General features: G+C 44.9%; 1 protein-coding gene across 1 annotated transcript; it reads left to right on the forward strand.

Annotated features, from left to right (window-relative positions):
* Positions 1–12,439: 12,439 nt before the first annotated feature.
* LOC120846678 lies at positions 12,440–54,123 on the forward strand. Its single transcript, XM_040218533.1, has 4 exons — positions 12,440–12,503; positions 21,656–21,744; positions 22,871–22,981; positions 54,046–54,123. The coding sequence occupies exons 1-4, from the start codon at positions 12,440–12,442 to the stop codon at positions 54,121–54,123; spliced, it is 342 nt and encodes a 113-aa protein (XP_040074467.1).
* The last annotated feature ends 17,966 nt before the right edge of the window (positions 54,124–72,089 follow it).

Raw genomic sequence — 72,089 nt, forward strand, 5'->3', positions numbered from 1 at the left:
CGCCGTTACTAAGCGCTCACGCATAAATGTTTAAGAAATGCTCATTCAATGTATTATTGTGCAGTCCTATGGACCCTGACCTTGGCCGATCGTCCCGTTAAAAAGAAAAAAATGAAAGAAAAAGACGGATCGACTTGATTTTGGAGGAGAATACAAAAGGCTGTATGTCGTCACCAGGAAGGATGTGTTTCCGCCTACTCCTCGAAGAGAAGACGTTCCTAAACTATAGTGCCTTTTCCCCTCGCGGGCCCTTCGACAGAGATCTCCTCGTCGCTTCAAGGGGCTACATTACACGGTGTTTGGACTCTTACAGATACTTCCCATCTCAGAGACCCTTACCGGAATACTACTGTACAACACGAGAGCGCTCGACACGAGAGCGCCGGCGGGAGAGCGAGGGACCGGAGAGCGCCGGGACACGAGAGCGCATATGCGTGCCTTGCTTTCCCGGATCGAACGTTCTACGTCATTTTATCGGTTGAGTACGCAGACCAGAGGGAAGTCTAAGAAATACAATTTTCGCAAACTGGAAATGAAGAAGCAAGATATAGAGATTCGGAAATATAGTTGCTTATCAATTGCCGTATTAAAATTTAAAAAAAAAATTAAGGATTGACTGACTGCGCGACACCGTGGAGGTACTTGCTCAGATTCTTCGCGACGCGAATTTAGGTGGCCTTGCTGCTCCTTTGAGGCTTTCCTGGAAGTGCATCCGAGAGCTTTTGCTTTGTCAAGTTCTGTTCTTTTTGAAATGCCGCCACTAACTTGTACGTGTCCAGATGATGCAGCCCAAAAAACTTCAGGAATGTATTGTGCCAGGACTCGAAGTGATTGTTGGTCCTGTGAAGCCCTTCCAAGATACGTTCGTAGCGGCTGCAGAAGTCATGCTGGAAAAGTACTGGTCTACGCGAGCGGCTCCTTCCGACGCTCCAGGTAGGTGGACCAGGTCACTTAAACCGAACAACGACGGGACCGCCCGGAGGATATGAGAATCAGGGAAACCCAGTGATGGAGCACCCTTTGGTGACATTTGTTCCTACTTTATGGACATCGTTTCGGGAAACTTTTTTTCCGGGGACGTTGTTTTTTTTCTGTGGACATTTCTTTAGGGATATTTCTTCCAGATCCCCCTACCAACCACGCTATTAGACGGCGGTACTTGCAATTGCAACATGAACCGTACAGCCCTAAATTAAAGGGGTAATTAGAAAAATTTACTTCATTGCCCAACAAATTTTACCGTATATTGGTACCTCCAATGTCCACCAACCTTAACAGCACATATCGAGGAAAACATCCACAAAGCACAAAGACCTACTTTAAAACAAACATCGTTTTCATAAACAAAAAAATAAAAACGCCCTCTAAGTTGCATAGCGCCATACAACCGATAAGAGGCGAACGAACGCGGTGATCAGTGACAACACAACACTGAGATAACACAGTCAGGATGACACCACACAAACTGACTCACAGCGGCCAATGGGAGCCTCGTCGACGCGCGCCAGCCAATGGGACCGCAGTGTAAAAGGTGCCCTTGGCAAACTTTGCGCGTGGTCTCATTATGGTGCCGTCTGGCATGGTTTCAAAGCTAATGACGTCGGCTCGCTTCATGAGACAGTTAATGCTTTCGCATTAATAATTACCGTTAGGATAAGCGCAGTTGGTAGAACGTTAACGATGGTATGTTCGCCCTGAAAAGCAAAAAGTTACTACAAAAAGTGGGTGAAATGCGGCAGGCCGCACAAGAGAATAAATAACTGGCAATATAATTTCTATTGGGCAGTTGGAAAGACAAAAAGCTAAGACATTCCCGGCATTGTTTTTGTAGTGATTGTGTTGCGTGAGTTTATTAAAATGAACGAAATAAATAAATCTGGATGCTTTTACCGTTTGTGGGATTCCAGTAGAGAGTACAGGGTCCGATGGAGAAAAGTAAATCCTACTTTTTGGACCGCATAAAAAAACTACGCATCGCAGAACGCTAAAACTCCGCTAGAATGTAACCCTAGCGGTCCAAGCAAGATGCCAAAGTTTCAGAAAATGAGCTTACCTGGATCGAAAGATAAAATAAAAAAAACGAGAAATATCTACGAGGAGGCTCCGACCGCGGAGAGGCGCAGACGGAGGCCATCTGCTTTGCGTTGCATCGCATAGGTGGCGCCACCACCTATGCGGGTTGTCGGGTTATCATGGGCATCTGCCGGGCTTGGCGGCGAATCCGGGATTGTTCTCTCTCAATTTTGAAGTTTCACTTGCGCACTGGTTTTCACTGCAACGGAAATAAAGATTACAGGCTCTAATTTGTGATACTTCGGTGCATTTGCTCAGGCATAACATTTCTTCGTGCTAATTATTTTAGCACATGTCGTCTGCTTTGCTGTTCGCAAAACCGAACACCAGTGGTGGCGCCACTTATGCGATGCAACGCAAAGCAGACGGCCTTCGTCTGCGTCTCTCCGTGGTCGGAGCCTCACCGTAGAGATTTCTCGTTTTTTTTCTTTTATCTTTTGATCCAGGTAAGCTCATGTTCTGCAACTTGGGCATCTTGCTTGGACCACTAGGGTTACATTCTGGCGGAGTTTGAGCGTTCTGCGATGCGAAGTGTTTTTATGCCGGCCGAAAAGTAGGGTTTACTTTTCTCGTTCTGACCCTGTACATCGGATGCCCAGTCTATGCCTGGAAGGTTAGAAACCCCATAAAGATTAACTTGAAACTTTGACAAATCAAATTTCTGTTTTAGCATTTGCCGGTGGTTAATAAACGCACTCGATTCTGATTGTGAAGGGAAGTAATAATTCCCACTAAGGTAATTAAAACCGTCCCTCGAAAATATTTCTATTCACACACGCTGTGCGTAGGTTTCCAGATCACGCCTTCTGAACGAGTTGAAGGGTATCGCCTACCGAAATTAACCCCCCCCCCCCCCCACCCCCACGAATTTCTGCCCCGTGGCACTATAGTCTGTCTCTACGGTAAACAGTGTGGGACGAAGAAACGTAACTGGCGCTAGACATTTCTTCTAAAAGCCATGTCTCTCTTATGTGAATAATATCCAAGTCTGTATAAACAACTGTTGCCATGCATTTATCTGCTTTAGTCCGCAGATTGCGAGTATTTTGATAGCAGCATCTTATTCTGTTAGTTATAACGCGATGCATCAAGATTATTCAGTGTGTACAAGCGAGGGGGGTCTAGCTTCCCAAAAAAACTGGTGGAATATACATCCCTCGGGCAAGACCAATGGACTATTAATCGTTTCAAATACGTCTTGGCCTACAGCAACGTGAAAAAATAAGTAGGTATGATATTTCGTTTTCATTTTGGTGCAACACATAGGTTTTCCGCTTAGAATCGGCGCAACAAGGCTGCTAATATCTGCGACTGTCGTTTTAGGATAAAGTCATGACACAAACAATGCTTTTTGAACAGGCTGCCGAGGAACTACGGTCACCTTTGATGATTTTGCCGCTCCGACCGATGGCTTCCTTCGTCGTCGAGTGCCATAATAAAGCCATCGTAAACGTCCACACTTGAACCGTCACCTTGTCGAGAGTCGTCTGCACTTCGCGAGGCGATATCTTCCAATTGATGATCGTCTTGGTTCCCACCACCTGGTCCCGTCGCCACAGAGCCCATTCTTAAATACCGATGTTCGGGTCGTGCCGCTGAAAGTGGCATTCGTTGACGTCTTTCCTGCCGCCAAATTCTGACGTGACGTTAAAGCAGCCGAGTAACTGTGATTTGGTAGCTTCGAATAGAGCCCTCGTTCGCCCAGTTGATTGCGCAAGTAGGAAACTTCGGATCGAAGATAGTGGTTATGGGCTCTGAGACACTTCACCTCGACGGTTAGCAAATCCAGTCTCGCATTATTTTTTTCCAAAGCAGATTCCAAGTTATTCGTGACACGCTTCACTTTGGGCTCGCTGGTGCTTGCTCGAACTGAATCACCCAATACCCGCAACCCCCGCGGAGAGCGGGCGAAAAGTGATCGCAGAGCCCCTGGCGAGCTCGGAGTTTCCGCTAGCAGACGATTTCTCTTCAACGCATTGGTTGGGTCTATCTCGGTGCGAGGTGACCAATAAAAATAAAAAAGTAGTCTCGGGTATACGCTGCTTTGAATGTTAAAAAATCGATGCCACATCATGAGTGAAAGACAGTTTCTTCGCGAGGGAAAGATGTTACAGTTTTCAGTGCGAAAGTTTCGGGCTCTCCTGAAGAAAACAATCCGTCAGAACTTATGTAAGCCAGGCAAAACACGAATGTACCTTCGCCCAGTTTTTTTAAAAGAGGGCAATGTACAAAACTTTCAGAACTTACCTACGATTCAACTTTACTCTTCTTATCAATCAATTTGTTTTGTTGTTGCAATTAGCATTTCTCATCAATAATTTGCTTAAAACCGTTCTGTCCAATAGGCGAGCTCGCTCATCCAGTTAAGATCGTCTCCGGATGAAGATGATCTTAATGGGATGTTGCAAAAAACGCAGACTTCTCGCGCGTGGAAATTACAAAGAAAAGTGTAGAGCGTCGTAGCGAAAATGGAGGTGATTTCGGTCACGTTATATACGGTGCGAAAATGGCGGTTGTGAGCGGCGGGACGATTAACGTCTTTTCCGCCTTATCCGATCATAGGCGACTACCCGTTGGACGGCCATGCAACTACTTCCATTTTTCAAAGACTACGTTCTTTTCATGATTTGAGGCAGCGCCATGCCGCCGCGTTCTTTCTTCCTCCTGCTTTTATGTTTTTTTTTTGTTTTTTTGTTTTTTGTTTTTTTGTTTACTTGACGTCTGAACCGTCCAGCATTTCTCTTTGCCTTGCTTGGCTTAGTTTTTACTTACTATCTTACGCTTCGGCGCTTAGTACCGCTGGTTCGTCTGCTACTCTATGTCCGGACATCTTGAGGGCCGTCTGCAACTTTGTTGTCATTTTTGTTGTTTCTTTCCACTGTCGTCTGTGATAAACTCCTGTTTTTGCCTTCGACTGAGTTTCTAATCGTATATCTTCATATGCGTTTTTTTATACTTAATAATTATCTCAAAAAGTGGAAGCTTGATATATATTTCTATTCGGATTTTAATTGAGTACGCCGGCACGTATGCTATGGATCATCGTTTGTTTATCAACCGGTCACCTTCGGGCATACACCAGCGCATACTTGGAGATGGCAGGCATGCCACGTGCCGCCTAACCCTGCAAAAACTAGTTTTTGTGACGTGGTGGAAAATCCTTTTTTTCGTTTCCCGAAGACTGAACAAACATGGGTAATTAAGTTACTTCAAATTAAACTGAAAGAGCAATCAAAGCCTGACTCAAAATCGTCACTGACGCCTCAACAGACGACTAAGACAACTCCATGCAGGTCGTGTAGACCTTCACGGACGAGATACAAGATGCACAACTGAACACCCAGTTCTATGCAGCCGGGTGGGCATCCAGTCAAATATGTTATCATACTTGCTCAGTCCAACTGCGATCAGAAGCTTGGAACACCTCGAAAAACATTCTGCTGAAAAACAAGAAATGCTCGCATGGGAAAATGACAGCACCTTACAACTTAGCTCGTCACCTAGCCAGTAACATCAGCCTTGCCTTCGTTAAACATTGCACTGATACATTGCACCAACCAAGTGTTCAGCTGAAGGCGCACTTGAGGCCTCTGAACGACACTCGAAACAGAGGCACGGTGTGCGAGGTTTTATGGACATGTACGTCAACAAGCACTTCAAAGTACTATTGAACTGCTTCGTCAAGCGAGCAACCAACCTGCCAATATTATTGGAAAATAAATGCGAAAGCAAAAAAGGTCACACAATGATAGCACGTAGAATATTGCAGAGTGCCACTCTTATTTACCGGGCAGTGTGACTGGACTACGTTATTCCTTTCCTCTGTTTTGTTTTTCGTATCACCTGCGCCACGAAAGCAAATAAACAAGCGTGCAACATGCAGCTAAAAAAAAAAAAAAAAAAAAAAAAAAAAAACGTGAAGTTTTCTTTTTTTATAGTTTCTTCGTGTTGTTTCCGCTTTGTTTGTTTTGGGCTCAACACCGACGACGACCGCCACCTGCTGATTTTCAATGCTCCTACATACTTCCCGCACGATCGTCGTCGTTGGACGAGGTCTTTGCTATGTGATTTGTATCATTGTATCGTCCGCTAACTTCTTTGTTTAATTCGCCGTTGTACGCGTCCGTTCTCCGTTTATTTTCAATTTTTGTTCTGGGATAGAGACCTCTTCTTTCGTGTGAAGTTCGAAGGGTGCTTGAACGGTTAACTTTACCGTTACTGTTTTTCTTTATTTTTATGCTGCAGCGGCTGGTCCGCTTGCTCTGCTAATATTAACAGGTTGTTTGCGCACGTTTTAATGGTCACCAATTCATACAATAAATAGTGACAACGCAGTTTGTAACGGATCAAGAGTAACCTCTTACGACGTAGTTCGAGCAGCTAAACGCCTTTTCTTCGCTTCACAGATGCGCTCCAAACGCGTGTCAGCTCCTGAGAGACGTATGAGACCACTAAATAAACTCATCAATTTTTGTATATTTGTGCGCGTTGTTATTTGGTTTTGGTTGAAGTTGCGATGAGTGGATTCCGGTTTGTAAGCGGAATATTTGTAATCAATTGTTTAAAGGCGCCCTGGAATGACCTTTTTTACTAACTTTTAATTTGCACCGACCCTGAGCGCCCTGAACGTAGTAACTTAGTAAAGCTTTTCTTTTCTCGAAATTCCCTTTATTTTAAAAGTCGTAGGCAAATAAAAATTACAAAAACAAGCAAAAAATAACCTCCCTCATGACGTCCTTGTTTGCTTGAGAGTGGCCGTGAACTAGAGGCTAAGTAGTGAGCTCATCGAGCACTCACGACTGCTGCACTCCGTGTCGGCGGCGCGGGAGGGCGCCATTAAAACGTGTTCTGGATAGGCTATATGCATCGGGCAGCCAGAGCGGCTCTCAATGCATTTGTTGCGCGATTAAATACTAATTCGGCATGACACTTCACTGGCCACAGGCGACAGCAAGCACGGGGTAAACATCCGTTCAGAATGGGAGCTACTTCGCGCTGCCATACCGCGAAACGGCGAAACGGCAAGACAAAGCTCCTCGCCGAAGGCCTTCGGAAAGTTCGGAGCCGGTCGGATCCTCCTGCCCATACAACAGCAGCGCCGCCGCGTACATCCGAAACCTTTCCGTGTCGGCGCCTGATCTCACTACTCCTTTCTAGTATGCGCCGCCTTTCCCACCGCTTGGAGGCGGGTATGTCGACGAGTCATTTCTTGGTTCCGTACTTTATGAACTGCATTCGTTTCTTTTTTGAACTAAAATACTGAACTAAAGCTACTTTTATAAATAATTGAAACGGTTCGCGCCACTTATAATTTGTATTTCGACTAAAAAGAAGCTTTTAGCGGCTCTGACCAGTAGTAAGCCCCGGACCAAAAACGTCACATTTTGCGCGCTTTCGGTACCGCGGGTCGCCCTCGTCGGTGGAGGAGGTTTCCGCGTCGTCCGGTTAAAATATGACGCACTGATAGTTAGTTACTCTCTCCGTGCCCGCTGGCTTGCCCGAGCCCCAAGGGACGTGGAAACCGCAAAAAAGGTAGACGCTTAAATATCATTGCAGGCCCCTTTAAGTGGCTGGGGTGACGAAACGGGGCTGATAAAGCTCGAGGGCGTCGCGGAGACTATACTTTTTTATTGCGTCGTCAGCTTCTGTAAACTCCGAGTCCGCTGGAGGCGCCACTGTCACGTTCGCCGTCGCGCGTACGGGTTTTCGGTGGGGTTTCCAGTATTGGCAAAGCTATAGTGTTTTTGCTATAGGTCTTTACTAAGTTTGAATTATTTTCTTGCAATTACACCTCGTTATCTCGCGATATCTTGTTATCGGGCTAGTGATCTAATACATCTTGCTATCATGTTTTCGAGGATCTCTTATTTCATGAAATTATATTTAAAATACAAAACAAACATTGGATAAAAAAAGATTTTGGAAACGCCATCAACACTAGTGCCGCAGGTGATTATTGGCCTCTTGAGACTGCACGTGACCTCTTGTCAATTCTAGACTGGGCTGGTCAATTAAAATCAACCATACAGAAATCCATCAATCACTGTGTGTTGGATTAGATGCATTATAGAAGTTATTGCAAACCATCCGGGCCCATGGCCATTCGGCTAGCTTCGCTCATTTCAATATAAGCTTTCACGGTGGCCGTTACTGATAGTGAAAACAGATGAAAAATACGTTGAAATCAGCAAATTATAGGGTTATGAAAGTAGCTATCTAATGTAGAAACCTTTTTCAGCGTTTTCTACATTGTCTTGTCATGCAGGCTTCATGCGTCCGTAAGCCTTTGTCTCCTGGCTTGCGCTTCATGCAGGTGCGATTTTGTTAGCTGCCGCCTGGTACAGGTACGCAAATGCGCAGACGTACAATTGTACCCTGGTGCGCCTGGTACGGGAATTGTTTTGGTAATGGCATGGTAAATTAGAAGAGCAGTATTCGTTTATAACTATAAATGTTTAACGTTAGTGTCACTATTTGGGGTATACTTTTCCTAGAAATTTTATATTTGAATATTTCTTGCCGGAAAAAAACGGGATGCATGTCGGACTTATGCTGAAAAACCAGGAGGCGAGCACAGGAGTTCCCAACTTCCAGGGCATATTGCAACATACACGTGTTTTAAATAATTGAAAATTATCTCGGTAGCAAGGGGAGAAGTAAATGATGTAGTTTGCTTCAAAAAAATGAGGCAGCCTCACGGACAGATGTTTGATATTCATTTATGTGAAATTCCGTTATCGCCCATTACGAGACTCATTTCTTAGATCTGTTTAAAAAACTTACCTCAAAATAAATAAGCGTAAGGGTGCATAGTTCAGTGAGACGAAGCGTGTGCTCTTAGCGTACTCAATCAACATTATCTATTGTTCTTATAAGACGTAGAGAAGAAACGCAGGGCACTTTCAATATTATAAAACGAATGTATCGATCTGCAGTTTGTCCGCCATTCGTTCGTCTGCGCACATCTGCGTCCATTGCGGAGTTGATATGCTAAAGTACTTTCGGAGTAGTGTTTGTCTTATATTTTGTTTCTGCTGAGCGCTGAACCAGGTACCAGGATTCTGGCAGACGAGAATCTTGGTTTTTCCTCTAGCCAATAAGGTGTTTTTGATTTAAATAAAAGGAAAGCAAAAGGAATATGGTTTAACCATTGTAAGACATGTTTTACCTATTTTTTTTTTATTAAGAGAGGCGAGTATGGTCACTAAAAGAAAAAGTAGCGACCCCTCTTAACAACCAAACACCTCGGAGCCGTTTCTGAACCTGGGTTTTGCATGGAATCGCCAAATTTTCAATTGAACAGTTTATGAACAAGAATGAAGTGTAAAAACTGCTTTCTTGGCAATCTTTGTTCTCCGAGTGGAATATACCAGTCTGGAAGACCCTTCGAGTCAAGAATAAGCACAAAAAAGAAGAAAAATCCAGATTCAACATCTGTTTTTTTTGTTTTTGTTGTTTTTTAGTTTTTCAAAAACTTTGTATGAGCGTCAGGTTTGCAAGCCAAGTGTTCCCTCTCTATATTTTTGTGTTTATTTTTCTTAATCTTTTTTAGGTTTTTTTATAGCGCTTATTATTGGTGGTGACGTGAGCTGAAGCTGGCTATAAGAAGAGTTGCACACGCCTTAGAATGTAGAGTGGTACTTTAACTTGCAGAAAGTGGAGAAGTATTTGGTAAGCTCGCTCTCTACGTTCAACTTGATCTATTCAAATTGCACGTAGTAATTGTTGCGATTTGAGGCGCTCATTCGCTAGATATTCGTTGATGACATTGAGGTCGAGAAACAATCACAGCTCAACCGGCTTGTGTTGAACGATTTATCCGACTGTATGTTCCCTCGCGCTGGCGATTCCCCGTCCTCCTCGTCTTCTTTTCGCTCCAGACTAAATGTTTCATGCCAGTGGTGTCCATTGTTAGTTTTCAACAGCACGTTCACTTTGGCAAAGCTGTATAAGTCTTGTAACAAATAGTCATTTCTTTATATTTAAAACGCAAGAAACGTCGGCGAAGAACAGTACTAGATGGCGCGACGATTTTCAGGCCTAATCGCTCCATTTATTACTTAATTTGTCTGCATTATATGCATACATTCAGAAAAGTGTACTTGGATCTAAAAACTCATAAATTTCCTACACGACAACTCTGGTATTCGTTATGTTGCGGTGTTGACAAGAACAGAATTATGTGAAAGCTGCTACATATGCTGCAGTGGCTTGGAGCGCCAAGAACAAAAATCTTTGCCGGGAGCGATATTAAAAAAAGTGGGGTTTTAAATCACTTTTTATTTAATTTTACATTAACAGTATCTTTATTCGGCCAATAAGAATTACAGATTACGGCTTTGCTATGATCTGATGATTATCCGAAAGAAAAATGCAAATGCACATTGGATGAGTAGTTGGATCATTCTCAACTTATAAATATTTTCGCATTATCCACAACATTTTACTCGCAACAGTAGCACGCCAAATGAATAAATAATTAACATTCTAGAGCATACAGGTGGTGCAATTTTAATTCAAAGTTTTTTTTTCGAAGAGGTGAGAGTTTGACAAATGCCTCCTTTGCCATGTATGTGGTTGACACCAAAGGATGGCATAATCGTCACGGCAAGATGACAAACTACCTAAATCCGTATTTAAACTTTTTAACTATTAGTATTAGGTGTTTTGTTGCAATTACTGTTGTGAGGCAATTACTAATAAAGGTAAGACCGATTAATTTGCGAAAATGTAACGGAGAAATTACATTTTCTCAAATTTCTTTAGCGTTGAAGTAGTTGTTTCAGTTGCGTTGTTACTTGCTTCTTCCGTTGAACTACCAATGACACGCTGCCGAGATATTGACAGCATAATTAAAACGACGACGTCACTCCCAACCGTCATTTTGGGCAGTGCTTGCGGCGGTCTTTTTGCGCTCAATACTTACATCGTCTGAAACCGTGAACGCTTGTTAATATATATCTCAAAAGTTCCTTTACATATTATTTGATCAATTTTCGCATCTCTGCTCACAATGACGCTTGGAAGAGCGACGCAGTCGTTTCAATTATGTCGTTGCTATACCGGCAGCGTGTCATCGGTAGGCGTGCTGACGACCCAAGTGACGATGTAACAGAAACGATTACTCCACTCTTGGCGTCAATCTGGGCAGGGCTTGCCTTGCGCTTTCTGCACGCTTCGCAATTAAATATTATGCAACTGTTTTGCTTCGTGTGGCCGATTATAGTAATTGTCGTTAGTAGTCACTTCCAACATAAGACAAATACTACATTAAAGGTGTATTAACGAAACGTAGCTAATTATCTAGCTTGGCGTGGATATCACTCTCACTTCCAAAGTCCGCCGATCCTTATGAATGCCTAGCTCAGAAGTAACTGGTCTAACTCTCACCTTCGTCTAAAATTGTGTATTAATAAATTAAAATCAACAAAACTGTATATTTTGAACATCAATAATGTATTTGAATATTATCGTATAGAGGTATTTTTAAACAAATTACAGAAACTTTGAAAAAAAGGTTATTAGGAACAATCTTTAAACAATACAGAATTTAAAAAAAAACCAAAGGTATGGATTGAGTGCGCATCAGTTACAAGAAGAAACAAAAGCCTCTAGATGGCAGCAGCACGATTATACCATAACGTAGAGTTTATTCTCAATTAAAAATCACTGTCTTCATTTTCACACTAAAATGAAGGGTGCATCTGATATTATACACTTCTCTAAAAGTCGCCTTCCAAAAAAGCCGTGTAGAAAGACAACGCGAATGCGGGCTGTATCAGATGATATACATGTGGAACTCGGATAAAACATGCTTTTCATATTGGCGCTATTCGGCTGCTCGGTACTCGGATACATTTATTAAAAGGAGAGGCTAGGCTAGTTGATTTTGCATATTTACAATGTAGCGCTGAGATAGGAAAGCATTCTTCTAATCTCTGTCTCGTCAATGCGTTGTCTTTGCGCTACATAGTAAATATGGGATAAATGGCGTGGTCATATCGCTTAGCGTGAGGAAAGCCCAACTTCCAGGAAGCGCTGCAAACTTCCAGACTTTGCACCCTTCACGCTTGAAGATTGCAAAATATGTAAAAAAACTGGAATGCTTAAACAATATATAACTGTGTTCGTTGTTTTTAGGACTGATGAGGCACCAATGCATAGTGTATGAAATATTGTGAAGTCTCTTCAATATATTTACAAGAAAAGCATAAAACCGTGTTACGAGCTTTTTGCACAACGCTATAGCTCGTGATGAGCACTCGAAGTTTAGCCATTTCATCTTTAATTGTGAAGAGGGCTATAAGACGTTTTGCTTTTCAGGTGGTACTAACCTTTAGCTCTTCGATATACTTGAATATTAGACATGATCAGGATGGTGATCTTGCCCCTTTCGGTCGTACTGCTCGCTGCGTCAGGTTACTTAGATGGTAAGTAGCCTGCTCAATGCTGAACCTTCATTCCTGTGTATTTTTTCTATACATCACAAGTTTATTATTCCTATTACGTAGTACAACGATTAATTCACCTGACTTGCCTAAACGGCTTCCGTAATGCAAGGAGATAGTTGTAAGCTTCCTTTTAGTAAAGGGGTATATATGCTAGTAGAAAAGGGAGTTGATCGAGGAAATGCATGTAATGTGCTTCACAGTGTTGTACGCGTTTTGGAAAGAAGTAAAGAAATAGATTACTCGCTACCTGCAAAGAAATGGGACGTGTTGCCTACCTATGTTACCTTGCTTAATAAAAAGTTTTAGTAGATTGTTTCGATAGCTTCGATATCCTTGATAACGATACACGGTAACATTACGATGCATGCGCAAAGGCGGCGGCCCAGTATCAGGTATCTTTGTCGTTGTCATCGGAATGATGTAATAAAATGACTTTTTAGGAACAGGTTACCTTTACCAATAAAAAGTAAATAAAGTTACATTCGTGTTACATTTTATTTATGACTCAAACATTTTTACTGTTTTGGCGTAACAGCTGTGCAAAAACGCCTTATATCAAGGTGCATAATGCGCATACATAAATATAACATAATTACCTTATCCTTTTTACGATCTTGACTTTGAACGTACGTGAAACGAGTACAAGAAGGCATTACTTGGGGCCCTGAACGCGAAGGAAAAAAATGAAACGCATGTTTTATACGTTTTAAGAACACGTATCAAGTAACGTATTTAAACTAGAAACATCTTCACCTCAGAAATTACAAAACAAGCATTCAATTAATTTTTTGGTTTTAGGTGCCAAGTTACAAGTTCTTGCGTTCTACGCATACCTTCAATAACATAACAGTAACGAAATATAAAATAATCATGTAAAGTTCCTCGAAATATCTTGAAACTACGTTCGTCGAAATAAGTAACCCAACTATGCTATTAGTTAGTCTTGTTAAACATAAAAAAATAAAAAAGGTTTGGTGGCCTGTTACCAAAAAGTAACGGGCTATTCGTAACTCCCTTCCATCTAACGCACTAGCGCCAACCCAGAAGTTTCATAAATGTTTCTTCCTCCTAAAACATCAATTTATAAAAAGACGGGTACCTCTCTGAAGTCCAAACGATTTTGTAAGAGGAAAAATGGGACTTCATTTCTACGTAGTGGATGCATTTTACCTCGGCACGTTAACCGGGTTTTGCGTTTTGGTAGAAGTTTCTATCATATAAAAGTATAAAAAAGGGTTCATGTTGAATTTGTTTGACTTCTTTTAGATGACTTTCTGAAAATAGGAAACCAATATACATAGACATTTTTCTCAAGTTTCAATTCTGGTGGAGTCTGTGATACGGCCATGTGCAATGCCACATAGTTTCGTAATATAAAGACTATTTTTTTTTTAATTTGAAGAAAAGTACAGATAAGTTACAATATTGGAATAAGAAGGTAAAGTTGGAGTTTTGTTTAAAAGGATATTCAATATCTCTATTTAAATATCGGGTCCATTGTTATTAAGGCGAAAGCGTTATATATCTCATAACACTAAGAGGCGGCTTCGTCATTGTGCCCGAAAGATGGGCGTAAAAATACATCAAGGACGCGCCACTCAAGGTCAAAGCGGACGTACCTCAGAAATAAAAAAAAAATAGAAAAGCACAGCAACGAAGATGCTTGATCAGGGAAGCCATGAAGCCGGTGGGACCACCGCGTTAGCGTAGTGGAGGAGCCGGATGTCACCGCAGGAGCGCCGTGTGCAAAAAGGAAGACGTGTAGGAATGCCTTCGCATTCCTACATGTAAGCAGTCTTAAATATCTTTGGTGTGTTTTTTTTTATTTTTTTATGCCACCTACGTGTCGGGATAAACCTGAAAAAAAGCTCTCAGACGAAATGCATTTTGTAGCTTTTGCTTCTAAACCTCGTGCCAGCGGTTTCATGGAAATTCGCATGATATGCCGTATTCTACAAGCACGTTGATTTAGTGCTTCCTACGATAGAAAACAGGCTAGTTTTTTTAGGAAATGAAATGCCGTAAACTTTCTAACTCCTCAGTTGAGTGAAGCAATTATCAGCTCGAACAGACGTTGCCTCTGCAGTCTGAGGATAGCCGTGTGTACGGCATTATTGAGTATATTGAACTATAACCAGCGCTTTCTTAAGCTCGCTTTTCACAGAACTCCATGTTTACACAATATAAGGCTCCTGGACGGGATTCTTCACGATATCTTCATCGATCGAGTGCGTGGCACAAAATCGGAGTAGCACTTCGTCACACGCGCAACCAAAGCCCAGCGAAAGGCCACGATCGCGTGCTAAGGGGGAAGCATCTACCAGGGGTTCTCAAATGGGGGTCCGCAGACCCTCTGGGGTCCGCGAAGGCATTCTAGGGGTCCGCGAAGCTCTGCCTCGTTAGTGAAGCCCGGCAATAAAAGTGTTTTTTTATCCGATTGAGAAGAAGCGTTCCAATTTTTGGTGAGCTCTCTCGTGTATATATCAATAAGTTTTCTTCACACCAGCCCTAAGTTATAGCCACTTATTAAATAATTATCATAATAACCTATAACGTTCCTAGCCCTCAGCACGAACGGGGTCCTCCATCATCTCCGCCGATCAACAAAGGGTCCGCGAATCATCAATGGTTGAGAACCATTGATCTACACAGTTATTGACTGTTCACCGACTATAAACGAACGGTGATGCACGAAAGGTCATTAAAAAACTGTAGTTTTGTCAAGGGCATTTTACTGGTGGCCAGTGTAGGGTACATATATGAAACCACTTTTGCGACAGCGTTCGGCTGGTAACATGTCAATGACCGCCTAAGCGAACAGCCCCTGTCCCTGAAGTCGTCGCCAGTGGGCCACCTAACCATACATCTAAGGAATTGTAAGTTCTCGGGAAGGCTTAAAAACAGCAGAATCTTAAAACACTTAAGGGGCAAAAGGACTCCCGAGCTGTACTAGGCACACATCATTTTGTCCAGTGGCGATGCCTGCGTCGGCGCGCCGGATATTGCCATGACACACAAAGTACCCAATTGCCCTAGTGTCATGCTATCATGAACTCCGTCATGCTATGACCTTTTAGTTCATACTGTTGCCAAATTTTATATATATATATATATATATATATATATATATATATATATATATATATATATATATATATATATATATATAAAACTGAGAACAAAAAAAACCCTTAGTGAAAACAGCAACAACGGACGATTTAATCTTCGACGTTTCGGCCGGAGTCCGGCCTTCGTCAGGAAGAACTTCCTGACGAAGGCCGGACTCCGGCCGAAACGTCGAAGATTAAATCGTCCGTTGTTGCTGTTTTCACTAAGGGTTTTTTTTGTTCTCAGTTTTATACCCTCGCCTTCGGCCTCCCGCCACCATGCCCGTTATATATTTATATATATATATGTATATTATTTTTATCATCATCTTTGTTTTTGTGCTTTCGTGCCTTTTTTTTCCAAAAATGCTGTTTTTATTATTTATTTAATTTTGGTCATGCCTTACTAAAAACTTTGTACCCTCAGTAAGTTCCCTTAAATGATGTAAATGGTATTTACATTACGTGTAATGTACGTTTCCGAAGAATCTTTTCTTGTTCAATTGCATTTTGATAGCACCCTGAACATCTTTATTCTCCTTCTCTTTCAGAAGTAATGCACGTCAGTTATCAGACATCGCTCTTTCCCGTCTTAATCGTTCTTCCTTCCTTGTTGTTTTCCGCCATAAGATATTAACGTGGGTCAATTCACTGAGAACACGAGTGCCAGGGCTCCGCTGGCACACACCAACTGCATAGGCGTGTCTTGTGAACAGGGAGGAGGACGGAAAACGGAGTCATAGGGAGAGGAGGGGAGCAGAAGGCCCTGTAGGAGGGGAAGGAATGGGGAGGAAATAATAGGGAGAGAGCGGAAGGCGGAGGACAAGGAGAAAAAAAAATCCGTATTTGTTGTGTCACGAGACGTGAATTTCCCTTTTAGATTTGGTGTAGAAACTGAAATTGGTGTCAGGTGACATGGGGGGAGAAAGAAAAAAAAATCGATAACGGCGTCATAGGATGATAGAGCAGATGGAGAGAAGGAGGAAATGGAGGAGTGAGGAGGGAGTGATAGGGTATTGGAGGCAGGAGCTAGGAGGGATGGAAAAGGTAGGGGTGGTGCTTTAAGGGAAGTAGATGGAAAGGAGACACTACGGGGGAGGAGGTATGGTGAGAATGGGAGGGGAGAATGGAAGGGAGATGGAGAGAGAAGAGAGTGTCTACAGGACTTCAGGTTGCAGACTGGAACAGACAGCAAACAGCCTACTTTTCTAGTCTTCCTGTTTGTTCCTATGAGAAAACGTACGTGTTATTTTTTTCCTCGCCAGGGAATAATAAAAATCAGCGTAGTTTCTTTACTTGTAACGGGTACTATGTAGCTTCATTCATATTATAAAAGTGTAATTTACTTCGTTTTTTTTTTGTTTGTTTTTATTACCGATCGATGTTTAAGTTAGCGAAAATTGGGACTCAGGTCTATGCTGTACAGTGTGATATGTCAATTCAAGCTATCACTTCAAGCAAAAAACATAAACGATTTTTACGCAGCCCTTCAAGAGGAGGATGGGAGGGTAAGAAGAGAAGGGTGTGCGCCTAATCCTTCCCCGCTAAATTTAGCGGAGATATTGGCAATTTTAAATGCATGGACGTTACATGACTTCACACATAATGATGGCACACGTGGCGTCACGACGGTAACGTTTCGACGTTACCCTCGTGACCCTGACCGGGGTTACCCTTACGAGGGTAACCTTCCTGGTGTTACCCTCATGAGGGATGCCCTCAGGGGGTGAGGGTTGTACTAGTCACCCTCATAAGGGTTGCCATCGTAATGGTAACCGCCGTTAGCATTACCCCCGTGACGGTAAACCTCACAGGGGTTAACCACGGCGGTAACCCTCACGGGGGTTACCCTAAGGGGTAACCCTCACGAGGGTAACCCTCGTGACGTCGTGTGTGGCATCACACGTCCCATAATGCAACGCGCGGTTACGCCGAGGGCGACGCCGCTCAACCCGCAGACGGGCACCTAAGGGCTGCGCTCTAAAAGAACAAATAGAAAGTGCGTAGGGTTTATTCAAGCTTCAATAACATTCAGATGACGGAAACGCAGTTTGTTACTAATCTAGCGCGTGATCTTCGTTCAATAACTCATTGCTTCGTTCTTGGTGTCGGTTTTGACAGTGTGATGAGGCATATATTAGCATCTGATTCACTCTATCTGCTTCGTAGCATTGATTATACGCGTAAATGCGTGCCCTATAAGAGCAGTCTGCAACTTCAACACGTATTATACATGTTCATTGGGCTATTTTGGCGCAGTGTTCAACGCCATAAATTCAAAAGAAAAACACCCTGACACATATTTTTGTACATCTGATTGTAAAACGTTCCAAACTAATTATTCCGTCACAACATACAGCAAAATTTGCTTTTATAATTGAGCGCGAAGAGAAAACGCATTTGTGTTTTCCCATAAAAATGCATTTCCGGAAGTCAAATATCGACTGTTTGCTGCTTGCACTTCAAAATGCAACAGCACAATTGCACCACCTGAGCCTCTAGCGTTTGTTGTAAGAACTGTATGTTCCTACCATCAGGAACTCAAAAAAATATGAAGTTAAATTTCACACATTAAATAAGTAAGTTTTGATTGTTTGTAACAAAATATTTCCCAGTTTGAAGGTCGAAGTCAGTAAGCTAACGTGCCGAGTCACAGTAGTTTGTTGAGTCAATGAAGTAGCGCAAACAAGAATGCGGAAGATCAGAGATTAGCATGTGGTAACGTATTGCACAATTGTTTTTTATTGCAGCAATCGACATTCGGATACTTCCAGAAAGATTATAAAGTTATAAAAAAAAGTTGTAGTTGTTTTTAAACAGAAATGACAACTCATAAAATGAAAAGTCTCATTGAGGAGTGAAGTAGTGAATGTCCGATATTATTAAAAAATGTACGTAAGGCGAGAATTATTATACCGACCTTTTTATTTCACAAGCAGTTTTGCATATAAATCTTTCCGTATCCGATAAAAACAAAAGACAATTAAACAAGCTTTCTCAAAAAAAAAAAAAACTTTCAGAAATATAAAGAAGACGGCGAAGAGAAAGCGAAGACAAACCCAATGGCTCAAGAATAGTTCGACATTTTTTATTTTCTCTTTCATTACATGGCGCATTTGTTTGTCGATGAATTTAAAGCTCACTGGTAAACTAATTATTCTATAGGCTACGGTTTCTGAGGCCTCAGACATTTTAAAGTTCTGTAAGCGACCTAACTACACATTTGTTGATTTCAACCTACAGGACGATTAGAAACTTTTAAGCAGTCGTAGAATTACATTTACATCAATTTAAACATGCACGTCAAACCAGTATCACAAGATAAAACAAAAAGGTATAAAGATAAGTTTTTAACGTAATCACCGCAGAATAGAAAACGGGAAAAACTATAAAATAGCATAATGGGTTTCCGGTACCCTACAACTGCAAAAAGGCAAGTGCTAGTGGTTAAGAAAAAAAATATTGGTTTGTTGTATTTATTTACGAATATATTAACACTCTGAACACCCATTGTGTAGTTATTTCTGTGGCATATTGAAGTTTAATCTTGATAGAAATAAAATTGCCAAGAAAAACAGAAGGATGCATTTTAATTGTTGATTGTCTGAACTGGTTCTATTTGGTACCACCTCGCAATTTTGTATAGGGAAGATGAGTTGTAGGCTTGAATAGTTATGGTCAGCATTGCAAGATTACTTGTAAATGGACGAGTTTTGGGCTGAAGTAAATAAAACTGTTCTTTGACATCCATTTTAGTAACACTTGTATATACATAAGATATCTTTCAAACGAACTGTCAGTATGGATGTCGCATGAACTTTAATCGAGTAAGGATTCGCTTGATCAATATTGGCTTCAACAAGGAAATTTACCGATACCTTTTATCTCTAAAATCCTACAGTATATAAAAACAGTATTAAAGAAGGGATCGTTACCCGTTAACTAAAAAATAATGTATACAGTCGCTTCAGAGACTGAAGAAACACTTTTTGAAATCACCTGGCTTGACATACCTTCTCCTACAATGTAATGCAACAGCACTTGATGCTTTTGATGAGATGGGGCTTGGTCGTGTTGGTTGCACCATGAAAAGGCACGGAAGGGGGAAGGGAAAACTGAGAGAGGGAAAGAAAGGGAACGGGAGTTTCGTGGGCTGGGAGTGACAATGAGGAGGGAGGAAATGAGAGGGGTTTAGAAGGGGCGTAAAAAAAGAGAAGGGGGAGTAGGTGTGGAAAGAGGAGAGATATAGGGGAAGGGCAACGAAGAGGAAAAAGGGAAGGTGCAGGAGGATGGAGTAAAGGGCGTAAGGTAGTAGTGAGAAGAGGAGGGGAGAGAAAGTGTGGAACAAGGTGGAGTGAGGGAGAGGGTGCATGAAGGAGATAGAGTTTGGGAGAAGAAATAGGAGGGAGGGTAGGGAGGAAAGTGTCGGCGCTGAGGAGGAGGGATAAATGAATAGGAAGAAAAAGAGAGAGAGCAGGGGCAGAGATAAAAGAGGAGGTAGATGGGAAGTGAGTAGAAAGAGATGGGGAGAGGGAAAGGCGGGGAGAGGAAGAGAGATGGGGAGGGAAGGAGGAGAGAAGGGGAGGAAGGTAGGGCTACAGCACGAGAGAGGAGGGAGAGAAGGAAGGAAAGCTGGAGGGTGCAGGGGAGAGGAGGTGTAAACTCTGTGGTGTGACGAGAGGTGATGTGTGTTATTCACCATATATGAATTCTGCAGCTAAACTTAGCGGAAACTGAAGTTGTGTATAAATCACACGACGCGCCGAATTTTCAGCTAAATTTTTTGGTGAAACTGACTAGGTGTATGGGACACGCGACATTAATTAACCCACTAGATTTAGAGGGGAAACAAAATTAATGTATTTATCAGATGCCTTCCATTTTTCCGGCAGATTTAGCAAGAAAACTGAATTTGTGTTTAGGTCACGTGACCGTCACCTAATGACGTTTTCCCATCCAGATTCAGCGGCAAATGCTTGGGCAAGCGAACGGACCGATAGGTGAATGGACAAAATATTAGGATTAGTAGAGGCGGAGGGTGGTTACTTTAAAAATAGTAAATAAAATACGAAGTACGCAAGAGGCTGCATCGTTTAACTCGCGTCATCATTTGCTTTGATGGCCTTTGTTTGTGGGGTCTTTAGTCATAATTAGAAGAGTTCTTGCTTTGCCGCATTTTTTGTTTTAATAGTGAAGACTAAAAAAACAACTAGAAAAATTAGTTTTTAGGGCCTAAAAATTGCGCAGTTTTTAAGGATGTTGCCTCGTTGCATAAAGACCTAAAGAAACGACCCGGAGACAGGGTTTCCAAAATATAGAACAACATTAAATGTTGCATAGGCGAGACAATTAGTGGAGCACTGAAGATTTCGGCATGCGGCTGTCGTTGGCTGACGTCGTCCAAGAAGCACACTTAAGCACTAGTGGCGGCGTCCTTTTATATCGGGTTCGAGAGAATGCCCCACTTTAATCTTCTGGCACTTAGGCAATTATGTGGAAAACCTGAGTGAGTGAAAGCATTAATCTTAAGGAGTGAGATTCCTCTCTTACAAAGCAACCTCAAATAAAAGGAGAACGTGTGGAGAGTCCCGAAAACCCGCTCTCCGCAAGTATACGAGTTGGTTTTCTCCGGCGAGCCAGAAAAATACCATAAAAACGCAAACAAAAGCTGAAACTGATTCACGCTTTGCACCAGAACAGCATTAGGCACAAACTAGGCCATCAGGATTATCAAGCTTGCGTCACGATAGGCTTTTTCTTTGCGTTCTACCTGGGGTATTCCTCACAGAAGAAAAACCTATCCCCCCGCCTCCTTCTTTCTCCCTGCCCCCCCCCCCCCTCCCCCCTCCAAAAAAAGGAAAGGTGACGGAGAAGGCCAGAAATATGGACGGACAATAGAGGTTGTTGTATACAACAACCTCTATTGAAGCCTTTAGGTAATAGACTACTGAGCTCTAAAGTGTCTTTTAATTTTTGATCTAATACCATTCCTTTCGTGCAAGTTGTGCAATGCATATATTTCAGCAGCCGACAAACCGAAAGATGACGCACAGAAATGCAGTCCGGGACTTGGAGATTACATCACAAGGGTGTGCTCTAGCGCTGGCACCAGGGTAAGCAGCTGACCTGGCTTGAAAGCATGAGTTACGTGGAATGTCAGTAAAATGGATATGACGGTATTGGCAAATTCTGCTCCAAGGATCGGCTCAAGAATGAGCTAAAGCCTCGATGGGTGCTTTCAGTATTGTAAACACACTGTATAGAAAACGCATCACTGAACTTGTTTTGATATGTGTAGTACTACATATTACATTTGCCCTCGTTGCTGATACAGAAAAGTGTCGACACGGAAAGTTTACTTTTTTCTCCTTCCTTTTTATTCTGGACAGACACAACATCTGTAAACGTTAATTTCATTTATGCATTTGTTACTGCTGATAAGGAACACTATTTCGCAAAACTATTAACTTTTGTGAAATTAAAAAAAAAACATTAAAATGATTTTTTTTTTTTTTTGCCATTAGACGTAGAACATTTGTTGATGGCGCCTTTCCAGACCTGCTAGAAAATCTTAGCGCCCCATACAGGTTTCGCCACACCATAAACTAAAATAAAAAAGCCGAAAGAGAATAGTACAGTCGCGAAACTCTCTAGCAATACAAACTACACGGGAACTGCAGTATCGCCCTCAAAATGCCAAGACTAGAATAGAAAAACCTCGGCCACCCTACAATGAAAATTACAGACCTTGGACTGTATGGAGTGCTTTTCTCGGACGAATACTCAAGATAAAAGTACGTTCTAACGCCATTTTTTTAGAGTTTGTTTTACAGCAATTACTCACGTGCACTACCCGGCTCGATTTATTTTTCATCATAATCACTTGAAAAGTGGCTAAGATGTAAATTCTGCGTCTCTTCCTTACTCTAGTGACTTTGTTTGACAGAGCCACTTCTGTGTAAAGAATTTAATCTCAGAACTAAAGTAACATATTCTAGGTTTTTTATTCTTACAAAAATGAAACGCATCAATAAAAAAATGTTCAAATTGGTTGTAGAACCTTCGTTACATGAGTATGCAGTGCTGCTTCAAATTTACCTAGGAAAGCGCTATATATAATTATTTGCATTCTGCAAACTACGCCTCGTAAGTGCAATTAATTCGAATTGTTGGCCGAGTGGTTCCGTTTAGATGTAATATAGTGTTTTATAAAGATAATGTGAAACTTTCCTCTTTCAGTTAGCTGATTTTTCTTCATGCTCATATACATGTGAAAGTACAAATGATAAAGGTCAAATTACCAGGACTACGCGTTTCATGCCAGACGGCACGCCTTGTGGAGACTGTAAGGTGAGTGAAATCATAACATCCAGAACGACACAGCTGAGACTGAACAAGTCTGCAAATGTCTTGTCTGCTACAAAATCAAGATTGTGAAGTTTAAAGACTGCTACAGTAATACCGTTACTGTTACGAGAAATTTCTTGTAAAGCGTTTTGCATCTTCGATCGGTTGAGTCGAGTACCGATGCGATTGAAAAACGACGTGCAAAAAAAGAGTCTGACCTTCAAATATTTACGAAAATTATAGCACGGCGATTTCAGAGTATGGACTGTCAGCTTATTGAAGCCCATGAACGTAAGAAATCCAAGACAGATCAATTACAACCAATATACATGCTGCCTTTAAAGTCTTCGAAACCTGCGACGGTGGCGTGGGCCATCTGGCTATTTTGCAATTGGATTTATACAAGACATCTTAACTTCTTAGGCAGGACGTTCGTGTCAATGTTTTAAAGCGTTTCAGTGTTGGCTATGCCATTTTGAAGGAAGTCGACATTGCCGTTTAGAGCTCCACTTCGAAGCTTACCGTGAGCAAGAAGTGGACACAGCTGATTCATGTTCGATCATTCTAAAACAAGGATGGCTTATGTTACTCTTATTTTTGAATTTATACTTAGAGTTTTATGTTTAAGAATCTTCAAAAGGAAAATGTGGAAGCTTTCGGTGGAAAAATAAAGACATCAAGGTTATTAGTTACGCTAAAAATATTGCACTTTCCATATTTTAAACCATAAGCGAAGTGTCAGTGCTTTGATTACGTTTGCCAAACACTCTTCTGAGGCGACCGGGCCGCCATACACTCGAGCAAGGGCCGCAGGCTTTGGCGTTGAGCGTAGACCACAACGCCTTCACTGTTCGAAAACGTGTCCTGGGAGTGCCTGCCTCGCAGGTAACTTGGCGTGCCGGTTGACAGTTACTGAGCTAACACCTCTTGTTGGTCGGGAGTCACCACCGGCCTGGACAGGAGCTATTTCCTTTAGAATAGGCGTGATTAGTCTAAATTCGCCTGAGTGACGGTATTCAATTTGTTTCTCTCTACGAAAGTGTGGTACGTTCAGCATGCAATACACTGCGCCCGTATGAACGTACAAAAGTTTCACCCAGTGTTTGCTACCTTTATCTGGAGATCGAATGTCAAGCCGAGGTTGCTAGATAATATCTTTTATCGTGTGCGTATCGGAAATGCGCGGTTGACAGATTTGCTTGTGAGTCAACTGGTGTCACGTTTCGTGCTTCTGCGCGATAAAAGACACCCTTTCTTGCGCGTGTTGATTCAGTCAAGGCTGTCATCTCACTTGCCGTCCCTGTTGTCCTCGTGAGGCGACCAGTGAGGAAATATCTTTCGTTCTCAAGACGATGTTTTGGATGCACTGAGTTTTTGTCTGGCCGCTTTTTTAGAATAGCTCTCTAGGGCTAATAAAACGAACCTTCGTCTATGTTTGTTGATGAGTATTTTGCAAACGCCCCTGTATCTGAGAGTCGTTTGTCAGGCTGGTGACGATGTGCTGAAGCAAGTTATTTGTATGTGCATTCCCTCCTCAGTAAAGAAATGTTGCCTTCAAATTTCACGCAAATACATTGCCTGACAAGATGTGATTTGGAGGAGGAGACGTAGGTGTGCCATGGGCGACTGAGTATTTTTTTGCAAACAACCAAAATCCATTATACATGTTTTAATATTCAATAGGACGCTGTATTTTTTACACGTTCTCCAGGGCTCATTGAGAAAGCAATAGAAGATATGTCGCGCTGGAATTTGTTTCATGAGCGTGACCAGAGATGACTATGTCCCATAAGACATGTCTCTTGTTTAGGAACTTCGGAGAGTATGGCGAGCACGCTTGGCAGTGAGGCATGCCGGCGCAAATTGGAGAGAATTGCGTTTTTTTTTTATTTTACTTACGCAAGTAGAAAATATTTTTTCTGCACAGGAGTCAAAACTCGAGTGGCTCGGCATGTGTAATCTGCTCCTTCAAATGCCCACTTTTTAATACGCCATTCAAAATGCCTGCAGTGCATTTGTAATATAAAGCGACGTTTGCAATCACCTGTTGCAATAAACTTCTTGGTCTTCATGATGGCAGATTGGACTGGAGCGTCGGTCTCTCGGGACGAGGTGCGCGAAGTGCTGTGTTCAAGTCCATTCAGGAACATGTATTTGTATTTTGTTGTTTTTATGTGTTTATTTAATTGTAACACACCCCCGGATATTTTGAACACAATTTACTCTTTAGAAGCCTTCCAAATTTATTACTCGTTCCTCCCTAGTTCTTGTATACACGGCGATATTTTTTTATTCGAACAGTTTTATTATAACAAATTTGTAAAACATGCACTAATATTGTTTGTGCAGGTGAGTATACGGCCAAGGGGACAATATCTGACTGGCTAATCTCTGTCATAAGTAGGCTAATAATTATAATTCGTTATTTAAGGTTTTAAGTAGTGAAAGTAGACATATGGTTCAGATTTGAAAATTAACTTTGAAACTTATCGAAAACCACAAAATCAACTTTTTTTAGAACGACTTAAAGTAGGGAGAAATTCGGGGGAGCGCCACTGTTACAACTTGTGAAGCAGGCGCAAAACTAGCAGCGGCGGAATCCGGATGATTAGATAATTACCGCGTTCCGCCACTGCTACTTTTGCGCCTGCTTCACGAGCCGTAGCTTTGGTGCGCCCCCGACTTTCTCACGAGATTCAAATCGTGCTAAAAAGACTTCACTTAGTGATTTTCGATTACGGTCCTTAAGGTTTTAATTAGAACCAGGGATGGGCAGTATTTCATATATTTTGTCTATTTTTCATTTGTATTTAAATACAAATCGGGTAATGTATTTGACGTGTGTATTTAAATACTAAAACATGGGTATTTCAAATACAATTCTAATTAAATACAATTTTGTGGGCGAAAATACATCCCTCAAATTTATTGTCACTGTCCAGAGGAGGAAGAAAACTACGTTCTGCACCGAATGCAGTGTCTCTCAATGAAGCACAAGCGTATAGTGACTTTGTGATTACGGTGCCAGTCCAGGGCAAGAATAGTGACAAAATCGACGTTCACAGGCAGTCTGCCTAAATAAGTGCCTGTGACAACTTGTGGTGCTTTCCAGCCTGATTTCCATTAATATGTTTGCCTGAAACTTTCAAAATGCGCGGGTTGTCCAGATTTTCGTAATTGGTGCGAGTTGCAACAATAAAAAAGTTCTCTAGCTAGGGCTGCGCATCTTGGTCGTCTCGGTTCTTTGTTGGTCTATACCAAAATGTAATCGACAAAAAAACTGCTTGAAGCTCTGTACTTTTTTCACCCATTACGTCCAAGCTGATTACATTTTTTTTGTGATTATATTTCTATTACGTTACTAGAGGAGAGCCTCGCACACTAACTGCCGAGTGTGCGATGCAAAATTCAAATTAGATACCCAGAAACCTGTTGCAGGTGCCCTGAAGTCGCTGACGCAAATTTTGAGGAATGTATTTGGAAAAGTATTTGGAGGAGACCAAATACATTTGGTTGTATCTGTATCTTGTACTTAAATACTTTTTGTAAATGTAATTAAATTTGTAATTAAATACATTTTTGACGAAGTATTTTGTATTTGTATTTGGATACAGATTTGCATGTGTTTTGCCCATCCGTGATTAGAATCATATCTCTATTTTCACAAAGTGAAACGTTAATTGACTAATTTTACTTAATCAGCCGACTTATCGCAAAAATTAGCCATTCACCTAATGTCCTCCCGGCCGTATAACTAACCTGCACAAACCGTATTAGTGTATCTTTTACGGATTTTTGTAATAAATATGTTCAAATTAAAAAAAAAAAATTGCCAGGTACATAGTAGTTCAGTTGGATCAGTTTCTAACGAATTATTTGTTCGGTATCGTTGACTCTTGCTCCATCGCTAAGAAGCATATTGTTTGTTATGTAAGAACAGGGTCGTGTTTCCAGCATTTTTCGAATGAAACCCTGTGGCATAGACACCTATAGCCCATCACTCATTTCTCGCTGACTCAGTCGCTAAGCATGGCTGCGGCACGACGTACAAGCTCCAATCGAGAGTATGGCCATACACAACCTGTCGCAGCGCACGGAACCGGTCGTCACCACACTCAAGTGCATTGTGGTCAGGACATGAGGCAGATGGAAAAGGTTATATTCAACGCACTTAAAACTCGTTTTAGTGCTTTCCTGTTGGATTGTAAGCGTTTTAGAGTAAGAGAGCAAGTTGCAGCGAAGCAACAAAAAAGTGTGAAAAACAGGTCTCATCAAAGCGCTACCGCAACGACTAAGGAGACAAAGTGAATCATTGGCGTAGCCAGGGGAGGGGGGGGGGGGGGGGCTCTTGGAGTTTTAGCTTTCCCTCGCCGTCCCCTGAAATACAGCCTACGCTGTATTTAACGCACGCGTTTTGACACCCCCTCCCCCCTCCGCACCCAAGACATGATCATCCCAACGCCCTCAACCCTCACCCGCCCCCCACTGAAAAATATTTCGGGCTACGGCACTGCAATCATGTATGTATATACATATATAAATCTGTTCGAATTAAAAAAAAAATTCACCCTGTATATAGTGGCATATAGTGAAGCAGTTTCCAACGAATTCTTTCGTTCTGTACCGTTGATTCTTGCTCCATCGCTTATATATATACAGGTCAAGTTGTTTGTCATCTGGAAACGCGTACACCCGCCCCCCCCCTTTCTCTCTCTTTTTTTGAACTTTTTTGCCGCTGCGATATCCCCTCACTTGAATGTCATCTCCTGACGAAGCCGAGTCTCTCGGCGAAACTGTCGATTAAACTTCCGCTGTTTGTTGTTTTTCACCGTGAGTTTTTCACTTCGTTATACATACACCTTCGGCCCTTGGCTTTTATGCCACCATGCCCACTGTATGTATGTATATATATATATATATATATATAGTGGGCATGGTGGCATAAAAGCCAAGGGAAGAGCAATAAACAATGGACAGTCTGACCGGAAACAATGGTACAGTTTCAGACTCACTGCTCAGCTTGCCAGCTGAGCCAGTCTAGAAAGACGAAATTGGCAAAGTGAATGAGTTGCGAGTCTAAAGATGCAACAACAAAACCCTTCTGGAGTTCTTAGAAAATGTTGGGGCCTTCTTGTCAATGGAAAAGGCACTCAGCAATTAAATCCAATACTTGGAGCTTACGCTTCATGAGCTTGCAGTTGGCACCTTCCACTGCGATCACGGTGATGTGCTCCAGCAGCTCCTTGTTGCATCTCAAAATCTTCCTGGAAGCAAGACTGATGATAATTGCCACTCCTTCCGGCATTAGCTTCATTAGCTCGATCTTTGTCTGGCGCTTTTAATCTTTTCGGAACTGAAAGTAGAGCATGCATACACATTTGCATGACTGTCACAGAAGTGAAGCATGACAGAACCAAATTTCTAAGAATACTTCTCCTAATTCCAGCCCACAATAAATAATTTAAAAAATTAGCTTCATCTTCCTATTTTAGATCTCTCTATATTTGCAAATATATAGGCACTTTCACAGACTCAGAGAACTAGCGCCAAAACAGAAAGAAGAAAATGTTTTTGGGGCCCGATTTTGGTCATTGTTGAGATCGTCTGTCATGGATATAGTTACAGACGGCGTAAATTTCCGTAACCTGCTGTCCACAAAGCAGCTGGTTGCGATCTTTCGATTCTCATAACCGTTTACACTGAAAAAAACTGATGATGCACTCCGAGCAGAAGCTTGATCCGTTTGAGCATGGCATTATGCGTGGACCACTGGAAGGGTACGGCTTAAAACTAGTCTGCTGGAATATCCAGCGAAACTTTTCGTGGGACTTTCGATTTCGATCGTCATTACAGGTGGATCAGATATTAGCATTGTTGAGGGCGTCGAGAACGAGAGCTTTCTCGAACAAAATACAATGGGGCAAGTTAGCTGACGTAGGTAAATGTTAAACATGACGATGTTGCCCAAGCCTCGGGTAAAATCACTATGTTTAGCTTTCTCTGATGCTTATTGGGCAGTCAAAGGTTTCTGCTGGGGGAGTGTTTTGTCGACAAATGCTAAATTTTTCACCCGCACACGTTGGTGATAAACATCTCGGGGGCCGGTGATGCGTTTGTTCTGAGCATTTCTTTACACACTGGTATATTTCAGCGTTTTTACGGCAATAGAACGACTTAAAACTTCCAAATAAAGCATAGTTTGTCAACTGCCTCCTTCATGAAATATGAGACGCTCACAGTTCAAGCTTGCGTTTGATTCCGTTGCCCGCAGGACGCAATTTCTATGAGAAAATCTACCTTTTTTCCTTTCAGTTCCGCGACACATCGTAGCAGGCGAACTTTCGTCGTCTGCCCCTGCTCCTCGCCGGCCTCGCCGGAGCGAGGCATGACGGGATTGCATTTTGGCGCACTCTCGATTTTCTCGGTGCAGCGAGTGCATGCACGCGTGGGGTGTCAGCGATGAAACAAACTCGGAGAGTGCAACCACTCGTGGAGTGCCGGCTGAAACGAACCCGCTCCACACTGCGAGTGGACACGCGTGGGCACGAGTGCCATGAAACGAACTCGCTATTAGCTTCTTCAGTGCAAGCCGGTTGAGACCTCGATGACCAAAATCGGGCTCCCGGTGAGATGGAATGGCAAACTGAGAATGATTTCAAGGCCAGGGGCCAAACAAATACCAGGTGCATTGTATGGTGAGAGTATTAGCACCGAGAAGTTTGGGTTGCGACCCCTTGGGCGAGCCGGGGTGACGTCATGCTGAGGAAAAAATGTATCCCCTCACTCGCCCTGCAAAGGCCGAGACATCGTTAGCTGTCGCATACTAGTTTCTGTTTTCTTTTTTTTTGTGTGTACGTTCTACGTAGGAAATGTGAATTATTTTACGCGGCCTTATTGAGGCATGGTCTGTAGTTGCAGGCGAAACTTCAACCAACATTCCGAGCATGGTTTCCAGGGCAGACAGCGCATGAATCACAGTTGGTATATGAAAAGGAAGAAATGCCACCACACTTGCAGGAGCATTTCAATATATTCACATCTCACACAATCAATGCTGCTGATGATTTGAATAAATTAAGAGGTTTTTTCATCTTTGTTTCTAAACAAAAACGTCTCAGCGAAAAAGCTGCACTCTGCTCGAGCAACATGTTAAATATATTCTGGGCCATGGAGAGAAAGTCACAAGTGCCCAGAGGCCTTTGACTTAAGTACCATTTGTATGCCCACAAAGCGGGGTCTGATGTTCTCCTAACTCATGATCCTGCAAAGAACAGAATTTCAGCGCTTGAAACACTTGCACCGCCGCTTTCACAACCGCTTGCACAATCGCCCTATATCGTGTGGAGGGGGCGGGGGGGTTCATCGACGGAATTGCCTCCATTGATAGCTTTCCATACTTATAACCCAATTATAAAGGTACACGTGACAAACACGGTTGGAAAAGCTATGAAAATTCTGTCAGTATAAGTCTCACCCAGCGCCTTGTATACTGGGTAAACGAAGCCACGCTTCTCAAAGTACTTACAGCACACAACGGCCGATGTTGACGGTGCCTTACCCATCCTAAGTCTGACTGTCCATGCTTTCTTTAATCTCGAAGTTTTCGGGTGGTAAAATATGATACCGGCTTCTTTTTGGAAATTGCATTGCAGCGCTGAACAGTAGGTCAGCATGATCACAAACCTCCAATCGTGAGGAAACGGGCGCAGGGAAGCGAGCCAGATGCCAGAGCGCGAAGCGGAATCCGTCGCCAGACGTCACGGTACACCTCACCCAATCAAGACGTGCCGACCGCAGCGACACTTGTGTTTGCTCTGAAGACTAAACGTACGCCGTGCGAGCAAAACCATTGATCTCCACTACAATTTGCTGTATCGCGCACCTCCGCTTGGTCGTTGCAGCTCAGGTGCGGCCACCAGATGGCCACCTTGGGACACAGATTATCAGTCAACCTTTTCGAGCATTGAGGGGGCTGGGCGGCAGCGAGCTGAAGACATGTTTTCTGCTTATTCGTTGTCATTTACCGAAGAAGTTTGTTAAAACCCCGAACGGTGAGAATTGCGTTTGAGAACACGTGGAAATTTTTACGAAAGCTCAGCACCGGAAGAAAAAGGAGCAACTCGTCTAACGCAAGTCTCGCCGTTCTGGCGGCATGATCAAAGCTTCCTTGGCATGCCAAAGTGAAGCATCTCTGTCTTCGCACGCTTGAATACCGATCAAGAATTAACGCCGTGTGGGTTTGTTTCGTGAGTGCAACGTACATGAAGATGCATGTGCCTCTGGAGCACCATTTTACTTTACTCTTAAGACTGTATTTGTAACTTGCGGCACTTGCAGTCCAGAAACGGGCATGATCCACTGGCGACAAAGAGGGGGAGGAGGCTATGGCGATGGCGACAGATTGCACACAACCATATGGACGGGCCGCGTTTGAAAAACTTTCGATCTCGCTGCGTTATACTTTTGCCTTCGAAAACCTAACTTCCTCCAAAGCATTGCTCTATTTGTGCTGTCATGTGATCCATTTCAGTAGATTTGGAACATAGCCATGGTTAATACATAATAGCAACCACCGATTTCGTTTCCTATTGATAGCAACTCGCTGGAACAGCTGGGTGATAGAGAAGACGTCTACGTGCGACATACCTTCAAAGCTCTGCCATGGCATCGATTCTTGATAAGTATCCAAACGTGAAAAGGCACAGAGACGCAGCAGTTTGGCAGGCCAATGAAGCTTTGATCACGCCGCAAGACCAGCGAGACTTGTGTTCGACAAGTTGTGCCTTTTTCCTGTGGTGCTGCACTTTTGCAAAAAATTTCATGTTTTCAAAGGAAATTCCCATTGTTTACACATTGCGAGCGTTTGGCACTCCTTTCACTAAACAGACAGGAGTGCCGCCGGCGACTGACACTCAAGCGCGCTCTCCGTGCACCGAGCATTTTTTGGAGCACAAGTGACTTCTTTGCGCTCCGTGATGTCACGTCCACAAACAAGATGGCTGTGCTATTGTTGAGATTGTTGAAACGAAAGGCGTAGCCGTACAGCTGCTCCTTTTCAATCAATTTGTGCTTAATCCAGCAGGTTAAAACCTTTTGATTTGAAAGCCAAGACAGCAATTAGCATTCCTAAAAAGTTTGATCGTGCATCTCGCCTGAAAACGAATTCATCCATCAAACGGTAGCGTGCCGATAGCACAGCGACAGAAAAGCTGTTGAGATGAAAAGACAGTCGGACCGCTGCCCCTTCTAGGATGCTTTGCCCAGAGAATCGCGATACTTCGAATGGAAAGCCGAAACATCATGTTCATGTCTCGCCTGAAACGAATTGACGTGCTATCTACTGATCGACCATGTTCCGGTAGCGGCATAGCACATCAACAGCTTCCGTTTAATTCCGTCTCGCTGCAATACAGAACCATGAAATATCTCCCAAGTTTGAGGGTTTCGTGCGTCGATAAGCGGGTTCAAGAATGTTGTCTTTAATTTAAATATGAACAGCTTGCAAGGTCAATAAACAGATCGGCCAAGGTACCTTTCCCCGTATGTGCTCGAAGCGACTCTCCAAACCTCTCAGGAATATTTAAACGTTCGTAGAAACTCCATAACGTCGCCGTCTCTTACTTTGTACCCTGCCGCTCTACACTGGCTTTTATTAATTTAGCACCGAAATAATTTTAGCTTCTCCCACCCATATCCACGGGATGCCAGGTTCGTCATAACCGTGCGGTTGGAAGGAGGTTGTGCTTCTCGTCGATAGATTCGGTGTGTCGCGCTCCTGTACGACATGCGCCGTTTAGTTGCTGTGCCTGGAGTATCAAACTCGGAGTGTCGTAGTAGGAGTAAAGGAGGGTAGACTTAAAAGGGCCTTGCAATCATATTTAAGCGTCTACCTCTTTTGTGGTTTCCACGCCTTTTGGGGTTCGGGCAAGCCAGCGGGCACGGAGAGAATAACTAAATATCAGAGTCATATTTTAATTGGACGACGCGGAAACCTCCTCCACCTACGAGGGCGACCCGCGTTGTCGAAAGCGCGCAATATGTGACGTCTTCGGTCCTGGGCTTACTACTGGTCAGAGCCGCTAAAAGCTTTTTTTCTAGTCGAGATACAAAATATAAGTGTCACGAACCGTTTCAATTATGTATGAAAGTAGTTTTTGTTCAGTATTTTAGATCAGAAAAGAAACGAATGCAGTTCATAAAGTAAGGAAACAAGAAAAGACCCCTCGACAAACCCGCCACCAAGCGGCGGAAAAGGTGGCGCGTACTAGAAAGGCCTAGTGGGATGAGGCTCCGACGAACACCGGGCATAGAAAGGTCCCGGATGTACGCGGCGGCGCTGCGGTCGTATGCCGGCTCGAGATTCCGACCAGTTCCGAGCATTCCGAAGGCTTTCGGCGCGGGCTTGGCTGGCGCTTTGGCCATTTGGCGGTATGGCAGCGCGAAGTCGCTCCTGTTCTGAACTGATCTTTACCCTGTGTTTGATGCCGCATGTGGCCAATGAAGTGTTATGATGAATTAGTCTTTAATCGCGCGGAAAATGCAATGCGAGCCACCCTGGCCGCCCGCTTCATACAGCCTAGTCAACACGTGCTTTAGTGGCGCCCTCTCGAGCCGTCGACACTAATTGCGGCAGCCGTGAGCGCTCGATGAGCTCACTACTTCACGGCCGCTCAAGCCAGGAACTACGACGTCATGAAGGAGGTTATTCTTTGCTTGTGTTTGCAATTCCAATTTGCCTATAACTTTTAAAATAAAGCGAAATTTGAGAAAAGAAAAGTTTCTTTAAGTCACTACGTTCAGTGCGCTCAGGTTCGGTCCAAATTAAAAACTAGTCAAAAAGTTATTGCAGGGCCCCTTTAACGCGCCCAATGACGACCAACGAGCAGAAAACATGTCTCCAGCACGCTGCCGGCCAGCCTCTGCAACGCTCCAAAAGGTTAATTTTCCGTGTCCCAAGATGGCTGTCCGGTAGCCGCAATCACGGAGCAAGGAAGCGCAATTTAGCAATTGTCGTAGAGATCAGTAAAAAAATATGGAATGCATACCCTCCTAGCATCCATCAGGTGGGGATAAGCATTCTGTGCAGTCTATATGCCCATCAATGTTAACGCATGTAGCCGTTTGCAGGCAGTCGCATCCATTCGAAGATCAATCTGGCCTTCGTCAGGCACCAGCTTTCGCTCTCAGCACACAGCCACTGTTGGTGGGCTTCAAGGCTGCTCGTATCTTCGCCCTCCACAGACGGGGCAACCCCGGTCTGTAAACGTACAATATGAATATGGCAGGTATTATTTGATAACACGTTATGTTTTGGCCGTGTAAAGAAAATCTGCATTCCATTTTCTAACACATCAGTTATGAAATAACAAGGTCAGGTGGAACGGCCCAAGTTCGCTTAAGAGGTCTTCGTTTGAAGACCTCTAAATATGTCTTCAAATGATTCTCTAATTGCTCAACTCCAAAGTTTCGGGCTGCTGCACTTCAACGTTCTGAACTTTTTCCAACATATATTTGCGCTGTAGCTAACCATGTTCCATTTGCCAAATGTTTACATGCCCCTTCTCCTCCAATCAAAACAGCACGAGAACCCGCCGTGAACAGACTTGGCATCATAATGTGTCATATATCCCCGATGATTGCCTTCCCCACTAAGATGCATTAAAACCAAGGCTCGAGCACGAGCTCATAGCATCGCTAGATGGTCGCACTGCACGAACCCTCGTGCAGCTTGGGTATCTACTAGTACTGGTAAAAGCGAGCGAGTTGAAAATGAATACTTAAAATCGAAAGAATAAAACGCGAAGGACAAGCACAGGACAACCACGTAAAGCCTGGTTCAAACAGTTGCATTTGACTGCGTTGGACCGAATTGCGGCTGCGAGAAACCAGGACATCCCTGCTGCTCATATCGCGTGGCAAGATGATTCCTTGTATTGGAACCCACGCTTCATACGAAGCACAGATGTGCCGGTGACTCGCTTTCGGTTCTAAACGCAACGCAGACAAACGCACTCAAACGGAAGTGTCTGAACCGACCTTTACGGTACAAGCTCACAGTAAAGCTGTGAGCCCGAACCGTCTCGCACGTCTAGCCTTCGCTTTAGTACATCTCAAGATGAGACAGAATGTATCAGAATAGAAGCGATGTGGATTTACCATTTTGAGCAGAAGTGCGTGAGTAATCGATACTATTTTCGTGGTCGCTTGCACGTGAACAACCAAGGAGCTTGTACACGACGCCGGCATCCATCTGGCTTGAACGGCTTCAAAACAACTGGAGCGTTGGCTTGGCTCAGATGTCAGCTGCCCATTGTGCTTACTTGAACTTCACAAAATCCGCTAAAATTCAGCGGACTGCTTCTTGACTTCTGCTGTCGGCGCGTATGTATGCAATTGGGTGGTGTCCGAGTTTGACGACTCGGAAATCATGGGTGTATCACCGCAACACCCTCTTAACACGATTTCGGTAGCCGCAGGGTGTAAAAAGGATGTGCGAAGGGTGTAGGCTTTTCCGTACACCCTTGAATATTAAAAAAATCATGTAAAAATGGTGTAGGAAGGGTGTGAGCTCGGAAAAACACCCTTTTAACACGAACATGGGTGTTGAAATTTTTAAGTGTGTACGACGATGATGTTTCAGTAACAAGCTTCCCACATCGTAACCGATATTCATCTCCGAGACCCCCGGCATACATGCGTCCGTGCTCGCCCTCGCCTTACTCACGTTCGTCTGCGTCGTTTCGACCGTCCCCCCATGAGCCGTCCGCTCCCTACTTCAAGGAGGTAAACTAGACGCGAGGGCAGTAGGAGGGAACGCCGCTTCGTTCAATTCTTGCCAGCCTCCGCCTCCCCAAAGAAATTTCGTTTCTATAACTGTCAAAGGACAAACGTTTTCAGCAATTATAGGCACGGCTGCATCAGTTTCAGTCGTGAACGAGTCCACGCAACGAAAGTTTCGTTTGGTTGGCATCACTCCGGATGGCAGGTTATTGCAAGGAGCGAATCGTTCCCTTTTCTCGCCATGTTGCTTGTGTACCACTCGCATCACTCTAGACAAAGTTACTGTGGTGTCTTTCACTGTTGTTCCTCACTGCAGCTATGATTTGATATTGGAATGGGACTTGCTATCACAACGCAACGCGCTCATAGACTGCGGCACTGGGTTGCTAAATATTGGTAGAGAAAATTATGATGACTATGACCTAGACAGGGTTCAAGTAGGGAAGCTATGTTTGAGTCATGACTATGTCATTCCATCTTTGAGTACCATTTTTGTCACGGCGGTGGATAAGTTTTTTTTTCGGCGACCATAATGGTAATGACCTTGTGGAACTTTGCCGCGACATGTTGCTACGGAGGAACTTCGTTCTTCCATTTTCATTATTGACATTGACCAATGGCACGGCCACAGTCCCTATCACCAACCTGTCAAACGAGCCTCTGCGTTTATCAACTGGAACTTGCGAAGACTTTGTTTATGCACTGACCACTTGCCCATTTTTTAGTCTTCAGCCGTGCGCTGAAACATTATTAGGCTAATCTACTTCATTGCGTAACTCCGTCTCTTCTTTAACATGCATGGTTGATAAAAAAACGAGGGATTATCAAGGGCTACTGTTGAATTTAGTGAATTGATACTCCTCATGCTATGATATCGACGGTGGCCCATTGGGTTTAGCAACCTCCGTAAATCACTGAATTGATACCGGCGATGCTTCACCAGTTCGACACAGACCTTACCGCGTCTCTCCTTCTGAGTGAGCCTTATTTGATCAGCATGCTAAAGACATGCTCCAAAAGATCATAGTTCTACCATCATCAAGTCCCTGGCCCTCACCTGTAGTTGAGAAGAAAGATGGGTCGTGGAGGTTTTGCGAAAATCCCATACGCCTAAATAGGATCACCAAAAAGGACGCACATCCTCTACTACAAATCGACGACGCTTTAGACAGCTTACAAGGATCCGAATATTTTTCCTCTTTAGACCTTCGATCCGGATATTGGCAGATACCAGTACACGACCAAGATCAAGAGGAAACAGCCTTCACAACTTCTGACGGGCTCTATGAATTCAAACTCCTTCCTTTTGGTTTATGCAACGCTCCTGCCACGTTCTATAGAATGATGGATGATTTATTGAGGAGTTTAAAATGGCGAACATGCCTGTGCTATTTAGATGGTGTTTTCATCGTCTCTGCGACATTTAAAGAGCGCCGCTTACGACTCTGATCCGTTCTGAAATGCATTAGGACAGCGGGTCTCCAAGTTAATACCAAGAAATGCCATCTTGCTTGACGCCAAATTCAGATATTGATTCCCACCGTCAGCGCAGACGGCATTCGTCCTGACCCCGACAAGATCAGTGATATTTTTTAAGATTACTGAGAAGGGTTTCGCAACTCCCCTTTCAGTACCGAGCTCTCTTGTTTTTCCGAGACCGTACACCTTTAATGGTGCATTCACACTGGCGCTTAAGCTGCGTCTCTAAAGCGGTTCCGAATGCGGTTCGCATGCGACCCCGTTCAGGCGCACCAAGTTGGTAGTTTTAGTGCAAAAACATTAAGTGTCCTATGGAGCGAGCCGACGTTATCACCTTTGAAACCATGCAAAACGGTACCTTAATGAAACCACGCGCAAAGTTTGCCGACGGCACCTTTTACACTTCGGTCCCATTGGCTGGCGCGCGTCGACGAGGCTCCCATTCGCCGCTGCTCGTCAGTTTGTGGGGTGTCATCCTCAATGTGTTATCACACTGTTGTGTTATCACTGGTCACCGCGCTCGCCCGCCTCTTATCGGCTGCACGGGGAGTGGCAATTAAATGCGGCGCATGGAATAAACCAAGGAGTTCGTTCATGAGAACTACATTGTTTGTCTGTTCCTTCCTCTCACCGCAAGGCACAAGGCCTTTGATGAATTGAAACTTAAAGAAATAAGAAAAATGTTGTGTCTGGTCCGCTCCCGCTTTCGCACCGCAGACTTAAAGTCAATATAAAGTCAAATGAATTGGATCCTTGGATCAAGTGGGGATATCTTGCAAATGCCAATTGGAAATTAGTCGGGATAAAGGAAACCCCCAAACTGAATAGCCAGTGGAACGGCCCCGAAAAAGCCAACCGGCACTAAACGTACCCACGATGCTCGACTCACTGTCCGCCTCCGCTACTAAGACACGAGTGCGTCTCATGGCGGGTCCGACGGTCACTGTATGGCAACCATGAACCACACAGCCCCATCGCAGTGATCACTTTTATATCAGTTTGAACGATCGCTCACCCGATGGCGCTGCCTGTCCGCGAGGCAGCGGCTCCACCGTGCCACGCCCGAGGTCAGCGCGTTGTACGCCGCAGATTAAAGAGGGGAGCGAAGAGCAGCGTGCGTGATTTCGCATTTTCAACTGATAAGAAGTGCTTAGGTGTACCTCGCGCCTTTTTCGGCTAACAAGTATGATCTTTCGGAACTTGCGTTTGAAACCTTGTATTACAATCGAAAATCAATTTCAATTTGCGATCCAAAGCCAAAATTTATCCGTTTTTGTACAGAAGGTTGCTCTTCGGTGCTGTTCGTACGGATGCCGAGCTCAGGCAGCAAGAGATGTGACCTGGAGAAGCGAAACCACACCGGCGATTCCCAGGCGCTTTCCCCGAGCTACCCGGGATCGCCCACAAGGAGAGCCCAATTAAGCGCGCTTGCGGAATCATAGAACCTTTGTAAATAAAAGAATTTCCCGGACCATTTTTTTAAAATTTAATTCATCCCTGCTTATATAAATAGCTGACCTCGCTTTCGAGCCAAGAGGGACAGTTTTTACCCATCGATTTTCTATTGTTCAATTTTTATCTCGGACTAGTAAGCGGCATTGGTGGCGCTGTGAATCTGATGGGTGCTAGTCGGTCGTACTTTGATTTTCGTAACACCTTGATTGGGTTAGACGTTTGTTTGATGTTAAGCTCAAATAAACGCCTAGTGAATTTTCTATGCATTATCTGGTACGTATATTTTATTTGTTGAGTGGGACCCCTTTATTCATTTTAGTAGTAGAGGCGTTACGGGACGAGCTAGCCAGCTGCTTTGCGTGCCACGTCAGTTCCGCGGTATAGTTTGCTACGCAATCACGCTCACAGAGTCTACATCGGTTTGACTGCTTGTCATAGATGTCGGTAGCTTCCATTCGTTTACGTAACTGCCGAAGTGAATACGAATCATACCACTTCGGGCGATCGGAGGCGGGTTCTGATGGCCAATGGGCAAAGACAAACAAGGCAGAGCAGTGATGGACTTTGCTACTTCGAATAACAAAAGACATTCCCAAACCAGACCACCCCAGCAAAGCAAGTTCACACTACAAGATAATTATTTCGCGACAATTTAAAGTGACGCTCGTGAATATCACATTTATTTTCTTATTTCTTTGTTGCATTACAAAGACAAGAGCGCCCAGTAAGCTTCCCATCGACAGGGGCCATTTTGCTTCGAAGGTCACCCACGTCACGTCAGCTTCGCGGTTCGCGGTTGGGAGAAATATGTCCTGAAGAGATATTAAAGAAACGCGTCCCAACAACGCAAGTCCTGCCGCTTTCCGACTGAAAATCCGTAGATTCATTTTAGTGTTAACGGGCTATAAGAATTCAAGTGTACAGAGCACGCTATTCAGGTGGTGAAAAAAAATCAAGGAGCGGCAAATTATTTCTTCAACTTCAAAATGTTTCAGCTTTCTTTTTAAACGTAAAAAAACAGCGCAAAAATTTGACGAAGGACAAGTGAAAGAAGTGCACGGACAAAGCGCTGACTATCAACTAAATTTTCAAGCAAACCCGAAAATAAACACAGGGAGCAGAGAGGAAAGAGCCAATCAAGACACAAAAATACAACCCAAACGACAAGGTTTCTACTACGTGACCACCCTTACACGTGCCTGCCATTCTCCTTGATAAAAAGGACTTCATCATCCTCGCTCACATATTCCCGTTCCCTTTTTGATAAAGTGAAAACTGCCTCTTCAATCTCTCTGGAGGTCTTACTTTTATTACGCGCCAAGATAGTCGTCATTAAATATAGGTGGGCAGCCGCACCTACTGCAATGTACCGCTAAGTGGCCAGCGGGGGAGGAACGGATAGAAAGGGAATGCTCCCTCGCCCTCACGTTCACGTACCTCCCCGTCTGTCCAATGTACACCCTACCACAGGTGAAGAGGATCCGATACAAAACCCCTAGTGCGCATGGTGCAAAAGGAGTGCGGTGATTGACATCACATTGCAAATCTCTGGTACTCCCCCTCGGTTAACAGCAGAGCACAGTCGTGACAGCTTCTGGGGTGCTGAAAACACCACTAGCAGGTTATACTTCTGCGCCACTCGCTTGACCTGATGGGAGAGGGCGTGGACATAAGGAACCACCACCGGTCTTGTCGGTTTTTGTCTAACCTTAGGACTGGGTCGGCCCATAAACCCCTTTAAGGGGGACTCTGCCACACCCACTATCAACGTCAAAGGGTGTCCCGCCGATCTCAGCCTATATACCTGAAACAATAGAGTCTAGACTGTCGTCACACCTATGGTGGCATGACTTCAGCAGAGAAGCCGTTAAACACGCCATAGTAACATTGGACAAACGGGGAGGTGCGTGAACGTGAGGGCAAGGGAGCATTCCCTTTCTCTCCGTTCCTCCTCTGGTGGCCACTTAGCGGTGCATTGCAGTAGGTGCGGCTGCGTACCTAAATTTATTAACTTGACGATCTCGGCGCGTAATAAAAGTAAGACCGCGAGAGTGATTGAAAAGGAAGTTTTCATTTTATCAAAATGGGAAGAGGAATGTGTGAGTGCACCGTCGGTGCACTTGGGGGATGATGAAATCCTTTTTATCAAGGAGAACGCCAGGCACGTGTGAGGGTGATGACGTAGTAGAAATCTTGTCGGTCGGGTTGTATTTTTATGTCTTCATTGGTTCTTTCCTATGCTCCCTGTGTTTGCTTTCTGGTTCGCTTGAAAATTAAACTTGAGTTGATAGTCATCGCTTTGTCCGTGCACTTCTTTCACTCGTCCTTTGTCAAATTTTCGCGCTGTTTTCACGTTTGATGTTGTTGAACCAACTCGCCCAACATACCGCCTTGTTTTTTTTTTTTAAACTTCACAACGAAAAATAACTACACTAACACATAAAACAAAAACATGCGTAAACGTTTCATTTGTCTTACAAGGACTACAGTCTATTGGTCATAGTTATTCAATACCTTCTGAATCAATCTATTCTTTCGCCGGCACTGTTCTTGAATAAAAGTGGAAGGAGAACGTCTTAAATTTTGGTGGTGTGGACATGCGTTCACCGCTTTTCTTAGATCCACACTATATTTATGCGGTGGTCCAAAATAGCATAAACGATACAAGGGATCCAGGAGTGAGATCAATATCTGTTTTATTGCACTCTTTCTCGAGAAAGAAACTAAAAAGTCTTGATCAAATCTAACTTTTAATAAATCTATGGTTTCGGTTACTTATAAAACTTCAAAGCTTTATATGTTGTGCGTGCCATCTGCTTGGAGATCTGGTTCAAATTGTTTGTCACAAATATATATTTTCAATATTTTTAGAAGGGTGTTGTGACTGTTAAAAAACTTCTATTTCGCAATCAACTGCGATTCACAAATATGTCATGAGCCGGGACCCCAGTTGTTAACAGATTGAATTAAATTCGACTTTAGGATCGGTTCATAAAACGACATCCAAATGAATGTCACGAAAATTCTATGAAACGTATTAGCCGTCACCCTTCAGCAACGCCTGATTTGAGTAGGTACATTAATTGTTACAAAAAATGTTATATACTAAAAATCGGCAAAAGATTAAAGCGCATATCATGGTTCATATGCAAAAAGCAGTTTTCAAACTCGTTCCGACATTATCCGATATTAATTTGGGATTATTCGTAGCATTCCGTGACACTGCGAAGTTATGATGTCTTCAAACGTGATTAGTGTTGTCCTCTCTACACGCTTTAGGAGCCAAAACACTTCCTTGCTGACAGCCGTGCCAAATAAAGCAGAAAAATGTTAATTGAACGACATTGCTTGTTCTATGGTGTGTTTATCCGCGCCCACAAGCACAAGGTTGTCGGCATAAGCCAGGATATTCACCTCACAACTAGTGAGGCAAGAACCGCGCACCACGTTGTTGCTTCTGATGTGTCTGCACTGCAGAGAAGCTCCAAATATATGTCCAGGGGGAGTGGCGAGGGTGGTCGTCCATGAAGTGCCGAGCCTTGAACTTGAACAAATCAGTGTTGCGGAGTTTCCACTCCGGAGTGTGAATGATTCCGGAATCACTCCGCATTTTCGCGACACCGGAATGGAATGGGAATGGAATGGGCCGGTTCTTTATATATTATTTATTTATTTATTTATTTATTTATTACGTTTAGCTATACCGAGCCAGTCAGGGAGCCGGTTGCTCAGAAATAAAATGAGCGGGAAACTGCGAACCCGCGTAAGGCCCTAGCAGACTTATGCGCAAAAAAAAAATGCAAAAAAAAAAAAAAGTCAAAGCAAAGAACAGAGGGGGGAGGGAAGGGGGGGGGGGGCGGCGGCGCCTTTCACCAGTGAAGTTCAACACATATCCGAATGCGTCTGCGCCTGTTATATTGCACGGCTGGTACGTCATCAGCCGACGTTTAACGTGACCTGCTGCTCTGGTGATCCGGTAGCCAGGAAGCAGGCCAGACGTGGCTTCGCTGTGCGGACCCAGACTTCGTACATTTTCGACTCGTTTTGAGCACGCTGTTTCTGGAAGAGCTCACACCTGTGCCGGCCATCTCAGGTCGCAATCCACGAGGTCTCTGGTTGAATGATGCTAGGCGAAAATTGAAGACTGCCATTCATGCGTTGGAGGCGGAGAGTCGGCAGGAAGGACCGTCACAACAGGGATGCCACCGTATCGATTTTTCAACCGTAACAGAAGATAATACATGTGCTTCAGGATGCTTCAGGTGGTCCACTTTTCTCGAAAATTCTAAATGCAACTGGCTGCATGGTCTTCAACGAGGTCAGCTACAACTAAAATATGTATTGTCCTTTTATACAGCAGCGTGGGTAAAGTTTTATGTTCAAGGCAACACCTACAGATTCAAGAATACTAGTTCATCCCACCGTGACGTCACGTGATCAGTGCTGACAAAGGCGCCCTTATTGGACAGGGAAGTGGTGATGTTTTGATGGAATTTATTTAGATGTCGAAGTCTTTTCGCATCACTGGTCAGTCAGACAGGATGCCAGGGAAGGGACCGCGGTAAATCCTTGATGGAACGTTTTTTAAACCCATTTAGGACTCCTTGTCCGGAACCACTACCTTCAAGGCGAAGTGCCAAGCCTGCGGAAAAGTAATTTCGGGACCAAAGAACAAACCAAAAACTTCCACTTCAAACTTAAAGCCTCATCTCAGTTGGCGTCTTAAAGAAATTTGAAAAATGTATTGTATTATCAGCATTTATATTTCTGCGCTCCCTAAAATGTATTCTTGTATTTGTATTCCAAAGACTTTTTGCCTCTTTTAAAATGTATTTTCGATACGTATCATGATACATTTTTATAATATATTTGAGACTTGAGTATCAGTATCTTGGCAACTATTTTCATCTATCCCAGTATTTGTATTTCCAAATACATTTCTGAATATGTCTGCCCAACCCTGCAGCGTAATGCAGCTGTCAAGTGACACTTTTAACGTTTAGGAATTAGAGGAATGGAATGGAACGATTCAGCCATTCCAGGAGTAGGAATGGGCCCAGTGTCCCCATTCCTAGGAGTTGACAGGAATTGAATTATTGACAACTCTAATTCCCCGGAATGGAATTGGAATAGAATGGAGGTGCTCATTCCGCAACACTGGAACGAATCTTGAGATTGTTCCGTAACTATTATTTTTACTGTGATATCATGGCAACAAAGTTGCACGGCCTTCAGAATTTTTGCGGGTATATAAATATATTTCAGATTTCAAAAAAGAAAGGACTGTTCCACTACGTGAAAGGTTTTTGTAAAGTCAATTTGTATTATTTGTATTATCACAGCGGCCTTTTTAGGTTCGTTTGCATATCCTCAGTATAGACCGTACAATCCCTAGGTGTGTTTGTATTTTCCTTCCTTTTGTAAAACAGGTTTGGTGGTCACCTACGATTGTAGTTATCCCATCTTGAAATCGACCAGGAAGCTGTCGGGCAAATAATGTACAGTCAGAATTGAGAACGCTAATTAGCTTATTGCCTTAAACTTTAACAATGATTCAGTCTAACCATGTTTGGGACGATCATTGGAAGTGTGTGTATTTGATTGCAATATACGTGAATGATAAATCTAAGAAACGACAATTCCTCAAAAAGTAACCATAGGATTCCTCTGCTGGGGTTATCAGTTTTATTAAAATTTGCTTTGTCTCTAGCATGCAACATGTAGTCGAAATCGCAATGGAAAGTTATATTTAAGTTTTTTTACGCGTGCATTCATACTTGATTGAAAACAATTTTCTTCGCATCGCTTGCTTGTAGACATACACAATATTTATGCGGCAAGGTACGTTCAGGATACGAACGTTAGTGACCAAAGGCCTCCCAGCGTATATGCCCTCAAGTTAATTGCCCATATTATACTTAAGGCTTGTTTTTTTGGATTGAGCATCCAGCAGAGTAATTATTTGGTGGATAGAGAATACATCTCATGAGTTCGTGCCTACACCGTATGCCAAAAACATTGTTTTTTTAAAACCTTGGTTTTTTAGAGGGCCACTATTTCACAGCCTACTTCAATAACAATAAAAATAAGTTAGTACTGCTTTTAGCTCACTTGGCTCTACTGGCATTTAGTGTGAAAATATTTAATTGGCTACTTTGGGTGGTGCAGACATTTGGTCTAGTCGTGTAGCGTCGGATTCAGATAGGATCAGGATGGTTTTCATCCGATCCTTCTATTTAGAGTTTTCTCTCTGGCCATAGAGTTCAGTACTTGTTTGCGGTTTTTGCGTTACCGAGAAAGTTTCATTAGTACCTCTAGGATCTGCCAATGTGTGCGGTTCAGCTGCGGTCAGTTTAGCTTTTTCGCACACTCTATCATTATTTGTCCCATCCTCTACGGTCTTCGATATCTGTATGGGCTGTTTTCTTGGATATTTGACATAGCGGTTTGGGATATCACACTTTCAGAACTTACAGGCAACCCTCGAATTGAGCTTGCGCGCTCTTTTACGTTGGAAACCGCGTGAAAACCTAACATCAGTTAGGTTTTCACGCGGCTCGAATTGTAACATCTCATGTTTATGCCTATCAGGGAAGCCTTCGGAAGGACTATAATCACTTTTGTTCATCTCCTTTATATCCATGATGAGTTCGTTTTCGTCAAAGGTTCGCAATGCATTGCTGCATAGAAGCATGCGTGATAGCACAATTCTCACTGGCATACCCATGCCCTCAACTCTTCATGTGTTCAAGTGTGCAGCACAGCCTACAAATACGACCCATGGATTTAAACCGTATACATAAAGGAGCGTGTCCCGAGATGACCACCAGAGTGTTCACCCCATGAATCGTAAGCATTTGTGGCACCTTGTCAACAGAGCGATGTTCTTTTAGAACCAGCGTCACCACACGTGTCAATGTTTCTGTCTCACCAAGCTACGAAAATCACGATCTTCCTTTTTTAATGTGGTGTATTGTGCCTATGGCTCGAAAAACATTTACTTATCTCGTCGTCTTTCAAAGGTGGTAGGAGCTATAGCAGTTTTAATTTAACTCTTCCTTACATAAATCGTTGATCACTCACCTTTACCGTTTTACCAGTAGCTCCCCACATGGCTTGATCTTGCATTTGGCTGATCCACTTGCAAGGTGGTCATCCAGCAAGGCTCACTAGGAGTGACTTAAAGCCGAGGAGGGTCTTCCGCTCATTAATAAAAATCATATCTTCCTTAACGGCAGTAGTCGCAGTTTCAGCAGTCACTCTAGTAAATATCGTGATCAGATTTACACAAGCATATTGGGTTAAAAGGCAACTAAATTATCTCGTGTCTGTATCTTGAGAAGTTATGTTTATGTTAACGTCTCCAAGTATCGTATGTGAGGCACTGGTTTAACCCACATAACGGAGCAGTTCATCTGTGAATTAAAAAAAAAAGCTAGCGTGCTGCCCGAAGTTGGGCGGTACAGTACAGCAATAACTGTGTTTTTAATTATAATTGTCATGCATTCTATGCTCGTATCAAGTTTGCACAAATCGTCAATACCTTCGTACGATATACTTTGTTTCGTGTAAATAGGCACTCCTGCACATTCCCGTTTATCCCTAACAAGTCCGTCATACTTGTAATCTTGAATAATGGGGCTGCGCCATTTGCTGATAGCCATGTTTTCGTGAACAAGAGAACGTCAAAATTTAGGCATAGGAAAGAAAAAAATTCGTTAAGATTTTCTTCCTTATTTTTATGCTTATGGCATTTAGATACATCACAGAAAAGTTTGGTTCCGAGCATAGGAATTCCTCGTTAAAAGATAATCGATCAACACATTTGCATCTACGCGAAGTGTCAGCCATTGAAACTTCAGGGTTACTATTTAAGACGATAGCTCAACTTTTTTTTTCTAGTTTGCATTTTTTGCAACATCATAAAGGCACATGATTCGAACTGCTTCAGCGGTTTCATTTTTGCGCGCGAAAATCGTTCCGCCGGCCGACCACACGAAACGCCATCCCACTCTACGCTTTGTGCATTGACCGCTGGAAGTAATTTTTTGTTAAGACTCATGAGGTGCACGTTGACATATATGGGGCAGGCAGTACCTTCATAATCAAGCGACGCAGTGGTCAATTATTGTTTTTTGGCCTTTTCCAGAACCTTGTTCCTCTGTGTGGTGGACGAAACGCACGATATTCTTTGTGTCCTGCCTAAACGTTGGCACGCGACGGCAGACGTTAACTGCAGATTCGTTTAACAACGTCAGTAGGGTCCCCCTCCGATGGTACTCCTTTGATTTCTGTGTTATCTGATTTTTGATATTGCTCCAGTTCCTCGACCCTTGCGTTGAGTCTGCAGATTTTTGCATCAAGTTCTCGGTTGCGCGCTCTCAGTTGCTGTATTTCCCTCCTCAGTTCTTTCATTTCATTTTTGATGTCCTAGACGCCGTCTCATGTATCGTTACAGAATTTTACACTCTCCCTAGGCCTTGCTTATCAGCCCTGATTTCACTGCGGAACTCGTCTAACGCCTTTAGAAGGTCTTTTTAGTCGTCCTTTCCCATCTTACGTTTCTGAAACCACGACCACTAAACACACAAGGCACAAAAAACAGTGGCAGCAGGTGCGGCGACAATATTTGGCAATGATTTAAATAGAAGGATCTTGCAAACCTGTAAGATGGCGCAGCAGGGGTTAAGCACGTCGCTTCAATGCCGCGCTTCTGCCAAGTGACCGGACGGTGATAGGTGTCGGTTTCAGCAAGGCTTGGTCCCCTGGTGTCAGACAGTGGTCCGCCAATCACAGTCCCGTTGGCCCTTGTTGATAGCGGTGTCACACGGCAGGGCACGTATCGCTGGCTCACTAGAGCAGGGTTTGATGACAGGTATCCTGTAAGATGGCGTAGCAGGGGTTAAGCACGTTGCTTCAATGCCGCGCTTCCGCCAAGTGACCGGACGGTGATAGGTGTCGGTTCGAGCAAGGCTTGGTCCCCTGGTGTCAGACAGTCATCCGCCAATCGCAGTCCCGTTGGCCCTTGTTGATAGCGGTGTCACATGGTACGGCACGAATCGCTGACTCAGTAGAGCAGGGTTCGATCCTAGGTACCCTTTAAGACGGCGTAGCGGGGGTTAAGCACCTCGCTTCAATGTCGCGCTGCTGCCAAGTGACCAGAAAGTGATAGGTGTTGGTTCCAGCAAGACTTGGTCCCCTGGTATGAAACAGTGGTCCGCCAATCGCAGTATCGCTGGCCCTTGTTGATAGCGGTGTCACACGGCACGGCACGTATTGCTGGCTCACTACAGCAGGGTTTGAGGATAGACATCCTGTAAGATGGCGTAGCATTGGTTAAGCACGTCGCTTCAATGCCGCGCTGCTGCCAAGTGACCGGACGGTTATAGGTGACGGATCGAGCAAGGCTTGGTCCCCTGGTGTCAGACAGTGGTCCGCCAATCGCAGTCCCGTTGGCCCTTGTTTATAGCGGTGTCACACGGCACGGCACGTATCGCTGACTTAGTAGAGCAGGGTTCGATGATAGGTACCCTGTAAGATGGCGCAGCAGGGGTTAAGCACGTCGCTTCAATGCCGCTCTGCTGCCAAGTGACCGGACGGTTATAGGCGACGGATCGAGCAAGGCTTGGTCCCCTGGTGTCAGACAGTGGTCCGCCAATCACAGTCCCGTTGGCCCTTGTTGGTAGCGGTGTCACACGGCAGGGCACGTATCGCTGACTCACTAGAGCAGGGTTCGATAATAGGTATCCTGTAAGATGGCCTAGCAGGGGTTAAGCACGTCGCTTCAATGCCGCGCTGCTGCCAAGTGACCGGACGGTGATAGGTGTCGTTCCAGCAAGGCCTGGTCCCCTGGTGTCAGACAGTGATCCGCCAATCGCAGTCCCGTTGGTCTTTGTTGATGGCGGTGTCACACGGCACGGCACGTATCGCTGGCTCACTAGAGCAGGGTTTGATGACAGGTATCCTGTAAGATGGCGTAGCAGGGGTTAAGCACGTTGCTTCAATGCCGCGCTTCCGCCAAGTGACCGGACGGTGATAGGTGTCGGTTCGAGCAAGGCTTGGTCCCCTGGTGTCAGACAGTCATCCGCCAATCGCAGTCCCGTTGGCCCTTGTTGATAGCGGTGTCACATGGTACGGCACGAATCGCTGACTCAGTAGAGCAGGGTTCGATCCTAGGTACCCTTTAAGACGGCGTAGCGGGGGTTAAGCACCTCGCTTCAATGTCGCGCTGCTGCCAAGTGACCAGAAAGTGATAGGTGTTGGTTCCAGCAAGACTTGGTCCCCTGGTATGAAACAGTGGTCCGCCAATCGCAGTATCGTTGGCCCTTGTTGATAGCGGTGTCACACGGCACGGCACGTATTGCTGGCTCACTACAGCAGGGTTTGAGGATAGACATCCTGTAAGATGGCGTAGCATTGGTTAAGCACGTCGCTTCAATGCCGCGCTGCTGCCAAGTGACCGGACGGTTATAGGTGACGGATCGAGCAAGGCTTGGTCCCCTGGTGTCAGACAGTGGTCCGCCAATCGCAGTCCCGTTGGCCCTTGTTTATAGCGGTGTCACACGGCACGGCACGTATCGCTGACTTAGTAGAGCAGGGTTCGATGATAGGTACCCTGTAAGATGGCGCAGCAGGGGTTAAGCACGTCGCTTCAATGCCGCTCTGCTGCCAAGTGACCGGACGGTTATAGGCGACGGATCGAGCAAGGCTTGGTCCCCTGGTGTCAGACAGTGGTCCGCCAATCACAGTCCCGTTGGCCCTTGTTGGTAGCGGTGTCACACGGCAGGGCACGTATCGCTGACTCACTAGAGCAGGGTTCGATAATAGGTATCCTGTAAGATGGCCTAGCAGGGGTTAAGCACGTCGCTTCAATGCCGCGCTGCTGCCAAGTGACCGGACGGTGATAGGTGTCGTTCCAGCAAGGCCTGGTCCCCTGGTGTCAGACAGTGATCCGCCAATCGCAGTCCCGTTGGTCTTTGTTGATGGCGGTGTCACACGGCACGGCACGTATCGCTGGCTCACTAGAGCAGGGTTTGAGGATAGGTACCCTGTAAGATGGCGTAGTAGGGGTTAAGCACGTCGCTTCAATGCCGCGCTGCTGCCAAGTGACCGGACGGTGATAGGTGTCGGTTCCAGCAAGGCTTGGTCCCCTGGTGTCAGACAGTGGTCCGCCAATCACAGTCAAGTTGGCCCTTGTTGATAGCGGTGTCACACGGCATGGCATGTAAAGCTGGCTCACTAGAGCAGGGTTTGATGATAGGTGTCCTGTAAGATGGCGTAGCAAGGGTTATCCACGTCGCTTCAATGCCGCGCTTCCGCCAAGTGACCGGACGGTGATAGGTGTCGGTTCCAGCAAGGCTTGGTCCCATGGAGTCAGACAGTGGTCCGCCCATCGCAGTCCCGTTGGTCCTTGTTGATAGCAGTGTCACACGGCATGGCACGAATCATTGACACACTAAAGCAGGCTTCGATGATAGGTATCCTGTAAGATGGCGTAGCAGGGGTTAAGAACGTCGCTTCAATGCCGCGCTGCTGCCAAGTGACCGGACGGTTATAGGCGACGAATCGAACAAGGCTTGGTCCCCTGGTGTCAAACAGTGGTCTGGCAATCGCAGTCCCGTTGGCCCTTGTTGATAGCGGTGTCACACGGCACGGCACGTATCGCTGGCTCACTATAGCAGGGTTTGATGATAGGTATCCTGTAAGATGGCGTAGCAGGGGTTAAGCACGTCGCTTCAATGCCGCGCTTCTGCCAATTGACCGGACGGTGATAGGTGTCGGTTCCAGCAGGGCTTGGTCCCCTGGTGTTAGACAGTGGTCCGCCAATCACAGTCCCGTTGGCCCTTGTTGATAGCGGTGTCACACGGCACGGCATGTATCGCTAGCTCACTAGAGCAGGGTTTGATGATAGGTATCCTGTAAGATGGCATAGCACGGGTTAAGCACGTCGCTTCAATGCCGCTCTTCTGCCAATTGACCGGACGGTGATAGGTGTCGGTTCCAGCAAGGCTTGGTCCCCTGGTGTCAGACAGTGGTCCGCCAATCCCAGTCCCGTTGGCCCTTGTTGATAGCGCTGTCACACGGCAGGGCACGTATCGCTGACTCACTAGAGCAGGGTTCGATGATAGGTATCCTGTAAAATGGTGTAGTAGGGGTTAACCACATCGCTTCAATGCCGTGGTGCTGCCAAGTGACCGGACGGTGATCGGTGTCGGTTCCAGCAAGGCTTGGCCGCCTGGTGTCAGACAGTGGTCCGCCAATCGCAGTCCGGTTGGCCCTTGTTGATAGCGGGTGTCACACGGTACGGCACGTATCGCTGACTCACTAGAGCAGGGTTCGATGATAGGTATCCTGTAAAATGGTGTAGTAGGTGTTAACCACGTCGCTTCAATGCCGCGGTGCTGCCAAGTGACCGGACGGTGATAGGTGTCGGTTCCAGCAAGGCTTGGTCCCCTGGTGTCAGACAGTGGTCCGGCAATCGCAGTCCCGCTGGTCCTTGTTGATAGTGGTGTCACACGGCACGGCACGTATCGCTGACTCACTAGAGCAGGGTTTGATGATAGGTATCCTGTAAGATGGCGTAGCAGGGGTTAAGCACGTCGCTTCAATGCCGCGCAGCGGCCAAGTGACCGGACGGTGATAGGTGTCGGTTCCAGCAAGGCTTGGCCGCCTGGTGTCAGACAGTGGTCCGCCAATCCCAGTCCGGTAGGCCCTTGTTGATAGCGGGTGTCACACGGTACGGCACGTATCGCTGACTCATTAGAGCAGGGTTCGATGATAGGTATCCTGTAAGATGGCGTAGCAGGGGTTAAGCACGTCGCTTCAATGCCGCGCAGCTGCCATTTGACCGGACGGTGATAGGTGTCGGTTCCAGCAAGGCTTGGCCACCTGGTGTCAGACAGTGGTCCGCCAATCGCAGTCCGGTTGGCCCTTGTTGATAGCGGGTGTCACGCGGTACGGCACGTATCGCTGACTCACTAGAGCAGGGTTTGAGGATAGGTACCCTGTAAGATGGCGTAGTAGTGGCTAAGCACGTCGCTTCAATGCCGCGCAGCTGCCAAGTGGCCGGACGGTGATAGGTGTCGGTTCCAGCAAAGCTTGGTCCCCTGGTGTCAGACAGTGGTCCGCCAATCGCAGTCCCGTTGGTCCTTGTTGATAGCGGTGTCACACGGCACGGCACGTATCGCTGGCTCACTTGAGCAGGGTTTGATGATAGGTATTCTGTAAGAGCAGGGGTTAAGCACGTCGCATCAATGCCGCGCTGCTGCCAAGTGACCGGACGGTGATAGGTGTCGTTCCAGCAAGGCTTGGTCCCCTGGTGTCCGGCAGTGATCCGCCAATCGCAGTCCCGTTGGTCCTTGTTGATAGCGGTGTCTCACGGCACGGCACGTATCGCTGGCTCACGAGAGCAGGGTTTGATGATAGGTATCCTGTAAGATAGCGTAGCAGGGGTTAAGCACGTCGCTTCAATGCCGCGCTGCTGCCAAGTGATATGACGGTGATAGGTGACGGTTCCAGCAAGGCTTGGTCCCCTGGTGTCAGACAGTGGTCCGCCAATCGCAGTCACGATGGCCCTTGTTGATAGCGGGTGTCACACGGCACGGCACGTATCGCTGACTCAGTAGAGCAGGGTTTGATGATAGGTATACTGTAAGATGCCGTAGTAGGGGTTAAGCACGTGGCTTCAATGTCGCGCTGCTGCCAAGTGACCGGACGGTGATAGGTGTCGGTTCCAGGAAGGCTTGGTCGCCTGGTGTCAGAGAGTGGTCCGCCAATTGCAGTCCCGTTGGCCCTTGTTGATAGCGGGTGTCACACGCCACGGCACGTATCGCTGACTCAGTAGAGCAGGGTTTGATGATAGGTATCCTGTAAGATGTCGTAGTAGGGGTTAAGCACGTCGCTTCAATGCCGCGCTGCTGCCAAGTGATCGGACGGTGATTGGTGTCGGTTCCATCAAGACTTGGTCGCCTGGTGTCAGACAGTGGTCCGCCAATCGCAGTCCCGTTGGCCCTTGTTGATAGCGGTGTCACACGGCACGGCACGTATCGCTGACTCACTAGAGCAGGGTTTGAGGATAGGTACCCTGTGAGATGGCGTAGCAGGGGTTAAGCACTTCGCTTCAATGCTGCGCTGCTGCCAGGTCCAATACCTTAAAGGCCCCAATTCGTTAAGGAAATGAGTGGTAATAGAAATAAAACAAATAAAAACGCGATATATGCAGTACAACAAAATAAAAAAGCGGATTAATAAGACAAGATATGTTTCGAAAGCATATATAAAACTCAGTGGATCTGTTATTGTGGCGATTGAGGTATGGAGGTGTTTCCATTCGTTGCTTGTTTTAGGAAAAAAAGAGAAAAAGTACATGTTTGTACGACAGCGAGAGACAACTCATGACTATGCTCCACGTGGGATGATCAGTATGGCGGCTCCAAAAGCAGCTCACTTTTCAGTCTATAATTTTTGATAAATCCTATGAAAAAGGGGTAATCTAGAAACTTTTCTGCGTAGAGCGAGAGGATGAAGGTTTAAAGTAGCTTTCATTAATGCCACCTTTGATCCACGATCGGAGTAAGACAAAATGAAACGCACACTGTGATTTTGAGATGATTCTAGGTTATTACTAAGAAAGCCGAGGCTTCAATCGCATACCGCAGAAGCGTACTTAAGTTTGCCAAGTAATTTAAGATAAGTCAATTAATTTACAATTGCGGTATGTAACGTTTTATTAGTAAAATGAACACATGGTTCTGACAAAAACGGTTTGGAGCGCTGTAAAAAACTATGTTATCAATCAAGTTATAGAGATCGCGAATAATACTTCGAATCACTCACGTTTTCGAATTTAAAGCATTGGACATGCTCCACGAATGAAAGCTAATTTCCGCGCGCGAAAAATATTTTAAGTTTTTTTTTTTTGTATTTAGTGGCTCTCGATGACGCTCGGCACGTTTCTCATTGGTACTATGTACACGATTACGTTAAATAATTTAAAAGCTAATTCGCAATTTCAGGTGAGCGACTTATCGTGACGACTAGCCCATATATTTTATACGCATGGCCGTTTACCTCTCCCGCATGGACCTCACTAATGTAGTAGTCACGGTTTTAAAGAATACAAATTTGCAAACATTCAATAAAAACATGATCCATAGTTCCTTCAGCGCGTTAATAAGTAACTGTTGTAACCACTCAAATTTTGAGTAAACAACAATAAAAACAGAAATAGTTGGTATTTTCACTTACTATTGGTATTTTTCCATAACGACAGGGTCTTCATATTCGGTGGAAAACTCGTATACATTACAATATTGAACTCACTTTTTTCTTTCTTTTTTTTTCTTTTTTTATAGGAATGCTGCGGCGGAACATGCAGCCGTGTCCACTTCAATTTTCAAAACTGGTTAACTCTGAAGTCATGCCCTAAATAAAAGGACAGCTGCTGGACGGTACCCATGAATCCGTGGACAGACTGACGGAGTCAACTTGTGTTCCAAATATTGCTAAAAACCTATAGCAATTCAACTCTAGAGATTTTTGTTTATTATTTGTGATTGCTTTACACAAATCTCACATGACAAAAAGAAATAACCTTGTGTTCAGTCACCTCCCCCATTAACACTTAAGACCTGCAGTTCAATCATAATTTTGGTTATGAATTTCAGTGTTACACTCGTCTTCACGAACATCAATTCTGGTTTTGTAGTCTCAAGGTTTCGGGCACCGCCGCCGTTCTCATGAAAGCGCATCTGCACATCAATGCAAAACTCTCAAAAGAGTTACTTACACGTCGATCTTTCTTTAAAAAGCTCAATGGAGTCATCGGTATAATGGAACGGTGTGCGTATGTGACGAAGAACCTTTTATGATTCAAGGTTGGCTTTCTCGCTCGTAACTTTAAGCCTGTACCACGTTCCTTGAAAGAGAGACTTTATTTTTCGCATGTCCGCTCAATTTTAGAATATGCCTGCACTATATGGGATGCTCACACTGCTGTCCAGATAATCAAACTTGGAAAAGTACAAAACCGGGCTGCCCGTTTTGTTTTAAACAATTACGACAGGCGACTTAGTATGACTCGTGCGAAACAGAGCCTAGGATGGAAGGAGTTAAGCTTTAGACGGAAGAACCTTCGACTGAAATTTTTTAATAACATATTTCACTGTAGGACTGGGATAGATAGAAATGCCTACCTTCACCCGCCAGATTACATATGACAACGAAAGGATCATGTGTATAAGGTCAAGGAATTCCGCTGTAAAAGTGACGTCTATATGAAATCTTTTTTTCCTAAAACAATACGGGATTGGAACGGTTTGTCAGCCTCGGTGGTCAACATTGTTCCTAACGATATTTTTTATTCAACACTAACCTCGTAGTGTCTAGTTAGTAGTTGAGCAACGTTCGGAGTGTTTAGTAGACCGCATTTTTATTTTTTATGTAGCCTGCACTTTGTTGTGATACTGAAAGATTTATGGCTTGTGAATACTGCTCTTTTAACTTTTGTATAACTATTCGTGTTCTTCATTTCCAACTTCTCCCCCCCCCCCCCTACTGTAATGCCCCATGGCGCTGTAGGTATCTGAATAAATGAATAAATAAAAGGTTTTGTCTTTGATGCTTTTTTTTTATTCCGCGATGCCGTATAAATTTCAAACTGAAACCTGGTGTCCTGGCTGAAAGTTTAAGACGCTACGTCGAAGGGTATTGCGGTGTGCGTCGAGTTGCTAATGGCCTCAAAACATGACACTTGCAAGCTGACGAGCATCCTTGGCAATTTGATATATAAATAGAGCGCCGTCGTTGTTCTAGTCGCTGCCATTGTCAATTGTATTCTGATGAATGATGTCGAACGTCTTGAAAACGCACCTGCCGTGTATTAGCTGGAACGGCGCGCTCCCACTTGCCTCGTGAACCTCAACCTTATACGCGAAGGTACCATAGTGCAGCACTTAATCGCACACTTTCTGCTTTACAGTTTTGTACATGAAAATCAAGTTAGGGATGGCCTTATTAGGTCTATCAGTCATTTTGTTAATGTGCGGATTGTATGCAGCTGTCCTGGGATGGCTGGTGTTACTTAAAGGAAGGAACTGACGTTATACAAGCTATAAAAGCGAACCAGCCGTCGGTGATCGGGTCTTTTCGGGCGCCTTGCCGGAGAATATTACACTCGAAAATAAACTTCGCAGCATCTACAACATTAAACAACTGGATGGCCGTAGTATCTACGTATCACGTCAGATAACCTGTGCCGACGATAACTCACCGGTTAATGAACGTCGATGTATGAAACAAACTGAGCAAATTTATGCCGATCTGCTGAAACGGTTTTTGCTGACGCTACAATAGGCTGAAGTTTTTTCATGTTACCTCGGTGGCGCCTTTTGAAATTAGCATTCTTGATATGTCCACGTGTAATAACAGAATTTCGGAGCCTCGGCCAACAGTACTTCTCGCGAATACGTGCAATTTTTCAAGATGTCCGGCGGCGGGATCGTCGTGGCAAGCCTCGAAGAATCGTTCACGTAAGTCCTTCGGCACAACCATCATCCACGGCCGCTATCAAGCCTCAAACTTCTTCTTGTACTCTGGCAAAAACTTTGGAGATCACCGTTTTCTTTTCCTGCCAAGAGCGCTATTAGCTAGTGGAGTTCCCTGTCGCGCCGCTGCCGAACGGCCATATCTGTGGTGTCATGTGCTCCGAGGATAACACGCCGTCTGTGTCCATCGTGAACAACTCCGCAGCAGCCTGTGACAGACAGTCGGCGTGGTAGTGTTTCCGGCCTTACTTGTAAGGTATTGCAAGGTCCAACTCCTGCAGCAGTAGGCACGTCCGCACGTACCGTGCCGTGAGGTCTTCGAGCCACCCAAAAGAACAAGAGGAGACAAGTGACTACAGGCCCTATGAAAAAGAGTATGTGGGGCCGAGCAAGATTTTCCAGACATCTGAACGTACCCTTCAATTACATCTAATCTGCCCGAAATGTCGTCATAGTTTCCTAAGCGGCCTGGTAATTTGTCACGATCTATCCTGAAAAGCACGTGATCTTCAAAGAGCTCACGCGCCCTTTTAAGCTATTTGTGTCGGGGAAGAAGCTTCGTCATTTTGTATCTGGTGGCCGCAACGAACGTCAGCTCAGTGTCCGCTTGCTGTTCCACGCTCGGAACGTATCTCATAGAGCAGTACACCGCGGAAAAGGGAGAAGGTCTCTCCGTACCTCTTTTTTGCGCATGTTGGTCCGTCCGGCTTTACTAGCTTGTCCAGCGATCGAAATAGACTCCGGAGACGTCACCACGACGGCACTAGGGACGACACCCTTACCGTGAAAAAAATAAAACTTCTATCTTTTCTTGGAGTATTTGTTTTTTAATATAGCTAACGCCCTTAATCATGTAACAATGGAGTCAAACACATGGTGTAATTTCCTACTCTCTTAAATTTGATTTAGATTTTAAATGCTCTCAAATAGTGTTAGAATCTAGGGCTCTAAATTATAATGTACTTTTTATCACCCTAAATACGGGACTAATCAACTTCTAAGACAGTTAAAATATATTCTCTGATTCTTCCGAATGCACACACAAATGGTGTGAAAAATGGAATGTAATCCATAAGGGACAATACCGTATAAACCACCCTCGTTCCCCTCTCCTGCTCCCCAAGAGCGACATGCCGATTTCTCCCGCGTACAAAAGAGCGGTCATGAAGTGTTAAAGTTCTTTCATCTGGTGTGATATATAATGGAGGCGCTGCATTACTGCAAAAAGCGCTAACGCCGCAACTGTAGAGGAAGCGTTGAACGTGGCCAAAACAAAGGCGTTTCTACCGCTCCCCCGCGTTTGTCAGAGCTCGTGTGAGTAGCCTGATTTGTCGGTCGTTTTATGCAGTAATTTTAACAGTTGCTTAGTTTTTATGGAAATTATTGAACACGCATTTCTAAACAGTGTAGCGTGCCATGTTGCAAATCAAGTATGCCACGAAACCCATATCTCCGATATCACAATGTGCCGTCAACTGAAAGCCTTCGGGAAGCCTCCTTGTGCAGCATTTCATGGTAAGGCACTCATAAAGGGAACCAGTTACATATAAGTCTAAAGCCGTTGTTTGCTGACTATAAACGACTCAGTTAACATTGACAACAAAGCAAGTATGTCAGGTTATGCAGATGGCAACACCATATTTTATTATGACCAACATTTCTGAAAGTTTTATGACGGGCAATTTATTTATCAAAACAATATGGGGATGGAGCTTAATTTATTCGTATAAAATTATAAACAACAAGAAAACAGAAGCAGTCATATTCAGGTCGAAGGATATAAACACTGCAATATTTAGACTCCATGCCGCTTGGTATTAAGATAAAATCCTAGATCTCTTGGTTAACTCTAAACAAACACTTGCTGCAGAACCGAGCTGTGTAAATGATAAATAAAAATAAAATTTACATGCATAAAAATACATCGCGCTCATCTGTGCCTAATGTGTTCTAGCGTATTAATTGATCTTTGTTTTTTGCTCGCTTGAATTACAGCTTCTTGACACGGGGAAAGCACTGTTTTTCTTCCTTCTGTTTCCTGTGAATCCCTGAAAAGGATTATTTTTCTTGGTATGCTATCATAAGTAGGAGAGCTAAACAGACCGTTATTTTCAAAGTGAGATAATGTTACAATTACATCGTTTGAGATTATATAAATGGCCCAGCATAGAAAATGACGTTGAACAGTCCAGATAGTATTTGGCCTCCACTTTCTTTCTTGTAAGTAAGAAAGAACTACGTATTCCATTCTCTTTCTCGATGTCTGGACGGGCCGCGCTTAAGGTCAAACACTGTTAATATCAGATGCTTAAACATACCTTTTCCAAGGCTTTGATATATTGTTTTATAACTTGGGAACCCAGGAGTGGGTTAACCGTCACAATATCCGAAGTGAAACAAGACTACCAGTACTTTTGGCTATTGAGTCGTGCCCCCCATCGAAGTCGTAATATGTGGTCATTTATTCTGGCCAGCCTTCGAACCCTCTAGCGATGTCGTCTCGGCTCACAGCACTGATGGTAATGGCGAAGTCGAGCAACTTTACCCAGAAACTTCCGCAGTCTTCATGCAGTGTCTCTCACTCTCCACCCAAACACCGACCATAAACTAACGCTTCGGGTTTGCGCCCTCGACGAAAATTGAAGATGCAACAGAAAAATTGTTTCCGATGTCACACGCTTCAAGTACTGAACGCAACCAAACTAGCTGGACTCTTGTCACTCTACAGCGTTTCTTGACGCTCGTGGGAGTAGCCTAGATTATCTATCGTTCTCCAGCGCCACTTCATCAGTCTAGGCATTTACGTGAATTGCGAGGCACGCAATCGTTAGAACTGTTGTGTGCCGTGCTGTAAATCGAATGCGGCTAAAACCCCGATTTGGAATACCTTGAGCTGCCCTCCAATGAAAGCCTTCGAGATGCCTGGTTACACAACACCTTTCCGCAATACAGCGACAGAAAGAGCCAGTGGCAGAGCCAGTGCTCACTTCACCTTAGATAAGAGGATAAGGTTAAAATTGACAAAAAGTGCTGCGGCCTACAATGCTACCTTCACAATTTCCCTGGAGTCTTCCATCCTGTATGCACACAAGGCCCTTGAAGAAGCTAATACCATTCATTTTTATCTAATTTTTAGTGACCCAAAGACCGCTTGGCGCCTTTTTAGTGGTGAAGTTAAAAATGTCAGATGTATAATTGTGCGGACACGATAAAAATTGACAAGTTAGGAACAACATTAGTAGCAAAGCGCTTTCTAAATATACGGCTTTCATCAAAATACCTTGGTTAGCATTACCACAAATATGCTCTAAAATATTGCAAGTTCAATATAAGACGTTTCATGATTTCTGAAAAATATTAATCAGAAAAATAAAATAAAGAATAAAGTCTACTGGACCTACGAGGAACGCGCAAGTAGACGTGACTTAGCTGAGCTAGTGAATCTAGTATACCATTTATGAGCCTATACAAAAAAACGTCAATTCACTTATCGCTCTCGTGTTATGCAAGGTGACCAATTTTGCGAGGTCACGGATCCTTTCTTAACTGTAGAAAGGATTTTGTAGAACATAACGATCAAATAACACTCGAATGATTTACCCTGAACACTCTACACTACACTTGAATTAGACACTCCCATACAGTTTCATATAGTTGAGGCGTAATCAATACAACTACGCACCGTTAAATGAAAGAAACGTAAAAAAAATTGGACGATTTAAAAGAACTGGGCCTTATTTGTGTAATGGCTCCCAGAACTCTAGAGGAAACATTCGTAATTATAGTTACGTGATGATTGAAATTAATCACAGTATTCATATTAAGTCCCAGATAATGGATGACCTTAAAGCGCATAATATCGGTGGAATTTAATGTATGCGGAAAATTTAAAATTTCACGCTGTCTAGAAAAGAACATAAATTTAGTCTTTGACTAATTTAAGATTAGGCCATTTGAAAGATACCGCAATGAAATGGAATCTGTGTCACCCATCATATCTGTGTCATAATATTCAGCCACTTTAGCCACCGTAAACACCGTAATATCATCACCAAATAACAACTGCATATGTTTGAAGATGAAAGCTCATTCACAAAAATTAGAAAAAGTAAAAGAGCGAGAATACTGCCTTAGGAAACACAAAAGTGGATAAGAAAGTAGCAGATAATCGACTGGATACTTGCAAAAAATTCACTTGTTGAGATAGAAAGCTATCGAACAGACGACACTACGAGGTAGACAGACCGTAACAAGAAAGGTTACAAAAGAGTACTTGATTATTTACTTTATCAGGAGCTTTGGTCATGAAATCGAAGTACGCTACATTCGCTAAGCCTCCGCTGTGTACAGGGGGAACTACTTGATAGTACCACATTGTTCTTATCACAATTAATCCTGCTGTAGCGAACAAGCGGGTGACATCATCTACACCGTAGAGCAACGTGCACCAACGCACGCACTGCGAACGAGGCGGGGGCCTCGCACCACGAGCGACACACACGCGACACAGAGCTCCGATGGAATACGACGGCTAGAACCCAGGCTCGTCTCATCTGACATAGACATTAGAGAGTTTTAGTAGACCGTTTTCATTTTCCCCTCCGCTCTGGAGGTGCCAAACTGCGCATGCGTGGCCTGCTTTGCCGGAATGGAAAGCGGAGTTCAAAAAACGCGTTTTAGTAGAGCGTTTTTCTTCAGCGTAAGAGCGTTTTGAGCGGGTTCAAAAAATTTGCTTGCGTAGCCCCACAAGTGGACGTTTATAGTACTAGTAAGCCAAAAAAACCTAAACGTTAACACCAAGAGAGTGAAAGGGAGCTTGTTTGTAGAGGTAGTAAAAACGAAGGCGACAATAATGAACACAAAAAAGTAGGCACACACCTGAAGAAATATTAAGCTATAAAATATAAATATAATCGTTCCACCTTGTGTGCGAGTGAAGCCGAAGGTATAAGCGTGAGCATAATGCTCTAAACGGTACTTGCACTGCACGAGCGCGCGTGCTTATCAAGGACGCCGAAAGGCCGGCACTCGCTCTTGTAGCTTCTGCTCCACTCGAATTAAAAATAAAACAGATTTACTTATTCGAAGTAGAAAAATAAAAGAAAAGGACGAAGTTTGCGCATTGCGAGTACATCCTTTTGCGTCGTACGAGTACAGTGTTGCTCAAGGCTAGCAAGGCATCTGCACGATGAATCCCCGCTGTTGTCAAGGAAGGAGACTTCTACTAACGAGATTAAGCTGGCGAGACATCGAATCTATGATTCGTATCTTTCGTGCCATCAAGCGCCGAAGCTTCCTTTCCGAACGCGGTTTGCTGGATATTTCCAACGTAGAAAAGAAACATTTTAGGAAGCTATCCTGCTTAAAGACGGACCTGGCTGGTCTGCATGCGGGCCTCCAAATACCAGCACTCGACAGATCGGCGCACGGTGTTGCCAATCTGGCGAGACGCTTTGCATGGTTCTTCCTCGACTGGCCTATCCCAACCGTCTGTTCGTACTTGGATGAGCGTTTGGACGGAACTTGTCGCTGTTCTTCAGTTTTGTGAACCTCATGTGGGTCACATCAACGAGAGGTTCGGCCACCTGCTCGCTGACATGAACAAATACAGGTGGTTGACCCTGGCGAAACTGGAGCTGCGCTCACAGGTAAGACTCTGCATGGTTTGTGTAAATTTCGCATTTCCATTGTTTCTACCACAGCTGCTCTGTCTGGTGAGAAGTTACTTTTTTTCTATACGCCAAAGGTGTACATGGGCAGTGTCAGGACAAGTCACGACGAGCGCGTTCGTAAGCTGTGAGTATTAGTAGGCCACTTTTATGAGCCCTCTTTGCTCTACTTTGCGCTCTGCGAGAAGCATCGTTCCCACCGCGCATGCGTGGCCCGCTCTGAGTTGGAGTGTATAGTTAGCGGAGTGAGCGTGCGCTCCGCTTCACAACTTGTAGAGCGGACTGCCCTCAGCGTCCTTAGCGTAATCGCTTACATCTCAAGATGGCTGCACTTAGTCAATACGCGTCGATGTTTTTGACCTTGACCTCAGCTTGAAAGAGGTCGAATCAAGAAGTAAAGCGTACGCCCCGCGCGTAAAAAGTAAACCATTCGATTTGAGTTCTATGTAACACAAAACAGCATAATCAAACGAAGGGAACGAGTATCACTTTGCAACCAGCACGGCGTCGGTAAAGTCGTCGCGTTTTTGTGGACGTCCTATGGCTATGCTGTCAGATGTACGGGTGCGCGTGCCTGAACGCCGATTATATCTGTGCATGCGCCCTCCTGTCGAAAATGCCACTGAAAGTTGACCACGAGCATAGTGCTCGCCAGCTGCACCAAAGAAACTATTCCTCTCAGCATTATTTATTCACACTCGCTCGCAACGTTTGACTTGTTTAACTTTCCTCGGGAAATGTTCGCATTGGATTTCCTTGGTAGATTTAGAACATAATAGAAACTTGAATGCAGCCTTTTTAAAAGTGCAACCCATGGTGCCGCTAGTCTTCGAAGCCGCCTTATTTTGGCCAAGTGTCTAGGCAGCAAGAGAGCTACGTCATTGTTTGTCGCTGATGCGAGTCTAAATGTATTAGACACGAATGCTGCGTCAATACTGAATATGAAATGGCTTCTAGTCACAAGTCTCGCACTAAAAGCGATGCCCAAAATAAGGCGGCCGAATATGTTACCCGGTGGTGTTTTGAAAAGAGTTACCAATAACGGGTCGAAAGAGTATTCCACGTCAATTTTTTGTCTGGTGAAAACCAAACAGGCATAAACAATGTAAAATTTAGCGAACACAACCCTGGACTTCTAAGCAATAGTGGTAGATTAGAACAATTTTCAGAAGTTTCGTTTTGTATTCCGGCGTAGCGGGCCTCGCATGCACAGTTTGACGGCCTCAAAGCTTAGCAGAATTAGAAGAAATATATATATATATATATATATATATATATATATATAGAGAGAGAGAGAGAGAGAGAGAGAGAGAGAGAACGAAGAGGGGAGAAGGTGATTATTGAATTTATTGCATTAAAGTTAGGGAAAGGGAAAGAGAGCTGGCGAAAAATTGGGCCAGGAGCGGGGATTGAACCCGCAACCTTCGCCTGACCGGGGCGACGCCTTAACCGATTAGACCATCCTGGCCACTGGTTTCGGCGGACTCAATTTCTGACCAGCTCTCTGTGTACTGTTTAGTTTCGAATTCGCTTAACTGGGTAGACGACAACCGTTGCTGATTTAAGGCCCGCGCTATTTCCGACATGCGGCAGTGACGTGGCACGTCATCTCAGCTTGCAAATGTCGGAAAGGGCCCGCCTTCCAGGATATCTAGGGAACCACTCCTCCCCATAGGGACAGGCTGCACCGTATATATAATGGGTTTGAGTGAAGATTGACAAGTGCAGCCGTAGTAATATTGAGAACGAAGAGGGGAGAAGGTGATTATTGAATTTATTGCATTAAAGTTAGGGAAAGGGAAAGAGAGCTGCACTTGTCAATCTTCACTCAAACCCATTATATATATATATATATATATATAACTTACGATACTCAGTTTTTTACAACCCTACAATGGAAATACGCTTTATCTTAGAGGAGTAACAAGTCCCATATCACATGTTTGGTAGTGTTTAAATACTGCCGTGTTGTAAGAGTGTTTTCCTGTCTTTTTTATTAGGCCGTCAAGGACAAGGGAACACCCTTGGACAACTGTTGGGGTTTTGTTGACCGCACGGCATGCCCATATGCCGTCCATCAAAAAATCAGAAGAGCACCACAAGAGGGTGCTCCTCGTGAAGCACCAGGCAGTGATGTGCGCAGACGGCATAATTTGACGGCTGGACGAAACCTACAAAGACCATGGGCATTTTTTTGTTTGTTTAATATTAGAATGCATAAAACTATCACAGTAAATCATATTCAAGCTTTTTTACTGAGCGAAATACCTGTCCAAGTGGGCTGAAAGGCATCTAGAAATATTTTAATAAAAAACGTTTACTAACGACTCCCATTTTACTTCTCAGATGTGCGTGGGAATATTGCATCTGACCAAATTACAGTGTTATTGCTGAATTCAGCATTGTAAGAGTAGCCTAGGTTGCGTGGCATTCTATTGCAAGAAAAGACCGTAGCTCAAGTGAGGCAGAAACTAGGCAGGAGGCTTAAGCTGAAAAAAGCACTTTCATAAACACACAAAAGAAATAAAAAAAGAAGTGTATAGTCAAGCAAAATGGTTTCATGTCACCTCCCAAGGCAGATACATACACTGCGCTCCACTGTTAATACGAACACGAAAAAAATCGCTTTTATTTGAAGTTTATTTCTTTGACAGCTATTGAAAAAGCTGAAAATTTGTCGCTCAGATTAGTGCCCCAAACGAGCGCTTTATTCCACACCAATAGGCAAATGTCAGCCCCTCGAATTTAAGGTGAAAAATGAAAACAGGATATTGAATGCTCCCGCTAACAATGTCGCGCAGTGTACATAAACACCGAGGCACCCTATCACAAACCGAAGCATACAAAGAAGAAAAGACTCATTTCATTGGGGAAAAAAAAAGTAGAAATATAAATGGAGCACTCGCTTTCGCTACTTTTCCCTGTCTTGCTGCCTGAAGTAACCAAACAAAATATCTGTTCGTTTGCCGACGGCTTTAGTCTTTGGTCTTTAACCTTTAATTTTTGACTCTGGAGAGCCGCAGCACCGCGGAAAGCAGCAGCCCGAACCACCGAGGCCCGCGGTGCCGCGTCTAGGGAACATGGTAATGTGATGAGTATATACGTGCAAGATGACGACGACATGGGTTGTTGGTATTGGGAGGGTGGCAGTCCGATTCGCAGAAGCCCAGACTTCGTGCAGGCGGGTTGGGCGGGTGAGCAGCGAGCTATGAGTATCTTGCACGCTGTTCGATCAGTGCATGAAGGAGCACCAGGAACATTATGGCCCTATCGCTCACTGGGGTCCACTGGGGTCAAAAAATCATGCTCCAAGGAGGCAGTCCAGCTGAAGTAGAAGCTGCCGCCTCCGAGGAACCGAGGCCCAGGGCTCAGATTGAGACACCGCCATCGCCCGGTGTGTCGTCCTCTCAACGTCGTCGTCGTCATCTCGCATAGAAAAATCGAGCCCGCTGGCTTAGACAAGGCAGCACCTGTTCTCACCGTTCAGGGGCCGTGAAAGGATTGCGGCCAGCGATTTCTCGAAGCAGCCAGAGGTTCTTGACCACCGTGAAACGTTTTCTGGAGGACGCCTTTTCAAACAAAGTCTGCGCAGCCATCTTAGTGCAGCGAGGTTCATAACGGTCAAGCGCGCTCCCAAGCATGATTTCAAATAGCGAGCACCCACCTTTCCAGAGAAACACCAACTGTGAACCTTTACTGAGAGTGGAACGTACTTCTTAAAATGGCGACGATAGCGGAGCTGACGCTACACGCTCAAATCCCAGAGCGGGTCGCGCATGCGCGATGGCGACTCCGCTTTCCATAGAGCGGAGCGGGAAAGCGAAAACGGTCTACTAAAACTCTCTAATATCTCGGACTGGCCCGTTTGTAAATATCTATCTGTAAATTATGTAAATAACAAGTGTGCCAGCAAAGAATGCCTCTTGGTATGTTGACCACAAATTGGTGACCCGGACTGCCAGATACCTTGGACTACGTGCCTCCAACTCCGAGATGTCCCAGCCGGATGGCCACGGAACATCAGATGGCGAGGCAGCGGCCGGGTCTGCTACCGCTCCTTCACACGCTGCCGCCATCCACCTGAAGCTGCCCGATTTTCGGACAAATGATGGAGATCTTTGGTTCCTTCACGCGGGCGCCTTTTTCCGCAACAACCGCATCAATTCTCAGCGAGCCAAATTTGATTATGTCGTGACGGGCCTGCCCCAGGCAACCACATCAATCGTAAGAGATCTCCTCCGTGCTCCTCCAGAAAATCCTTACGATGGCCTAAGGGATGCGTTGATCCAGCGTACTACCGCCTCCGAGCAGAAACGGCTGCAACAGTTGCTGACCGCCGAAGAACTAAGCGACCCGCAGCCGTCCCAACTTCTTCTCCGCGTGCAGCAGCTGCTAGGAGATAGAGCCGGAAACCTGCACAATTCACTCATCCGCGAGCTCTTTCTCCAGAGGCTTCCCAATAACGTGCGCATGATACTTTCAACATCCGACACAACGTCCTTGGAAGCGCTAGCACGCATGGCGGACAAGATGATAGAGGTTGGTTCCCCAGCTCTTTACGCCACCCACCAAGTGCTTTCCATGCAGAAGGTTCCACCCCTCCCCACCGACATGAAGCTTTTTGAGATGATCCATCGTCTCTCATCAAAAGTCGACCAACGATCGGTGGAGGTTGCCGAACTAAGAGTGTCAAACACCTTTCGTCCTCGGTGTCGCTCCTCCAGTTTCCACCGAACCACTGGACGCAGAAGCTTTCCAAACTCAACAAACCGCTTCGACTGGTACCAACAAAAGTTCAGTGATGCGACAAACAATTGCTCGCAACCCTGCTTATGGGAAACGCAAGAACACCACGTTAAAGACGGCCAATGTGGTGATCCCAGAAAAAAGACGTCTTTTCTTCCTCACTGACAAGACCACCAAAATCCGATACCTCGTAGACACGGGCGCGGAAATCTCTGTTTATCCTTCAGCTCCGGAGGACCGCCGACACCGTCAGCCTTTGACATCTCTAGCAGCGGCCAATGGCTCAGCTATTAGCACCTACGGTGAGAAATACATCACTGTCGATCTCAGATTAAGAAGGACATTCCGCTGGACATTCAGAGTCGCGGATGTCAAGTACCCTATCCTTGGCCCGTACGTCTTACAGTTCTTCAACCTAGCCGTAGACATGCGTCAGTACCAGCTTCGCGATGGTGAGACGCATCTGCACGTACAGGCATTAGAGATTTGAGACCAAAAGCTTAAATTTCACCAGCCAGGTTCCCCAGCCTCAACACAATGGCAAGCCCTTCTCTATCACTTCCCGAGACTAACACAACCATCGTTCCATGCTGAATCCACGCAGCACATCATTACCCACTCCATCGAAACTACCGGACCACCTGTCTTCGCACGATCCCGGCGACTAACTCCCGGGAAGCTAACAATCGCAAAGAACGAGTTCGAACACATGATAGAGCTTGGTATTGTCCGACCTTCAACCAGCAGCTGGTCGTCCCCCTTACACATTTTCCAAAAGAAAACTGGAGATTGGAGGCCATGCGGCGACTACCGTGCACTTAACAAAGTCACGGTACCAGACCGGTATCCCATCTCACATATTCAGGATTTCGCCGGGGCCATTGCCGGGGCAGCCATCTTCACCAAGCTTGATCTCGTGAAGGCCTACCATCACATCCCGATTGCGCCAAAATACATTCCTAAGACAGCGATTGTAATACCTTTTGGATTGTTCGAATATGTGCGGATGTCATTCGGCCTTACCCCCCATTCACACTAGAAGCGGATCCGCGTTCGCGAAGCGGTTGCGAAAGCGGTTGTATAAAGATCCAGTGCAATTGCACGCGCATTTGATGTCATCGTGTGCGCGTGCAATTGTACTGAATGCTTATACAACCGCGTTCGCAACCGCTTTGCGAACGCGGATCCGCTTCCAGTGTGAATGAGCCCTTAGAGACGCCGCTCAAACACTCCAGTGTTTTATGGACCAAGTGCTGCGAAAACTTCCATTCTGTTTCGCATATTAGGATGAGATTTTGGAGTTTATCAAGTCATCTTAAGAGCAGCAATGTCATCTTCGAACGTCTAGACGAATTCGGTGTCACCATCAATGTGCCAAAATGCCCATTCGGCGTGTCCGAGCTGGACTTTCTCGGACACCACATCAACAAGGACGGCATTCAAACTCTGTCATCAGAAGTCCAAGCGATCCAGGATTTTCCACGACCGACCAATGTGCGACAACTCAGAGAATTCCTGGGACTTATCAATTTCTACCGTCGCTTTCTCACAAGATGCGCTGCTGTACTTCGCCCACTGAATCGTTTTCTCGCGGGAGTCAAGGCGATGACTTCACCCCAAGCCTGGAACCGCGCAGCCGAGAAAACCTTCGTCAGAATCAAGAACCAGTTAGCCAACGTGGTACTCCTGACGCATCCCAGATCGGACGCTGAAACTTCCATTATGGTCGCTGCCTCGGACACAGCGATTGGCGAAGTTTATCAGCAGTTAATTGGTGGATGCTGGTGCCCCAACGCATCCTACTTGAAATCACTGTCACCTACAGAAGTGAAGTACAGTACCTTTGGAGGTGAGTTACTTTCCACCTACTCTGCTGTCAAGCAGTTTCGTCACTTTTTGGAAGGGAGACAATTCTTCATACTCACATATCACAAGCCGCTGACGTACGCCATTGCTTCTCGCAGTGCTGCGCACTCCCCGAGAGAAAATCGTCAGCTGGCATTCATATCAGAATTTACAACGGACATCAGGTTCATCAAAGGACAAGAAAACATTGTAGCCGATATGCTCTTTCTCGCGTTCACATCGATGCTTCTTTCATGCTCCGGCATCCGACGCTGGACACGTGCCTGCATCAGCTGCCAGAGAACCAAAGTCCATCGCCATACTGTCTCACCGTCTGCAACATTTCAGCTTCCCCACGGTTGATTCAGCCGCCTCCACATGGACATCGTTCGCCCCCTTCCAACATTTCAAGGTTATCGGTACATCTTCACCATCATCGATCGCTTCACCAGATGGCCTGAGGCGGTACCCCTAACAGATATCACCGCAGAAGCCGTTGCACACGCATTCCTCACTTCGTGGGTTGCAAGATTCGGAATTCCTACAATTGTCACCACAGACCGCGGAAGACAGTTTTAATCCAACCTGTTCGCAACGCTATCAAAACTGCTTAGTTTCCATCACATCTCAACGACGTCATACCATCCGAGCGCGAATGGACTCGTCGAGAGATTTCATCGGCAGCTCAAAACAGCTATCACTGCCACGACGCCATCCACATGGAGTGAATATCTTCCGCTCGCCATGCTGGGAATGAGAGATGCGCTTAAGATTGACCTTGGACGCAGCGCAGCAGAGCTCGTTTACGGCACCCCACTCCGCCTACCAAGCGACTTCTTCCGTGCTTCACCATCCAGCTCTCTGCCTGACCCCCTCAACTAGGTGGAAAGGCTCCGTTCCCACATGGCCGCCCTCCGTCCTTCAGCCACACGTCAAACCCGGCAACAAAATCTCTTGTGAGCCCCAACCTTTCGACCGCCACGCACGTCTTCGTGCGCCACAAAGTTGAGCGACGCTCCCTACAACCAGCATACGACGGTCCGTACAAGGTCCTTGGAAGAGCTGAAAAGCACTCTACCCTGGCTTACCCGAACCGCGAAGACCGTGTCTCAATCGATCGACTGAAGCCGGCGTATATCCTGAGCTCGGACGGCACGGACAACGTCACAACGTGCGCTGCGAATGTGGGATGCTCTGCCACGATGGACATCACGCATCCAACTCAACCCGATCAAGCACCTCCCCGCAACGCCCGCTTCACTCTCCAAAACACTACCAACTAGCGCGCAAACAGCGTCTTTCACTGCTATTCCGCTAGGGGGGGAGCCCATGTAGTGAAGAAGCGGGCGACACCATCTACACCGTAGAGCAACGCGCACCAACGCACGCACTGCGAACGAGGCGGGAGCTTCGCACCACGAGCGGCACACACGCGACACAGAGCTTTGATGGAATACGACGGCTGGAACCCAGGCTCGTCTCATATGACATAGACATAAATAAGAAGTGTGTCAGCAAAGAATGTCTCTCGGTGTGTTGACCACACTGCGTTAATTTGGCATGTACGCTCGATAGCAACTCCTAGAATGAAGATACCGGCGCTAACGCGGGTTTAAAAAAAGCGTGACGGGGTGTGAAGTTGTTATCTGTCCAATACAGAGGGGATGCCCTAAGCGCTATCCCGTCAAGGAGCATTTCAACTCTTGGCGTTGTGTCATGACATAGGTAACAAACCCAAGACCATCAAAATTACATTCACATTTTGCTCGGACATTGTTTGTTTGAATGTGTTTCAGCGCGCGCTGAAGAATCTGTTGTGCATTAACCAATCCGGTATACGGTCTGTGAATATAATCAATAGAGTTTCAAAGAACCGTCTTTGCAGATCCGATACGGGACGACGGCCACTCCGGTACTAACTGCGCACGCGTGAGTCCTCTGCGTTATCATATGCTCAGTTTGTACCGGAAGGCCGATTGTACCGTATGGGATGTGAAAAACCGGTCCCTAAAACTCGATATAGCTGATGTAGTTCCGTACGACATGGTTATGTTACTATTCCCGTGTAGTATGTGGAGGTCGCTCATGGCTGTCTATCATGCCGACTCTAATGCGAAGGAATTAAGGCCTTATTTTATTAAGACTTGTTAAGCCGGTGGACGATGTGTCTTAACATCGAAATCCCAAACCCGAGATGCAGTGACTGCTATGCGGGGTCGTTCTCGACACAATATTCACGGCAGTCTTGTTTCGCTAACACCGTAAAGACGTAAAACCCGAGACAAGTTTTTTTTTCCAGCCTTAAGATTGTAAACATATTCTGTGAAATGCCCCATAAATTTTACTCTACAGATATCTCCTGTGGGCACTGCCATCCTTGTTCAGATGCTGCTCGTCAAAAAGTGTTTAATAATGCTTTTAATTTTCAAGATCATTTCCATAGGCACAGCAATGGTACCACAAAGGCACCGGCGAGACAGCATGCCGATCAACCTTTTCCAAATAAAGCTGTTCAATGCGCAAATTAAAAAAAAAAAAAATCCACGCCTTTTTTTTTTTTGGGGGGGGGGGGGGGGGAGGGGTTTGTTGTGTGAATCTAGACTGGGCATGCATGCCGCCAGGGTACAAGTTCGCAATCTTTCAGCACTGCCTGGTTGTTGGATGCACAAATAGCAGCCATACACTTCCCGGGCAATGTTGGCTAGATTGATACTTGTTTTAATAAATGCCAAATTCAGGTCACTAGTCTTTGCGTCGGCAATGCGCAAAATTGTATACATAACGTTTCTCATAAATGCGACTTTACACCGCGAACATCACCTTCCACCATCGTGACTCGTGTGTGTAGTGGCCTATCACCTTCCTTCTGATGGTAGCGACATCCCGGTGGACATCGAGGACGAGACCTTTGAGTTATGTCTTCCCTACAATGAGGGCTGTTCAAACGTTTATTTAAACAAAAAAGTAGGTACTTTTGTCTATAATGCCAGTACTGAATAGTAACGCGACGTTAAAAAGGAGGCAACGCCACGTGCAACAAAAATATCTCAAACAATGCAACTACAGGACAAAGAACTGCAATGTCAACACTGATCAGGTTTTAATACACTGGGACCAGTTTTGCGCAGTTGCCTCTCCGGAGTTGTGGTGATTCAGGAACCATCCCGCACTTTCGCGGACCCGGCATGGAATGGGAACGGAATGGTGGCAGCGCTGGGGGGAATGGAATGGGAGTGAAATTATATCCCTTTCCCTCGGAATGAAGTGGGAATGGAATAGGCTCGGTTCTAATGTGAGTTTTGTCGATTTTCATCTAGTTCCGACCGTCTAATGGCACAATTCGCTATTGCGTAATAAGTGGCTTTTAAAACAGCATCATTGCACTGGCAGTGACTGAAGGATTCATTGTCTCACTGTATTATGCTCCTTCAAGGGTGAAAATGGCGCGCCCTCGGTGAATCAACCAAACGGTAGACAGACTTGTGTCGTTCCCGGCGCCACGAGACGTGACAAAGCCGCTGCTGTAATCATGAACGCTGGGCATGCAGCTTTTAACCAGAGTGTTGTACCGAAGCCGAACCGAACTCCGCAGCA

Source organism: Ixodes scapularis, unplaced genomic scaffold, assembly GCF_016920785.2.
Source record: "Ixodes scapularis isolate PalLabHiFi unplaced genomic scaffold, ASM1692078v2 PGA_scaffold8__174_contigs__length_109621045, whole genome shotgun sequence".
NCBI lineage: Eukaryota > Metazoa > Arthropoda > Arachnida > Ixodida > Ixodidae > Ixodes > Ixodes scapularis.

Bases quoted from the DNA above. Each gene is read 5' to 3' on its own strand.
- LOC120846678 (XM_040218533.1), top strand. From the start codon at position 12,440: ATGATCAGGATGGTGATCTTGCCCCTTTCGGTCGTACTGCTCGCTGCG. The intron at 12,504-21,655 runs GTAAGTAGCCTG...CATATATTTCAG, and splicing joins TGCGTCAGGTTACTTAGATG to CAGCCGACAAACCGAAAGAT. The intron at 21,745-22,870 runs GTAAGCAGCTGA...TTCCTCTTTCAG, and splicing joins GCTCTAGCGCTGGCACCAGG to TTAGCTGATTTTTCTTCATG.